At 40.1% G+C, this 63717-nt stretch overlaps 2 protein-coding genes across 3 annotated transcripts; both read right to left on the bottom strand.

Annotated features, from left to right (window-relative positions):
- Nucleotides 1–3244: 3244 nt before the first annotated feature.
- On the bottom strand, nucleotides 3245–7452 carry LOC122643542. The gene is made up of 9 exons (XM_043837155.1): nucleotides 7249–7452; nucleotides 7024–7095; nucleotides 6858–6918; nucleotides 6414–6733; nucleotides 5968–6258; nucleotides 4963–5781; nucleotides 4455–4731; nucleotides 3469–3838; nucleotides 3245–3386 (listed from the first exon to the last, which is right to left on the bottom strand). Exons 1-9 carry the CDS (start codon nucleotides 7450–7452, stop codon nucleotides 3245–3247), a joined length of 2556 nt encoding a protein of 851 aa, XP_043693090.1.
- An 8069-nt stretch (nucleotides 7453–15521) lies between these two features.
- LOC122644033 (glucan endo-1,3-beta-glucosidase 1-like) lies at nucleotides 15522–20697 on the bottom strand. Of its 2 annotated transcripts, XM_043837628.1 has the most exons (4): nucleotides 20512–20697; nucleotides 19080–20387; nucleotides 18696–18723; nucleotides 15522–15721 (listed from the first exon to the last, which is right to left on the bottom strand). In XM_043837628.1, the coding sequence occupies exons 1-4, from the start codon at nucleotides 20579–20581 to the stop codon at nucleotides 15547–15549; spliced, it is 1581 nt and encodes a 526-aa protein (XP_043693563.1). In that variant the 5' UTR covers nucleotides 20582–20697; the 3' UTR covers nucleotides 15522–15546. The 2 variants fall into 2 exon arrangements, with proteins under 2 accessions (XP_043693563.1, XP_043693564.1); XM_043837629.1 differs by lacking the exon at nucleotides 18696–18723 and having other exon boundaries at nucleotides 15615–15721; nucleotides 20512–20696.
- Nucleotides 20698–63717: the final 43020 nt, after the last annotated feature.

The following is a 63717-nucleotide window of genomic DNA, read 5'->3' as shown; positions in this document are numbered from 1 at the left end:
AAGGTGGAGTCTTCCTGTGAAGCATCAGCCTTAGTCGTCACGGAATGAGCTCGAGCTCCCCCTCTACGGCCACCACGATCACGTGTACCAGGAGGACGACCATGGAGAGACCAACACCTATCCTTGGTGTGTCCAGTTTGTCCACAATGATCACATTTAAATCTATCTCTCCCAACTCCACTGGCGCCAACTGTCTCCATAGTACTGGCTTCCTCACGGTTAGGCCCTAGGCCTCTACCACCTCCATGGGTGTCCCAAAAAGAACTGGAATTGAGGGCTGACCCCTCATAAGATGATGCTGGTGGTGGTGCCATAGTAAGACGCCGAGTCTCCTCACTCTATAGGTGACTGTAGACCTCACTAAGAGAAGGAAGGGGAGACCGGCTTAACAGTTAGAGTCTAACTGGCTCATAATCAGGATTCAGACCACCAAGTAAAGAGAAGACACGCTCCTTTTCAAGAGTCTGATACACCTTAGCTTCATCCTCTGGGTTGGTCAAATGAAGGTCCCTGTAGTGGTCATACTTCTCCACAAGACTAAGAAACGCACTGTAGTACTCAGAAATAGTTTTGTCACCTTGCTTCAATGAGTGAATTTTTTTATGGAGCTAATAGACTTTGGCAGTGTCACCTACTCTGTCAAAGGCTACAGACACACTATCCTAGATAGCTTTGGTAGTTTCTTTCCTTATAAACCTTCTCCCAATCTCAGACTTCATGGAGAAAATCAACCATGTCATTACTGTGGAATTTTCAGTCTCTCATTTATCAAAAGTGGGTGAACCAGCTTCTGGAGCCTTGATAATACCTGTGATATATCCAAGTTTTCCCCTACTTCTAAGGGAAAGTCGCAAAGAATGTGATCAATCCAAGTAATAAGTACCATCGAGCTTCACAAAGGAAATCTGTTGGTGAGTATTCTCATAAACCAACTGAGGAGCTGTTGAGGGGGGTTGTGAATCAACCGAACCAAGCTCAGAAGACTCTGTACCAACCATCATGTAAGGGAAATAGTACTTGACCATAAACCAGATAAAAAACAGCAAGTGGGGAGTATAAACTCAACCCAAATAGAGGTTCCCAATAAAAAGCAAAAATTATAGAATGGAAGAAAGCTCCACCCTAACACTCTCTACGGAGTAAAATAGCTTACACAAGCTTCAAGATTGCAAATACAGATATTCATACTCATCACTCAACCAAACAAGGGGTCTAATGTACCCTAAATGTAAGAACAACATTGTCGGGTTTACCTGGGCAGAAAATGAACACCACTAAACTAAGTTGTGCTAAAAAAAGGTTCATCCATCAATAGCGAACACCAGAGGCAGAGGAAGGATCTTTTTACGATCCTAATGAGCCACGCCAACAACCAAGTCCATTCGAAATGAGAAGGAACCAAGGACTGCAACCTGCAACAGCAGAAATCTAGGTAGAAACTTGTTCCCACGAAAAAGAGTTGTGCTTAGATTGAGTCTTCAAGCAGCAAGAGGAAGCACAAGGCCCTTAAACAACACTCTTGGGCAATGCTAGTGAGCCATTCCAATCGTCAAATCCATGCCAAAAGAAGGAGATTCAAGGACTGCAATGGAAGGCTGGCGGTAACTCTAGCACAAGCTAGCAGAACTTCAAATCATCAAATGAGCTACATCAAAGCTCAAACAGCAGCAGTAACAACTGGAATAGGTTATTCTGAACCTATTTCATAGTGCTCTCACAGATTCTTTACATAGGAAGCTTCTCCTTGAAACCCTTTGTGCCCTAGGATTTCAAAGAGAAGGAAAAAATGGAAACAAGAAGCAGATTCGACTCTCAAACCCTAAGTCTCTGATACTAAGCTAGATTTTAGGTTAAGCAATTAAGTAGGAGAGGAGGAAGAAGTTAGAGGAAGAAGAAGAAGGCAAGAGAAGAGAGAAGAGAAAAAGAGAATAGTTTTGGTTGTAATTGATTGTGTTGGAGGGACTTCTCCATACACCTATATTAATTCAAACATAAAGGAGAGAATTACATCCACCTCCCTAGGGAGGTACAAGAGAAATAAAGAAGAAAAAACAGAATTGCATAATAAGGCAACTAGTAATGAGACTAGTTCCTAAACTACCCCTATTACATGACTTCTAACAAGACGTGGGTGAGAGAGAGAGAGAGAGATTAGATGACCATATGCACGTGTCTAGTAAATATGCATGTGCAAATGCATATTTGGCACGTGTCATGGGATATGACCAATTCATTTGTCAAGCATGCTACCCTTACACGTGCATTGGAATTAAACTTTCTCACTTGGAAGTTTGACGACCATATAAGGCACATATGAGATAAATATTTCTCAAAATAATGTAGCCACAATAGCTATCAGCATACACAATTTCATCACAATCTAAAAGTGTATCTTTCATCTAAAATTAATCATACTTTGTTGTAGTAAATAACACTACAACCTGAACTGCAACAATCATTCAAATAAGAAATGGGATAGAATTCAACCCACCTTCGCATGCTACCCTTAACACTGGTGTGTACCACAACAACTATCTTCATAAGCCTCTACCTATTCATCTGTATAGAGGTGCATTCCTTGTGACATTAAATAAGTTCAGGTGCTATTAACCATCACAAGGGTAGAGGTTTCAAGTTAAAAAATGATAATCATGAGCATAATTGCAAACAAATGAAAGCAAAAACCCTACCAAAACAATGGACTATGAAATGCCTGGTTTAAGGAATTGGAATTGTTTTGTCCTCCCCCTTTGGACTCTCAAGGGATGCTCGTTAGAATATACAACATAAATACATTCAAATACAGAGATCATGGCAGCAATCTTCTAGTAAACTTGTTGCTCCAGTTAACTCCCCCATTATTCATCTCAGCAAGCACCTAAACAGAGTAGACAAAGATCAGCGTCATTCAATGTCGAATAACAAACTCTATAATAGAAAATCAGAACTGCAGCCACATATTCAAACTACTAAAGATTTCATACTATAATACAAATATTTTTTTTTTTTGCTAAAGGGTCAACAAATTGTATTAAAATAGGATATGAGAATGATGTACAAGAGCCTTTAGAAAAGGGAGAGAGAACCAAGAAAAAGGAGGCTTAATCTAACCACCTTCAGCAAAAGAAACCATCAGCAGAAAGAAATAAAACCCCTATCAACAATAACCAAAGAAGAAAGAAAACAGAAAAATTCCTCCCACCTTCGGCAAAGCCATCAGTAGGAAAGGAGCTCACTGATACACTCAACAAAATCTGAAGAAAGATCTTCCGGAAGCATCCCAATCCAAACCATTTGCAATAAAAGATGGTGCTGACGTCCAGTATTGGGAAGATCGAGACTTGGCTGCATGGTTAGCAAGGCGATCCACAACCGTATTAGTTTCCCTAAAACAATGGGTAATGCGCCAGTTGATACTGTTCATAAGATGGTAAATGGTAAATTGCACACCACTCATGCTGAAAGTACCAATGAATTTTCTTTTGGATGATAGCATATACCACAGTCGATGAATCACTTTCAATCAAAAGGCTCTCCACCCCAATATGAATCGCATTTTTAAAACCCAAAAAGAAAGTAGCAAACTCTGCCTTGTAATTTGTACCCACACCATTATAGGAAGCAAAGTAGTTGACCACCATCCCCTTGCCATCTCTGAAAATTCCACCTGAACCCGAGTGTCTTGGGTTTCTCAAAGAACTACTATCAATATTGAGCTTGAACCATCCTGGAGGTGGTGGATGCCAAACTAGTTCAATGATTTTTTGTGCTGGAGCACTGTCAGAACAAATCCTCAACTTTTTGGAGACAACTAATTCATGGATATTAGAAATGTGAACTGGAACCAAAGAGGCAAAATCTTGAACAACAGTAATAATTCCATTGCTCGCCTGCTCTAGAGAACGTTTGATATTGTCAAACCATCTTCAATTTCTTTCAGCCCATATATTCGCAGGAATAATAATCACAAGCAAAAGCCAAACTTTAGATAAAATACTACCTACAGCCCTTCTCTTCCACCACGAGAAAAGCTCTTCAATGGAAGGGAAACCGCACCATTTATGATTAAAAAAATCCATCAATTTTGACCACACAGGAGAGGAGAATTCACAATCCAGAAAGAGATGTAAGAGAGTCTCTTCCTTAATATTACATAACTCACATAGGGAATTCAGAGACACACCATGGCTATGGACTTTGTCGTCTGTAGGCATACATCCATGCGCCAAACGCCATCCAAAAAGACTTGTTAGGGGTTGAAGGCCCTTCATCCATACCAAACTCCACCACGCAGGCCTGATGTGAGAGACCCGTAAGGCATCCCAAGCTGATGAAACCGTGAACTTTCTAGATTCTGGTGTCTTGGGACAAAGTAGTGGGAAGAGGAATCTTGGCAATCTGGTCAGTGACTTATTTAAGCTCAAAAGATAGATTTTTAGGGAATTTCCAACTACCGTCCTCAATGAAGTCAGCCACAGAAGCCGAAAGACCCTTAAGCATCTCAAAATCATGTGATAAAAAATCACTAACACATTTGTTTCCAATCCAGCGGTCATACCAGAAACTAATTGAAACTCCATCACCTATCACCCAGCTTTCAGACAAGTAGACAAAATCCCAGACTTTGCGAAGCCCCGAGAGGATGGATAAGGATTTTGAATTCATCTTGAGAGAGCCATCAGAAGCAACAAACCTTCCACGAAGGAAACTAGCAAAAACCGAAGGATCAGTCTTAACAAACCAGCAAAATTTAGCTAATAAAGCTTTAATATCACATAACCTTTGAACTCCTAGACCACCTTCATTACACGGCTTACATAAGCTCCATTTAACTGTGATTGCTTTGGTGGTGGTAATCTCACTAGTCTAGATGAAATTTTGATGCCAACGATCCATAATTTTAATTGATTCAGCAGGCCAAAGATAGACGGAAAAATTATGGACCGAAATGCTACACATAACCGATTTGACCAATTCAACTCTGTCGGCCATCGAGAGTAAATGACCCTTCCACCCTGCAAATTTGGCTTTAAACTTATCCATGAGAGGAAGGATAAGGTTCTTTTTAACACACCCCTTGAATAACTCCACTCCCAAATAGCGAGTTAGAAAGGAGCACTCCTGAATCCCAAGAATATCAATGATACGAGACTTTCTCTCAGAGGGGGTAGATCCAAGGAAAGCCTTGCTCTTCTCAAGATTAAATACTTGACCTGAACAACCTTGGTAGGCATCAACTAAACTTTTGAGCCGCCTTACACACCGAATCTCCGCATTCATAAAAATAAGAAGATCATCAACATATAGTAGATGAGAGGGAGTGAAAACCTTCCTAGGGTCGGGGATACCTTCAATATGGCCCTTGCTCCGAAGATCCTGTAAATTGCGGCATAGCACTTCTTCAACTAAAATAAATAACATTGGGGCAAGAGGATCACCTTGTTTGAGACCACGCTCCACCTCAAAGAAATCAACCGGGCCTCCATTCACAAAAATCGACAGCCGAGTAGAGATCATAGATTGATGGATCCAGGAAATCCATTTTTGATGAAACCCAAAACACGCCAACACGCCAAAAAGAAAAGCCCACTCTAACTTGTCATAGGCTTTTTGGACATCCAATTTCAAACCCATACAACCTCCATAACATTTAGAGAACATCATATTCGTCAGCTTCGAGGCTACACCAATGTTGGAGAAGATAATTTTTCCTTTCTGGAAAGCACCTTGTTGCTCTGAAATTAGCTTGGAAAATAGGGGTGAAAGCCGAGAAGCAAGAATCTTTGGAATAATTTTATAGAAAAAATTCCCAAGACAAATTGGTCGAAAATGCCCAACCTTAACAGCATTCATCACCTTAGGGTTTAAGGTGATGAAATTGCTATTAACCCCCTTAGCAATTATTCCCTCAATGAAAAAAATTTTAATAGCATTGCATACATTATGACTCACAATATCCTAGCAGACTTGGTAAAAAGTACCTGGAACACCGTCAGGGCCAGGGGCGTTATTCGGGTCCAGATAAAACATGGCGGCTCTAATCTTAGCGTCTGTGGGAATGGCTGTCAAGATCACATTATCAGCATCTGTAACCAAGGATGGAATGTAGGCTAAAAGATCGTCATTGCGAGTTGTCACTCCTCTCTTGTAAAAGTTTTTATAATGAGAGACTAACTGCTCACCAATAGAAACCATATCAGAATGAGTAGCACCATCATCAGACTTGATTTCATGAATATAGTTTTTAACCCTTCTAAGCTGCATTGAAAGGTGAAAAAATTTGGTACATCTATCACCACACTTCACCCTTTTTTCCTTGGATTTTTCACATAAAATTTTTTCTTGAAGAGAGAGAGATTTATCTAAATCCCTTTTTGCACCGACCTCTTGATCAAACAACTCAGCCAAGAAACCTTCAACCTCCATTTTTTCTGAATATCTTCAAGAAGAATTTTATTATTTGAAACATCCCTATCTATGTGAGGGAAAACACCCCTAGCCCAATTACGGAGAGGGTCCTTAAGCCGTTTGAGTTTTGCAGCAACAACAAACATAGGAACACCAAAAAACAGGGCTTCCCAAGATGAGCGAACAAAAGCTTTAAAGGCCGGTTGTTCAGACCAAAACCGTTGCATTCTGAAAGGAGTGTTCTCAGGCTTGAAAGTATCATCACAGGAGATAACAATGGGGGAGTGATCAGAGTAGGACCGTGGGAGAACCTTCTGCGCACAACCTTGAAACATGTCAAGCCAAGAGGCATTGCATAAACCACAATCAAGCACCGCCCTTACATTACCCACTCGCCTATTGTTAGACCATGTAAATGACAATCGAAGATGGGATGGCAAATAAAGAACAGGAGACCATCATAGCAGTGAATTCCTCGGAAGCTCCCACATTAAATCTACCCGGACCAATCTTTTCATGGGAAAAGAGGTAGGAATTAAAATCACCAAAAACAAGCCAAGGGCAAGGAGAACTTGTTATTGATGCTAAATCGCACCACAATTGATGACAATTCACCTTCAAACAGTGAGCATGAACAATAGAAATAAACATACGCACTCCATTAATAGTCAATGCCAGTGAGACATGCTGATCAGAAGAAATTAAAATTGTGGGATTGTTGATAAAGTTCTTCCAAAAAAACCATAGATTAGGAACTCTATCCTGCCTATCATTATGTATAAATTGCGTGCCGAAACCCAGAGAGGAAAAAAGTTGCAAAGGGCACTTGCTTGGCATCACCTTAGGTTCAACAATACATAAGAAAAAAGGATCCTGGTCGCAAATCATAGAGAGAAGATGATCACGAGCCCTACTATTAGATATACCACGAATATTCCAAAAAACACACTTCATTACAGAACTAGTGTTTTTAGAATTTCTGGTAGTTCGGCTACCAGCCGCATTCTTGGCTTGATTTTTCAAGTGCCCCTCAATAATCGCCATTTCAGAATTTCTTCTTTTTTGTTTTCACTCATTTTGCTCCAAATAACCTTTTGATCTCTATACTTGAACAAAAGGATTAGAACTACACTCTCCCTCCTCTTCCTGAGAGTTATTGTCATGTAGAACAATGGCAGTGCGGCCAGAATCTCTACATGAGACCAAAATTGGAGGGGAGGTCGTCTCCCTTAGAGGTGGGATAGGAAGAACAACTGCCAAGGATCCTTGCAAAAAGTGGATAGAAACCGGCGAGATCGGCTCTAAAGCCGTGATTGCTTGCACCGATGCCACATCAGCCTCATGGGTCGAACTACTGGGACCCACAAAATCCTGAGATCCAATTGGATCCACAGGAGATAAAAAACCAACCAACTCAGAGACTTGAAAGGAAGGTCGAGAAAGAGGGACTCCCTCAATCGTAGGAAGTAGGTTACCAATTAGGCCCTCAGCCAAAACTCCCCTATTCTCGACAGTTTCCTTTTCCAATCCAAAAATATTAGAATCATCCTTATCTCTCGATTCGCCTTCCTTATCTGAAAAAGTAACCATATTGGGAGCAATCACCTCTGCCAGAGGACGTCTGTGAGGAAGCCATTCCTGTCAGACCCGCCTTACTGATGGCTGCACATCATCAGCATTTGCACCCGGCTCAGGCGCAGGCTCCTTCTCCTTTGAGAAATGAGGATAAGCCAGCATTTTATGACCAAACTGACGACAAAGCGAGCAACGAATAGGAGGATCTTCATAAACAACTTGCTGCTTGAATACATAGGGAACCATCAACCCTTCTTGCTCCCTTTCAACAAATAACTCAGTCACCCCGGATTGGGAATCGTCGATATCCACACAAACCCTGGTAAAGTGGCCAAAGTGAGAGGCTTGCATTTTCCTATCAATAGATATAGGTCTACCCATAGCAATCGCCATAGACAAGAGGATCTCTTCATGCAAGTACTCTTGAGGGAGATTGGGGAACCTAATCCAAGTAAGGCGATGGGTTATCTCTTGATCATCAACATTAAAATCCTGCCTCCATCTTTGAAAACGCAGGAGTCGTCCATCCACCCGGATAGGCCCTCTTCTCTAGATAGACGTCATATCCTCTTCGTTAGAGAAACGGAAAAGAATAAACCCTTTCCCCAGAGAACGGAGAGCAGCTCTAACAGATAAACCCCAGGAATTAAAAATAATTTTACGAACCCATTCCATGGTGATGAATTTGAAGTTGGGTTTACCCAAAAGCTCAAACTGGTGTTTTTCAAGTTGAGACCTGTAAGCCGCCTGTGGGATTTTAATTCTCGTCAGACCTCCTTCTTTCACCCCCATAAGAAGCTTGTCAATGACTAGAAGTCTGGATCGGCCAACCATGGCAGCATAAAAGGTTTTTCCTAAGGAAAATTAGCACCACATTCGGCCTCAGACTGGGCAAAACAAGAAGATGGAGGAAATCCAAGAAACACTCCTAGATCAGGACATGGAGGAGAGATCTGGATCCTCCACCCATCCCCATCAGGGTCTTGGCCATCGCCAAGGCGAAGGGAAAAACCTTCTTGAAACCTCGGACATTCTCTCTCCTCACCCATATTTCATGTCCATTAAAAACTTAGGGAATTTAAAAAGAGAAGTAAAGGATTAATGGAAGTTGGAATTGATTGATCAGCAGACAGACCAATTACATGAAGCAAACATAGGGGAATTTTTTAACTGATAATCGGATGTGGTTGGCAATGAGAATCATGTGTTTGTATTCGCATGTGGATGAAAATCATAAGAATAAAAAAGAAATCAAAAAAGGGGGGGTTCAAGAAAAGAGAGCATCATAATAACGTACATGAGAATATGAAAGAGGGTTGGAAACTAAAGGTATTATTTAATAATGAACTTGATTTGAAAACCAATTAACCTCCCTAATTTTAATTTGATTTCTAATTGAAATGGCACCCATGTCTTTGACATCAATCTGTCCCAACATATCGTATGTAAAACTTGAACAATATCAACCTTCAAAACCATATTATTCTGTTTATACCAGCCAGATAGCCCATCTCCTGCAGTAGCGACTGATCAATCAATAATAATTAAAAAAAAAAAAAAAAGCAATCTTTATGAAGCGGAGATCAAACTTTATCAATTGATATAAGAATCCAATATGACTATCTGGAGAACCAGAAGGTTTATAGTAATAGAAGATATCAGACACTCATCATATTAGACTATTAGAGAGAGAGAGAGAGAGAGAGAGAGTATGTATCAAGAAATAATAGAGGGGGAAAGGTAAAACCAAAACAACACTCTAATAAGACTCAAAAAATAAGAGCTAGCAAACACAATGAGTAAAAGGAAGAGAGAATAGGCGAGCGAATTATTCCTTGAGTAAGTGTATATTTAGATTATTATACATTAATCCATCAAAAGATAACTCAACATCCAAAGGCATCACATTCTACCCTCTACCTCTGTCTGTAATCTCTCTCTCTCTCTTCCTCTCCCAAACATTCTCTCTATTTTTCTTTGCTGAACTCTCTTTTTCCTCCATGTAAATTGAAACAGGTCTACATACCAACGTAAGTAAAAACAAAGGAGCCCCAAGATCAGAGCTTCCACTCCCCAGAACACTTGGATGCACCTTTCATTGATTCACAAATTGGTTCTGAAGCAATCTTCGCACTTAAACCGAACCAATCCCTTGTTCAGTCATCATACATTTGTTGCCAGTTGCCACCCATTTGATTGATTCCTCTTCCAATCAAACGGTGGAATCTCTGTTCTGTTCATGTCGTTTTTCCTGGGCTTGGACTTTGGAACTCTATCAGAGCTAATCGATTCTTCTTTTTCTTTTGAAGGAGTTCAGCTTTTAAAGACTGAGTGCCACTTCGCCACTCTTAACTGATCTCTCTCGTGAAAAATATGAAGGTTTCTCTCTCTCTCTCTCTCTCTTCAGTTCCTCGTTTTCTGATTTGCCTTATATTCTTCTTCTTCTTCTTCTTATTCACATCGATAGTGGTAGTTGTTTCATTGCCAGAGGATTCATCAATGATAATCTCAAGATTCCAACAGTATCTTCGAATTAACACAGCTCACCCTAACCTTGACTACTCTGCTGCTGCAGATTTCTTCGTCTCTCTAGCCAAAACCATCGGCCTCAAATCGCAATCCCTTGAATTTGTCAAGGCATCTCCTCAAATGGGATCTCCCTTTTATTCTCTTGAATTCGTACATGGACGTGGCAGATCCTTCTATTCTCTTGAATGCGTACTCGGACGTGGTAGCTGCCGAGCACAATAAATGGACTCACCCTCCTTTCGATGCTCAAGTCGATCAGGCCTCTATGCTAGAGGATCCATGAAGTGTATGGACGTGGTAGCTGCCTATTATTCTCTCTCTCACTTCATTTTCTTTATTCTTTATCTCAAATCTTTCATGGGTAGTTTTGCAGCGATTTGCTTGTTAGTTCTGAATTGTCTCTCTTTCTCACACACTGTCAGTTCTAGATTATAAGTCTTTCAAACTGACATCGTCCAACAAAGTTAGGGAGACAGATACAAGCGAAGTCTCTATTAAGTGTAAGTCTTATTCCTAAATCTTATTCAATGAATTGTTCTTATTTATTAGGTTCGTTATCATTGCCCTCCTCCCCTCTCTATGAAAATTTAGTCATGTTCCTACATCATATTCGGTGTATTGCTCTTATTCATTTGATGAAAATTGAGTTAGTCTTGTTTCTACATCTTATTTGATGTATTGTTTTTATTTAGTTAGTTTGTTCTCTATTATTTTAATTGCAGTCCTCCCGGTTGTGTATTCTCCTTGTCGACCGAAGAAGAAAAGTATATAGCGGTTTAAGGGAGGTTTTGCGCATAGAATAGGATTTACAAGAAGAAAGGGAATGAGCGATCGAGGAAGGAGGGGGAAGAACGGAAGTTAGTAGTCGGATTTCAAGGGAGAGAAAAATATTTGATTAGAAAAGTAAATATAAATATTAAAGGGTACCAATGGTTTGATAAAAATAGAAAATAATGAGAAAAAATTATATTAAAAATAAAGGGTATTTAAATAAGGAGGGTAAAATAACAAGTGAAAAAGTAACCATGAAACATGAATTCATGCACTTATATAATAGTATGATATCTATATATATATATATACACACACACATACATACAGAGTGTGTGTGTGAGAGAGAGAGGAAAATCCAGTGTAGTGCTAGATTATATCCATGTTTCCAATGAGTTGTCACATTTAAGAAATTGTAGTTTAACGGGAATGTTTTTACGAACATCGTTCTATATAGAAGTTTATTTCAATTAAGGAGGTGCTAACCAAAAAATTACCCAATAGGATAGTAAATAAAAAGTAATTCAAAGATTAAAAACTAGTTATAATATCTATTATTTAATGGGGGAGAAAAGATCCTTAGATTATCCAATAACTCATTAGTTAGAATGGAATAACTATATCTCATTTACGGTTTTATAACCCAAAAAAAAAAATGTAAAATCAGAAGCTAAAGACCAGTGACCTTGTGTTAAATCTCTTTAATTCGGTCGTCTTAATTATAATTATAAATAGTTTTTATCATTGTAAAGTAAATTCTAAAATGATTAGAAAGACTCATTAAAAATCTAAGTTGTATATTCATAATAATAAAAGGATAAATTACACGTCCCCCCTGGTTTTCAAACGAAACTTAGATCACCCCCTGGTGCTCATGCCCATGCCCAAACCACGCAGCCAGCAGCATGCCCGTGGCCTTCCTCGTGTGAATCCCTTCCCCAATTTTTTTTTAATAATGAAAAAATAAAAAACAATAGGCATCACATATGATAATGAAAAAATTGAAAACATTCTCATAGATAGTGAGGCTCTGATGCCATTGTTGGTAATTAGTGTGCAATCCAGCGGAAGCGTAACAGGATCAATAGATATCGATAGGAGATGTCATTCAATAAGTAGGAACAATGGAAGGATCGATTGTTACCTAGAGTTTCACAGATGCAAAACTTCCAACCGATGATAGCCCTTTCACAGTCATTCCACGCACCATGCATAGCTTTGCGTTCCCTCACGATCAAGCCAACTCCTCCACACTTTAGGGTTCTCAAAACCCTAGACTATCTCCAAGATCAAACACCAAGAGAGGGAAGGGAAGAGAGCACGATTTTTCCAAGGAGAGGGGAGTGCTCCACGTTTTTGGATATGAGAGTGTTTCTCTGTTTTTGGCAATCTCATATTATTTAATATATTATTGCCCTCGCTTATCCCTAATTAAATAGAACACAAGGGCAAGCAATATTGAGTTTCCTAATAGGACTCAATCACTTAGCCCACAAATCTTTCCAATCAAGGAAAGATTCCTATTGCTAGAGGAATCCAATATTGAGTCCAATATCTAATTTTGACTCAAAATCTTTCCTTTTTTAACAGCTTGGAATGGAATAAATCATTAACAAATTGACAAACATCAGATCCAACAATGCCCAAGAATTTTTGAAAAAAACAGGCCTGAAATCATCAATGCCTAGAGCCTTATAAGGTCCAAGGGAAAAGACAACCCATTTAATTTCATGCTCCATAGGAGACGTAAAGAAGAAGAATCATTCTCCGATAAGATAGGATAAAAAAGACAATCCACAAAAGAGTGGTCAAGAAATGGATGAGGAATTTTATTTGGATGGGAGATGTGGATACGTCAAAAGCTGTTACGGTGAGTTGGGACAAAATGTGCAAACCGAGAGATGAAGGAGGATTGGGCATAAGAAGGCTGAGGGAGGTTAATAAAGCTACGTTGTCCAGGCTTACTTGGAAAATCAGATCGTAGGATTCTGTCTTGTATTTTTCTCAAGCATCGGTTTGTTAATAAATGGGGAAACATTAGACCGGGCTATAGTGCTTCTTCAATTTGGCCTAGCATAAGGAGAATGTGGAAATTTGTGGAAGAGCAGGAAAGATAGATATTGGGAGATGGGAAAATTATCAAGTTCTGGTTGGATAGGTGGTTAGGGGTGGACTCTGTTAAACACTTGACTATGTTGGGGGAGGATCTATTTAGTAACAACACTGCAAAAGTTGGAGACTTCATTATTAATGGAGAGTGGGCTTTACCGAAAGTCTCATCTAGATGCCTTACAGAGGTGTTTGATCGGATAAGAGATATTTTAATCCCTGAATCAGAGGTGCGGGATAAGTGTTGCTGGGGGCTTTTAAGATCAGGTAATTTCTCTTTGCTTTCAACTTGGGAGGAAATAAGGAAAAGGAACCCTAAAGTTCCTTGGGAAGATATTATCTGGTGCGAACGGTTACAGCCACGACACTCCACCTTGGGATGGCGTCTGGTTCATGGTAAGCTGCCCACGGATGATGTTATTAAGAAAAAAGGGAGTTCATTTGGTTTCTAGATGCAACATGTACAAAAAGGAGTTGGAATTGATTGAACATGTTTTTATAAACTGCACTTATACTGAGACGATTTGGAGGAAGTTTACAAATTGGTTTTGGAATTGCTTGGAGTATGCATGATAATTTTGAGAGGTTGCTACAATGGTGGAAGAGAAAAACCAAACTAACAAATCTCAAAGAAGCTTGGACGGGTGGAGCAATTATTATTGTCTCAATCATTTGGGAGGAGCGGAATAGAAGAAGGCATGATGGATCCCCTCTTAATCAATCTCTACTTTTGGAGATGGTCAAAAAGGAAATCTGGGACTGTGAGGTTGACATGATAAATGCAGTGAAAACCCCCGAGGAGTTGATTTGTTGTCGTAAGCTGGGTTTCCAAGTTCAAGTGTCATAGGGAGGCGAGATCCTTGGGGTATTTTGGTGTAAATCGCAGTTCTTATGGACAAAGCATAACATTGATGGGAGCTCAATTGGAAATCCAAGTCGAGCAGGGTCGAGAGGAATTTTTCGAGATTATCAGGCTCAGGTAATGGGGGCTTACAATAAGTTCCTGGGTGTTACCATCCTTTTTGTTGCGGAGTTCGAAGCATTAATTATTGGGCTGATGGTGGCTAAGGAGATGAGAGTTACAACACTTTGGATTGAGTCTGATTCTATGGTGGTTGTGGACTCGGTTCGGAATGATAATATTCTTTGGTTTGTGTTATAGAGATGGTATTGCCAGCAACCTCATTTGGATTCTATTTCGTGGAAGATAACTCACTGTTTCAGAGAAGCTAATCCTGTTGCGGATTACCTCGCTAAGCATACAGCGAAGTCTGGAGTTTCGGACTTAGGGATTTCCTTTCCGTCTCATATTTTGGATGAGTTGGCGGCAGATGCCATGTCTAAGCCTAGATACAGATTTTCCTAGTTGTAGCTAGGTTCCTCTGCTGATGGCAATGCCGTAGGTCGAGGTCCGGTTATTTCTGTTCTTGGATTTTTTTAATTTTTTTTTTTTGATTTCTTTTTTATAATATTATCCTTTGACCCAAAAAAAAAAAAAAAAAAAAAAAAAAGAGGGGTCAAGAGGATTGGAGGTTGTAAATAAATCAGCTCTAGCTCATTGTAGTAAGCTAAAAGCACCATATTATGGTATCGATTATATCAACATTGCTTAGGTGGTTATTGTTGATCATGCCCCACCAATCCCAACAAAAAACTCACTTCATTAGGGTTGGGAAATTATATTACAATGTGGGATGGAAAGGGTTGAGGGTATGCGCACAAAAGTTGGAATAGGGTTGATAAGAAAAAAATACAAGAAATGAGTGTGTTTGGCAATGTCAATTTTTACAAAAAGAAGGGAAAAAAAACGTTTATACTTAGGGATAAGTTTATGTCAATTTTTAGGTTATTTCTTTGGATAATCAATTATTAAATATGAATTAAAATACTTCAGTTTTTAGCATCCAACATGAAAATTACAATAAAGAGTTTAATAAATATTGCTAAAAAAATAATTCATTATCTACTTCATATTAGTTTCACTTATAGTTACAAAACCCAATTATAGCTAGAGATATAATTGGATGTTTTCAACTCAAAAAGATTTGCAGAGGATGTCGAGCAACTGAGTGAGTATTTTGCATCCACAAGAAAACAGCCATCGTCTTCATCACCAAGCTTTTTTCTCTGTCGCCTTTACTTAATTGCCTCACCTCAAGCTATAAATATGATAAGTAACAATGGAAGAAATAAACCCAGAAGAGAAATGGGCAAGACCTCATCCCATATGGTGAAGAAAATATTCCTCCATCCCAACATCTCTGCACCACTTTTATCCATGCTGGCCATGCTGTTGCTCAAGGTTTTTGTTTTGTTGCTTACCTTCTCGCTGCACAATGCATATACACCACACATTGATAAAAGAGAACAACCACAACCACTGTATCACACTACCTATTAAGGATAACATTGTAAGCCCTCGTGAACTTCTAAGGGTTTGAATTTTGAATTCAAATTGTTTATCGAAATCAAATCAAACCATTTAAATTAGAATTTGGTTTTAGAAAAACCAAGTGAAATTGAATAATCATAATCGGTTCGATTCAGTTTTGAACTGATTAACTATGGGTTTATATATCGATACAAACCAATTATAACTGATAAATCTTTAATCCATTCAACCGTTTAAGAATTATAAACGGATTAAAAAAATGGTTGGTTCAAAATCATGTACACCAAATTACGTAGAAAAAGAACTCAAGAGAGTGCGTGTTGTACCCCGACACGGAGAGGAAATGACTGCACTACCCCAAGAAAGGTAAAAATGTCGCCTTTGTTAATACTTTCACATGTTCCCATTGGCCCTTGCACTGACGCAAGGGCCACACTCTCGCGACCCTTGAGCGACCCACACTTAGATAGGAGTGAAATGACTGCCCTACCCACTGTGCAAGCACCCTTACCGGGTGCAGTCCACCCCCCCTGTGAGGGTGTGGGCCGCACAAGGGGCGCTTCGACTGAAATCGTTTAATCAAAATTGGATCAAAACGGAAAAGTCAAGACTGATAAAAAATAGGGAAATTTGTGAAACACCCCCTGAAAATGGATCGAAACTCGGATCACCCCCTGAAATTTGAGAATACTCAGATCACCCCCTGCATTAGAGCCCTATACTCAAATTAGACCCTACTGTTAGTTAATTGATGAAGTCAGCTAGTTACATTTTTTTTAAACCCTAAACTACCCTTGAGAAGAGTAAATTACTATTTTACCCTTAGATCTAAAAACTTAACATGTACAATTAAATTTACAATACTACCCTTCCTTCATCTTCAACCTAAAATACCCCACCCTTTTCCTGCAACTCTGTTTGCAGCACTGCCGCCGCCGCCGCCGCTGCCATTGTCGACGTTCCTTGTGGAGAAAGGTGAAGATTCAACGAACCAGCTTGAAGGGAAAATCCTGTACAGCCAAATCTCAATATTACCCCTGCTCCTTTCATCTTCTTTGTCTCCGTTCCGGATTGATTGCACCGGCGGGAGCATACTCTCCGTTCCTCTTCTCTATCTCCTCTCTGATATTCTCTCTCGCATCCCAAGTAACGTTTCTCTTCTGTTCTCTTTATTTCTTCTTCTTCCCTTTTCTCTTTTTTATTTCTGTTTCTATTAAACCTACACTGTTACTTTGTTTTCCATGTAACACCGACAACTACAAAGTTGGTTCAATCTCCCTTGATCCTCCGTTTCTACTTAGATTTAGGGGGTTGAGGCCTTACCTTTGGGCAACCCATCCTGTTGAACCTAAGCTCCAAAGCTGGCTGGAATAGTGGGTTTCAAAACCACTTTAAAATCTGAATCTAAACCTACCGCTATAAGTAGTTTTAGTCATATTTCCTTGAAATAAAACTTGATTTCTGATATTGTTATTGCCCATCCCTAAGAGAAATTTATAAAACTCGATTACAAAGGTTTCACGTTTTCGATTCAATTTATAAAACTCGATCTAAGCTTTTAGGTAGATTCGTAACACATAGATCTCTTAGGTTTCAGGTTTCAGTTGAAATAAAACTTGATTTCTGATTTGTAATGAGTTTTATAAATTGAATCGAAAGAGGGTTTCTGCTGGAAAGAACCCTGCAGCCACACTGGAAATTCCCCTTCTCCCTCCTTTGCTTGTTCGACTGCTTCTTCTTCCTCTCCCACTTTCTCAGATTCTTCATCATCATACGCATGTGCTCCACCTTCACCCTCCGATTCGACATCCGAACCGATCCCAGGTCTTGTATCATTCCTCAGCTACTTCTCACTATTCTTGATTCAGACCGATGGCTGCCGGGATTGAGTTGCAAGTGTGAGGAAGCAGAGGCGGCAGCGGCGGTGCTGCCTGAGCGAAACAGAGGCAATGGGGTATTTTAGGTTGAAGATGAAGGAAAGGGTAGTACTGTAAATTTAATTCTAATGATTTAATACAAGGGTAAAATAGTCTTTTTACACCAATAACTAACAGCAGACTAACACCGTTAGTGTAGAGGGGGTGATCTGAGTATTTTCAAATTTCAGGGGGTGATCTGTGTTTCGACCCATTTTTAGGGGGTATTTCATAATTTCCCTAAAAAATAACATTTTATAATTGGAAAAGATTGAAAAAAAAAATCAAATAAACCCCATATTCATTACTAATCGATTTAGGTTGAAAAATTAGAAGTTAGAACTGATTAACGACCTTTTTGGTAAATCATAATTGAAGATGTGTGGGACCGTTGGTGTGGGTAGGGCCTCAGGGGTTAACTTCACCATCTGATGTTTAAAAGAAGATTTCAACCGTAAAATTCTCCCCAAGGAGAAATTGACAGAGACACAATGATTGTCCGTGGTCATATGGCAACAAAATATCCTATCAACTAAAGCTCCAAATTTCTAAGATGACAACCCAAGCTGTCTCCTTAGAAGGTTACCAACTTACCATCACTCCTAGTTCAGGCCATTCACAGAGAGACAGAGAGAGAGAGAATATGAGTGTGTGTTTATGTGGCTGAATCAAATGCCAACCCTATCAGCCAAGCTGTCCTCCTTATAAGGTTACCATAATTCCAGCCCAGTCAAGGAAAAGAAAGAGAGAGAAAGAGTCTGTATGTGGCTCTGTGTGAAAGGGACCTTTATCCGTTGTTGTAATTGGAGTACTGTTGTGCTTATTGTGCGGCGCAGCAACGACCATGTGTGCACACATAATCACTGCTGCACCGCGCAATACGCACAGTAACACTCTAATTACCGCAGCAGATAATAATTCGTGTGAAAGAATGAGAGAGAGAATGAAAGGCAGAATCAGAAGAAACCAGAGAGTAGGGACGTAGCGTTGCTCACCTTCCAGGAAAAATACAGCTCCCGTGACCTGCCAATCACATAAACAAAGTCCTCATGTTATTGTCCGATTCAGTGAGATTCAGTGACTTCACAGTTTCACCACTTTTAAATTTTTAATGCTTCTAACCCAACCAAAGCAGGCAATCAGGTCTAATATAAGTACCTGGATCCCGAATTCCATCTTTTTCTTTTAATTTCAAACAGAGGATAGGGAAGACTAAAGATCGGTGGAGTTTCATTCATGCCGACAAAGGGTGGGACCGGTTCCACACTCAAACTGAAAAGTTGCTTTTCCTCTATTCCATGGAACCCTTCTGGTTTGAGTGCAAAAAAAAAACTGTGTAAATGATGCATTGATTGAGATTGAGGTGAGTTGCTGCTTACTGGGATCAGAGGTGGTGATCATGCCGATGCCCTTGAAATCGCAGGAGCCTTCAGCCTTCCCTTCTTTCTGATAGTAGCTGTCGAAGGCATAGGAAGCGTGGCTTTTCACATTATTGGGTTCGTAGCAGTCCTGCCCAGGTTGTATCTCCGAGCAATTCGCCTCTCCAGGCCCACATGCCCAATCCAGCGCCGCCTGCAACGTCTTCGTCTCCACCCCATCCATGGCCACGCAGTACGTTTGATTCGTCGTATCGTTCCCCAAAAAAGTCCCGTTCCCTGACACTTGCAGCAGGTAAACCGCCGTCTTGTTCCCGTAGAAAAGTCCCCAATTCGCCTCCGCCGCCGGCGTTGCCCTCTGGTCCTCGTTGAACAGCTCGTATATAAACACGTTCGACGTCATTTCCGGGTGCAGCGGCGTTCCGCTGCGGTCGTACACGTGTTTGATCAAATTCGAATTGTAAGTGTCTGCGTCGTCGATGGTGGCGTACGAATCCTTCGAGTTACCCTTCGACGGCCACCCGGTCTCTGTCACCAGCACCTTCACGTCCGTGGTGTTCAGGTTCCTCATGGAGAAATAGGCCGCGTCGATCAAGGCGTCCAGCACGTTGGTGTAGTGAAGCAGGGTGTTGGGGTCGACCATCTCCTTGGACGGCGTCAAGGGTTTGAAAAGGGAACTCTCCAGGGGCACTACCCCTTTGTTCTGCATAAACACGGAGTACGGATAGAGATTCATCATCAATGGAGAACCAGTTCTCGAAAGGAATTCAAGCAATGGTTGCATCACCCATGTCAGGGATTGGTTAAAGAAAGCCTGAGATGGAGGAAATGGGTCGAGTATGATAGATGCAGAATGGGGAGCGGAAATCTTGATCTTGGTGTGGAGGTTGGAGGCAACCAGAGCACTGTAGAGAGATTGAATTGCCGGCAAGAGAAGCGGAGCCGAAGAGGGGACGGTGGTTAAGACTTCGTCGCCGACGGCGACGCCGGTGATCAGAGTTTCAGGATAGAACGCTGCAACGTTGCGAGCGATCCAATCGGCGGCGGTGGTGTTCGATGAACCGATGGCGATGAGCTGGTTGTTCGGAACACTAACAATGACACGGATCTTGGTGCCGGAGAGGGCTCGGAGGATGTCGTTGTCAGCGTCGTAGAGGCGGATGTGGGTTATCTTCTGCAATTGAAGAAACGAAACGAGGTCTGCCGGAGACAATAGATTGGAGACGTCGGTTCCGATGTTCACTCCCACAAAAGACTCGTCGTCTAAGTCTTGCTGTTTCTTCAACTCTGCTACCATGCCTGTCGCTTCTGCTGCAAGTGAATAGCCAATTTCATCAATCCAGAGGAAACAGAGTTAGTACAGAGGAAGTGTAGTGGAGGAGAAAGGAAACATTTTTCTTTCCATAACGAATTGTTGGATTCTTTCCTAATTTACCTGAAATTGACCAAAGAGTAGGTAGAAGGAGGAGGAGTGTGATAGCTGTGGTAAGCTTAGAATCGTCCATTTAATTATTGGAGAGGATGCAACTCTATTTCTTCATCTGCTTCCTCAGTTTCATCTGTAGATTCTTGCATTATCTACTTCGAAAATCTTCGTTTTTCCTTCTCGATGCTGAGCTCTTCAAACTTCAGATATGAAAGAAGGCGATCAATAAACAGGAGAGAGAGAGAGACAGAGAGGAGCCAATCGAGGAAGTGGGGACTGGGAACTGGGAATGGGGTACGATAGCAACCGAAAATTTCAGAGAGTCTGAAGCCTCTCCATTTTGAAGTGGAGTCGCAATGTAGTAGACACTAGACACTTCAATTATTTCCTTCTGGGGTATAGAAATTTACGACTTTAACCCTCGAGGCCGACAGCAGCAGCTGGAACACAGGCTTTCGTCATCATGGTCCATGGGGGAATATATGGATCGGGCTCATCTGCAGGGCGGGGCGTGCAGCCCGAGTTCAACAAGTGGCCGAGGTACCATTTTGACGGCAGTGATTGATACACAGATCATTATTCTCTCTGGTTCCCTGCCCAGAACAGATGTTCCTCTCATAAGGGGCCGAAAATGATGACCTAACCCCCTATCTGAACACCCTGCCCAAATGGGGTCAAGTCGTCATTTCTGCCTCTCTATGATAGGAACTGGACAATCGTACTGGATAGGGAACCGAACAGGATAAAAATTCATTGATACACACCACCTAGTTGAAAATCCTTCTCTCCATTGTATGTGCACCCAGCTCAGTGGTGCGCATCCATCCCTACCATCGCTATGGCACCTCGGCCATGTGTTGAGTTTGTGCGTCCGACATCTTGGAGCACACCCGCGCTGCAGAGGATCCGAAATATATATCATATCCTATCATACTATTATATAAAAACACGTAGTGGCAAATCTTCCAGTTACCTATGCTACCCTTCATTCTTATCTAAAATTCTAGTCTTCAATTCTTAATATTTATGTCATTCTTTCTTATAATTTCATAATCTTAGGTACCCTTAGTATTAATTATTATTGTTTTTAATTAGTGGCAAATTTTTCATTTAGCTATTGTACCCTTCAGTCTTATCTAAAATTCCATTCTTCAAATCTTAATCTATATGTCATTCTTTCTTATAAATTCTTAATCTCAAGTACCCTTAGTATTAATTATTGTTTGTAATTAAAATTAGGCTAAAAGTTTCATGCACGGTCGTGTATAAGAGGAATAGTTTACACTGGATTTTAGTAACCGTCAGATCGAATTGTTTTAATCTGAACCGTCCAAGAATAAACTAATGATATATACTTCTCCTATACGATTATTTTTCGGTTCTCTTTCAAATACGTCTCTACAAGACTTTATATTTATCAACAAAAAAATTAAAAAAAGGGAACAAGGACGATTAGAGAAAAAAAAGAGAAAACAATTCGATCTCTATCTCTTCTCTTTCTCATCGATCTCTTTCTACTTCCTCCAACCCTTCTGTCACCAGTACAGCAACTCTTCAAACTGTGATCTTCATTCACCTCTGCAATTCCCTGTTCTTTGGTTTGAAGGTTTGAGGTTGTTACTAATGTTTCTAATTCACTGGTTGACTGTGGTTCTGCCAATGCCCTATTCCTGAGCTGTTTCATATCAACAATCTTTTCGCATTCGCTATCACTCGATTCAGATGAAGAACTAGAAGATGATTCATTGTCATCTCTGGCTTTCATTAATGTAGCTTTCAGTTTAGCTTTCTCTTCCTTCCTCCTCCTTTTTAGTTCTTTTTATTGAAACTCTTCAGAGGTTCTTAACATTCGTCAAGTCCTAAGGAAAAAATTTACTAGACTGTCTGAAAGGATACCTTCAAACACAGATGAATATTGACAATTTGACATGCTTTGAGTTGAATCTGCTATTTATCTCAACTTTTTGTAGGGATGCTTGTCTATTAGCTTACTTGTATCTCAATTGCAGAAGGGAAAAAATCTCAAATTAGTTGGGCCATGACTACTGAAGTACATTGTTGGATGCTTGTCTATTTGAAATCAAATGAGCAATAGAGACTGCTTGGTTTAAGAAATTGGCCCATTCTGTACTTCTATTTTTTGTTAAAAATTTTATATCTACAAGCTTCCATGCTCCCATGTCCACTGCCCGTTAAAGCCTTATCTTCTCCATCCCTCGGCTTGGGCCAGGTGCCAAGACGACTTCAAAAAGCTCACAGCGAATAAGGCGGAGGAAAATTTTAGCAGCGAAAAGGCTGCTGCCACCAGAGGTGAAAGATGCACTTGCTATTAGAATTTGGAACTGAAGTTGATTGAATCAGGGGGCGACCACTGCTATTTTCGGAAGGGCTGCAGCCATGAGATTTATGCGGGAAGCCATTGAATTGGGAATATGAGAACGTAACCAAAATGAACAAGAAGAAGAAGAGACTGACCCTGTTGCCGCGGCCGTGGCGCTTGCCTGACGGCATTATGTTGTTGCTGCTACGTTTTCAGTCTCTTGCGGTGGCGGAAGTGGTTCTCAGAAGGGAGAAGTGGAGAGAAGAAAACGAACCCAACACGCGTGAGCTCTGGAGCTGCAGAGCGAGGTCGCGACAACTGAAAGAGTGAAATCCCCACTTTTTTCCCCCTCTCTCTGTCTCTCTCTTCCTCAGGATTGTTATTGTCTACTCGAAGCCTCAGTTTTTGCATTTTTTACGGAGCAAGAAAATTACGTCTTTCCCGGCAAGGCGATTTCAAAATTTAGACTTCAAAACTCCTTTAGCTTCAACGATTCTTTCTTATTATTTTTCGATGTGGGGATAATTTGTAGAAATCGCATAATGGGAAGACAGAAGGCCGAAGAGAAGAGAAAGAGATCGAATTGTTTTCCCTTTTTTTTCTCTAATCGTCCTTGTTATCTTTTTTTATTTATTTGTTGATAAATACAAAGTCTTGTAGAGACGTATTTGAAAGAGTAACCGAAAGGTAATCGTATAGGAGAAGTATATATCATTAATTTATTCTTGAACGGTTCAGATTAAAACAATTAGATCTGACAGTTACTAAAATCCAGTGTAAAAGATTCCTCTTATACACGACTGTGCATGAAAACCGCCCCCTTAAAATTAATTAATATTAATAATATTTATTATTATTTAAAGCAAATCTCTCCATTTCTCTCCACAAAATTAGATTTACCAAAAGTAAATCGGTTAACACTTATGGAGAGAAAATCTGTCCAATTCTCTCTCATAAAATTAATGCAATTAAAAAAAAAAACCTTAATTAAATAAGGTAGATATTCCATTCTCTCTCTATCTCTTTTGCTTGCTGTTTTTTTATTTTTTTTTAAAAAAAACACTTCTTTATTCTCAACGATATCTCCCCTATACATTGAATGCCAAGATTTCCCAACTTTCCATTTCTCCTTTTTTGTGCGCCAAAACTCCTGAAATAGATAGAGGCATGGCAAAGTGGCGAACCACATCCCTTCCCTTTGTAAGATGTAAATCAAACAGAAGGTCAATGCGAAGACTGACTTTCAAAGTTTTTTTTCTTAAATTTTCATCTTATATATTCAAAGTGGGAGAGCCTTTCCAAGAACAAGGGCAGAGATTTGGGGCAATCTTAGTTCTTATGGTTTTTCCTTTAATAAAGTTAAGTTTGATTTCAGGGTTTAGCTTTTAAGCTCGATTTGGGTGAGCATTTTGCTAGGAGAAACTCTTTTGCTATTGATTTCTGATACTTCAGATAGAGAAGATGGTGGATTTGTTGCAAGCTCAACTAGAAATAATTTTAGACGGCTGTGTGGGCCGTGATGCTTGGTTTTCTTTTTCATCGGAATTGTATCCCCTGTTTTGCTACTCAAGCTCGCAGTACCTTACTCTGTGATGGCGATAGCAGGAGCGGCAGCGAGTCTACCAGAGGTGCTGCCAAACTGCTGCAAAACAAAGCAAAAAAAGAGCTTGTATCTAGAAAAATAAACCTTTATACTTTTTTTCTAAAAAAAAAACTCTTATCTCTTTAAAAAATAGATGTTATGTTTTTATACCCAGATGAGCAAGTTATACTTTTATCTGATCAATTCTGATCTCTTGCTTTCCAGATGGGTTCAAACCCTAATCAATTTGGGGAAATTTTTTTCAGATTCAACCCTAATCGATTTGGGGAAGATGAGGGCATTTTGGTAATTTTATTCTTTAATTTTGGCGGGTTATTATCATAAGGGCATTTTGGTCATTAACTTCCTATTCAACACACATAAAATATATGGTAAATCAATCTGGAGATTGGGTTGCCGTTCTTGTGCCACACTATCATGGAAACACCAAGAATGGAAGGTACCACAAAGGGAACCGAATATAGCGTGCCAAGTAAATCTGGCATTGCTATATTCGGTTGATACACCCCCGCAAGCTTAGGATGTGATGGGTCGGATCTTGAGCTTGTCACTGAGAAATGGAAAACGCTTTGACGATAGTCCCTTAGTGAAGATATCAGCAAGCTGATCGGCTGTGGAGATGAACTGGACTAAGATTTCACGACGGGCAACCTTTTCCCCAACAAAGTTATAGTCAATTTCTATGTTTTCTGTACGAGCATGGATACCGGGTTGGTTGATAAGTATGTTACCCCAATGTTGTCACACCTATGTTACCCCAATGTTGTCACACCATAGTATGGGCGGTTGAATGAGGGAGACACCTAGTTCTGTAAGTAAAGCTACCAACCATGTCAATTCGGCTGCAATATCAACAATAGCCTTGTGTTCGGCTTCAATAGAAGATCTAGCAACGGATCGTAGCTTGCGTGAGGACCAGGAGAGTAGATTAATGCCCATAAAATTGCAAAACCCTCGATGGATCTGTAATCAGTGGCGTCACCTGCCCAATCAGTATCAGAGTAAGGCTAAATGTGTTATACCCGCACATGAGATCCTAATATATTATTCTTAACTATGTGACATGTAGATGATGCTACCATGTATGCCAGTGAGTTGTTCACGATGATGGTCAAACCCAGCTACAATATCATTGACTTTGGCACAGGTTTGCCAGTCGAGGAAAGGTTCTTCAACCGAGAGTGGGGGAAATTCGTCGATGGTGACTTCTTCGACTTTCCTCCTAGCACAAGTCCTAAGAGTGAGAAGTATCGGATGGCACACCCCATGTCACCCCATTTAGACAATTCACTGTGATGAACTTAGCATCACGATGGGGAAGCTCTTTGGGATCACGTGGGACACACCGTGATAGACGAGGGGTAAGTCACTAACCTCTTGATTGTTGTACTATCCTCAATGACTTAGAAGTGCGGGCTTAAGCCCCAATACCTTTTCCTTTTTGTTTCAGCCCTTTTAGTCGCAACGGATTTATGAACGGACCCACTATTAGTGAGTCTGTCCGATAATCCGTTTGTGTTGATTAGGCTTATTTGTGTGTTTCCTTGTGTGGGACCCATGTCCCAGTGTTTCGGACATGATCTCCATGTCCTCGGACATGGTGGACCCCACTCCTAACCTTCCTTACATTTGTTGGACCTTAACTGTGGGCCCACAAAGCCCAAAACCTATTTTAATTAGGAATAGACTTATAAGGAGCCAGCCAAACAGGCCCTAGTGGACCACTTACTATAAATAGGGCTTGGGCTCTATTCATTGGGCATTCAATACTCCTACCAACCAAAATTGTGAAAGCTTGGAGAAGAAAAGAAAAGAAGGAAAGGAAGAAGAGGAGGAGGAGGGCTACCATTCGGTGAACCACCATTGGCTTCACACCTTGTTTAGTTAAGGACTCTCACTCCCTTCATCTCCCTCATCTCTCCTCATTTGGAAACCATGACTACTCCCTGGACTGGTGGTAACCTAGGGTTCCACTTGGAACCCAAGGTTGGTTAATGAACACCTACCTTAGCTCATGGGTGAGCTAATATCCATCCTGATGCTTATCTTTGGGCAACCAAACAGCCTACTCAGACTTCCCTATTGAACTTATAACCATTAACAACCCTAAACCTAGAAATGGAAGCCTTGGAGGGATCCAACTCATGAATCCCCAAGACCAAGCTAGGGCTAGATCCTCTTCACCATGTTGGACATTGTAATGACCCTCTCCAAGCCCTAAGAACATAATGCCTTTAAAAATTTGGGTTGGAAATCAAATAACTTAAGGAATTTTTATGTTGGTTCGAACGGATTTACGAACGGACCTAGGCATCAGGCCTCCCTTCGAGAATCCGTTCAACCTTGTGAGGTTTAAAATCTGAATTTTGGCCTGAATGGATTCACCAATGGACCCAGGGTCCTGCCTCCGTTCGAGAATTTGTTCAGCCCATTTAATCTCTTTTCTTTCGGGTTTTTCATTACTGAGAACGGATTCAGCAATGGATCCACTAGGAGTGCCTCTGTTCAAGAATCCGTTCGAGTTCTTTTATGTTGTTTTGAATGATAGCACTTAGGGGATCTTTATGGGACCCACCTACACTCTTTTAACACCTTGTTCACACATCCCTAGGCAGTCTAACTTGTACGGGGTAACATGTACCAATGCAACTTCTTTTAAACACCCCGAACGATACGCGAATCTTTGGTGAGTGGGTTTTGGGAATTTGTTTGGGTTTTCTTATTTATATCCATACATGTATATTATTGCTTGCATCATTATGAACATGATTGCATAATTGCATTTATTACTTATTTGATGATGATGATAAAGATGATGATGTGGATTGTGTTGGGTTACGATGTCGGGATGTACCAGTGTCGAAACCCCAGAATTATGTGAACTTGTAAATTGCATGTCATTCTTTTCTGTATAACCTAGGTGTTAGATGGAATGGGACGTTGATACACCCGGAATACCTCTTGATACGATAGGACTCATGTAGTATATAAGTGGTTAGGATCAGTTTCCTATGCTGTGACCCTTACCAACAGGGGTTTAGGTGTTGGGTAGCCAGAGCACCTGCCCGTCTGTGGAGAGTTTGAGAGGCCAGGCCAAGGGTAGTAATGGTTATTGGGGTCTGCCACTGGGTGGAATGAGGCTACGGTTGGCATGGGCCCTAAGGTAATAACTGAGGTTTTCATGTGTCGAGAAAGGAAGGACCCACAATGTTTCCCAAGTTATTGCAGTAGCATATGCCTTGGCTTAGTATTGTGTGTTAGGAGGCAAATGGTTAATAACAACATGAACCATGGACTATCTGTGTTTTATGTGTATGTGCATCCCCATCTCCTCACTACCTCGGTGGAGCTAACCACTATGTATACACTCTTTTCAGATGATGATACAAGTGGTGACTACTTTGCTAGACTCGAGGTTGAACCCTCGGGATATGATGATATTGGTGCTGAGAATCCGGAGGCTGTGATTGAGGAGCATGACGATGGATGCCCATGCGATGATTGTGCTTATGGAGCACACTAATTACTTGGGACTCCGTTCCCTTTTTTATTCTTTTGGGGCTTAATGCCCTTGTTTAAACATTATTGTTATACCATTTTGTAGTTACTTGATGGTCATAGGAAAATGTGTAATTATAGTATTATTTATCATTAGCCAGTGAACATCTTGTAACTATTGATATTTAACGCTTTCGTAATTTTTGATCAAATGTAAAATGTTACATATCCTTTCCTGCACTCTGATATTATCATGTTTTAATATTAGTTTATTGATTGTGTATTGGGACACTGTATCTGTGATCCTGGTAGCTTATTGGGATGTGTTAAAGTTAGAAGATATGACATAGAGAAGAGGAAGAGAGAAGAGAAAGACACCAAGGTTTTAACGTGGTTCGGTTTTGGTAACCTACATCCACACAATAGTTTTTCTTAGTTGTTTTTGTTCTCTCTACGATACGTGGTTCGGTGTTGTTGAAGCCCCCCAACAACACTATGATATAGGGTAGGATCTTCCATTGTTGTTCCAGCTATTTTTGTTAAGGACTATGATGGTGACAAGGGAGTCAAAATTGGTTTGCAACCTATCATTTTAGTCCAATCAAGAAGATCTAATATATACTAGCGTTGAGAGAGCATAATACCAGTGCTATTTTGAGTCACATTAACCCCCAAAAAATAATGGAGATTACCCAAGTCCTTGACTGCAGAGGTGCAGGCGAGTTGGGTAAGAAATTGAGAGATGAACGTAGTGTTGTTCCCTGTGAGGACTATGTCATCAACATAGACCAATAAATATACCGTGATTTCACCTGTGTTGTAGAGAAATAGGGATGTGTCTGTCTTAGACCATAGAAACCCATATGCCAAAACAAATGTGCTCAAACGATCAAACCAGGCCTGTGGGCCCTGTTTAAGGCCATACAGAGATTTGTGAAGACGACAGACATAATGAGGCCATTAGGAATCAGTGAAGCCAGGTGGTTGGGTCATAAACACTTCCTCCTGTAAAATGCCATGGAGGAATGCGTTCTGGGCGTCAAACTGCTTTAAAATCCAACCTTTGGAAAGTGCCAAGGATAACACCAACCAAATTGTAGTCGGTTTCACCATTGGACCGAATATCTCTGTGTAGTCAAGACCTTCTTGTTGGTGAAACCCCTTGGCCACCAAACGTGCTTTATAGCGCTCAATAGTGCCATCTGCCAAACGTTTGATTCAGTATACCCATTTACAGCCCACTACATTCATCTTGGGTTATGGGGGAACTAGTGTCCATGTGCCATTTCTAATAAGAGCATTAAATTTGGCATCCATAGCTTGACGCCATTGCGGGTGCTTGGAGGCAAAACTGAAACATGTTGGTTCAATAGGTGGAGTGGCAGACTCGGTGATGAGAGAAATAGGAATAGGGTGGCTTGTAGTAGGGAGGATCTTGGGCCTTCTAGTGCCATCTTGATTTCTGGTTATCATGGGATGACGGGTAATAGGATTGGGTGGAGGTGATAGAGGATGTGGTGGTGGGGGTGGTGGGGGTGGTGGGGTGGGTATTGGATCATTGGTGACCGAATTAGGCTGTGGTGGTGTAGGTATTGGGACGTTGGTGACTGAATTAGGGTGTGGTGGTATTGCGTGAGTGGGAGGTGAGAATGTGTTTGGTGAGATAATAGGGACAGATTGAGGTATTAGAGATGGGACGGACACATGAGAAGGTGGTGAGATGGATGGAAGGGTAGTAGTGGGTGGTGGTGATGGTGGGGTTAAAGTGGGTGGTGGGGAAGCATGTGGTTGAGAAGTGGAGGGGGAGTTGGTGTTTGGAAACCAAGGTAGTATCGGTAGAAGCCCAAGTATGGAAGGTGGGGAAGGCATTGTCGAGAGTGTTGTGCCCTCATTATTGGTGAATGGGAGATGATCCTCATAAAAAATTACGTGATGATTGATAATGATAGCCTCATTTCGCATATTCAAGCAACGATAACCACGATGTTTAGAGTTGTAGCCAAGAAATGTATGTAACTCAGACCGATAATCAAGCTTGTGGTTGTTGTATGGACGTAGCAATGAGTAACAAGCGGCCCCAAACACCCTTAAATTGGTGTAATCAGGTTGATTGCCAAATAATTTGTACAGGGGGCATTGATTGCCAAGAATTGGAGTAGGCAGCCGGTTAATCAAGCATACGGCTGTTTCAAAAGCATAATGCCAATAATATTTTGGAATTCCAGCATGAGCCATCAAGGCCAAACCTGTTTCAACTATATGTCGGTGACGTCTCTCTGTAACACTGTTTTGCTTATGAGTATGAGGATAAGAGAGTCGATGTTCAATGCCATTTGTCTCCAAAAACTTGGAAATAGAACGGTATTCACCACCCCAATCACTATGTAACCGCTTTATCTTCTTGTTAAATAAGTTCTCAACAAGCACCTTAAATTTGACAAACACAGATAAAACATCCGATTTGTGAGTAATTGGAAAAAGCCAAATAAATTTACTGTAATCATCAATAAAATGAACATAATAGCGGTGCCCATTAGAGGATGAAATAGGTGATGGTCCCCACACATCAGAGTAAACAAGTTCTAATGGATTAGAAGAGCGATGGGTGGAAGGAACAAATGGTAACTTATGGCTCTTGCCCTATTGACAAGCATTACAAATATTAAAATCCTTCTGGGAAGACAATGGTAAATTAAAATTTTGGGCAATCTCCTGAACTATATGTAGGGAAGGATGCCTTAAACGATTATGCCACTGATGGAGAGATGTGCGTTCACCAATAAAAACACATGGAGAAAACCTACGAGCCGAAGGAGCAGCCTTATTGAGTACTAACTGATAGAGTCCATCTTTAGTGATTCCCTGTAGGAGACACCTCCCCGTGCAAAGATCCTTTACATAAAAATGGTCAGGGTGAAATTCAAACAAAATATTATTATCTTTTATAAATTGTAAAACAGATAATTAATTTCGAGTAACTGATGGAACATGTAAAATATTAGGAAGAGCGAAAGTTTTGGAATGAAAAGAAATATGGGAGGACCTAGTGTGAAGAATTTTCAAACCTAAACCGTTGCCCACTTGAACTTAGTTAGTACCATTATAATCAGTGGAGAGGTATAAATTGTCAAGATCAGCAGTGACATGATTTGTTGCTCCAGAGTCAGGGAACCAAACATTTTCAGTAGGTGCTGGACGAGAATAATCATTCATATTTGCAGTCATAGGTGGATTGCTTGTGGTCTACTGAAAAGCATGATTGAATCGATAACGGCAATCTAATGCCTTGTGATCAATTCTGTTATAAACCTGGCATACGACTGGAGTAGGAGAATGAGGTTGAATTGGTGAATTTGGAGCACCTAGATAGGGATATCGTGCATAACCAGATCTACCACCACGATTATTTCTTCCACCATGGTATTGGGAACGACCACCACGTGAACCAGAATTACCACGAGTGCCACGATGTCAGTGGTAGTGGTATTGTGCACAACAATGACAGATTCAGAAGCTAGATTTTCATCTTGTAAACGTATTTCTTGTGTGAGGAGCATCCCACGTAGATCCGAGTAAGATATCGGATCAGTTCTTGTTGTGATGGAGGTAACAAAGGCCCCATCTTTAGGGCCTAATCCACCTAGAGTTTGGAGAAAGAGATCTTCATCGGTAACAGGCTTACCGGCAACACCAAGGAGGTCCATGGTAGTTTTGATTTTCAAGAGGTAGTTTTGATTTTCAAGAGGTATTCTTGAATCGTGGAGGATCCTCTTTTAGTATTTTGAAGTTGTAGGCAGAGTTGCATTACTCGCACACTGGAGACGTTGTTGTAGGAGTGTTCCAGAGTTTGCCAAACTTCATGGGAGGTGGTGCATCCCACGATCTGAGCATGAACTGGCTCTGTTAAACTTGAAATAAGCCAACTCATCATGAGTTGGTCTTGGCGTTGCCATAGGCCTAATGCAGGATTAGTAGGAAGAGGATTCGTGGGTGACGATTCAACAACTGGAGCCAGAAATTCAGCTGGGCATTGAGCAGTACCAGTGACCATATCATAGAGATTGTACCTACGCAGAATGGGTATGAACTGTGAATGCCACAATAGGTAGTTCAAATCTGTGAGTTTGATGGTTATGACATGATTGAGAGATGGGAAAAGGAAAGATGAAATAGGGGTGGAGATGAGACTAGGTAAGTCGCTGGTGGATCACATGGTCGCCTGGTCGAATGATACCATGTTAAAGTTAGAAGGTATGAGATAGAGAAGAGGAAGAAAGAAGAAAAAGACACCAAGGTTTTAACATGGTTCGGTTTTGGTAACCTACATCCACACAACAGTTTTTCTTAGTTGTTTTTGTTCTTCACCGAGTCTTTCTTATATAGAGTGTGATGAGAGATCGATGGTGTTAACATATGAGGAAAATTATATGGGATATAAGATAAATATTGTGAATTATCCTGAACGTGTTCTCCACTCTTGGCTGAATTTGAGATGGACTTAATAACTGAAACTTGAGCTGGGCATGGTTTGTAGATGAGAGTGGATGCTGATGTGTCGCTAGGTTTGTTATCCTCTATAGAGTCCAACTTAATCTCTTTTGAAGGTTTGGAGTTGGACGATTGATGAAGCTTATCGCTTACAGGATGACACATGTCGGCCTAATCATACTCCTTTATGTTATTATATTCCTTATTGGGATAGGGGCGTGGCAGCATGGTATTAGAGCGTGATGCTCTGCACCAACCACAGTCTAGTGGAGACTCCTGATTTACTCTATACAATTAGGGTCTAATTAAAAAGCTTCTACGAGAATAACTTAGTTGTGTGCAAACTTAAGGAGAGGACTCTGATAGGTGTGGAAGACGATGATATAGCAAATAATAGAGAACAACAGTAGAAATAAAGACTAGATAAGTATATATATCCGTTCTATGAAGATTACAACTATTATTACATTCTAGACCTCTCTGGGAGGTGAGTACATCAATACTTAAGTTCAAGACAAAACAACAAAAGTACAGCTGATATTCAAGTTCTTGAATAAAATATAACACTATTACAACTTTTAAAAAAAAAAAGAAATATGCTGAAAACAGAAGGAAATAACATGGATTGCAAGTCTAGGACTCCATTTTGTCTTTGTCATCAGAAAGCACATAGATTTTCTTACGAACATAAGCATCCAAACTGGCTACATTGGCTTCTAAGCCCTGCACTTTGGTCTCTATGAGGTCAAAGTATGCTCAGTGTTGGGTTAGCTTCCCATATATGCCTGCAAATCCCTGGGCAATGTTAAGACCTAGCTGTCCTGTGGCATCCATCACTGCATGCATGCCCATGCCACTTGTGGGGCCAGCTGAGGAAGAAGCACCTCCTGTGTGTAACCTTGGAATCCATCGTCCTGACCAACCTCCTCCTCCTCCTCATGGGCAGCCTTAGGAACTACTAGCTCACCATCGCTATAAGCTTTAGAGTCAAGCCCCATCCTTGCAGTGCTGGTGAAACTGAAGGCCTCCTCTGTAGTAGTTACTCGCTCCTCGCCAGTGAAGTCAACTCCATAATGAGTGAAGACTTTGGTTAGGAGCCTTCCATAAGATAAGGATACATAACGTCAGGGAGAGGTCATGACCTGAGCCATGGTCATGATGATGATGTTAGGAAGACACAACTCCTTGCCCATGTAGAGAGTATTGGCTAGGTAAGCCACAAAAATAGAGGGCTCTGTGCTATGCCCCACCTTAGGCAACAGGTTAGTTTGCACCAGACAACTCAAAATCCTCTGAGACTGGCTAAACTCAATCTCTTTTACTCTGATATGATGACAGTTGTTCATGAGCGACTCATAAAGCTCTTGGTAGCCCTGGGGGATATCAAGATGTTGGGATCCCTTACTGGTGCCATAAATATCATGTCTCCTTCTGAGGGAACTTCAATGACGTTCCCCAACTCTAACTCATCGAATGAAATGGGCACCCCTTTCACTAAGGTTGTGCGTCGATGACGTACCGGGCCCTCATATGTGAGTACCATGTTGGCATAGAAGTGCCTCACCAACCTGGGATAGCAGTAGAGTGGGGGTGCCAACATAGAGGTCGACCCCAGTATATTGAACCTCTCCTCCACTCTAAAGGCCCTAAGATCTCAGAACCACATCCCTGCCTAGCAATACTGGTTTATCATGAAAGTAGCCATTATACAGCTCTTCCACCTCTGTTGATGCAAACCAGAGGGCATCGAAGTCTAGTGGTGAAGGTGGGATGACTGGAGCATTCCTCTGTTTTCTAACCATTCTGATGGCTTACCTACACACAAGAGAACCAAACAAGAAAATAATTATGATATATTAGAACAAAGCTTAAACCCCAACATTGGAACTAAATAAAAAATTGGCATGGATAAATTAAGAGCCTAAATGCTTATCATGCTCCCTGTTCCCAAAATTACAACAATAGGAAGTGTTATACCTCCTAAATATAGTGCAAAAGAAAAGGGGTTTTACTTCCTTGATAATTCTAGGCAAATGCCCTTGACCATACTAGGATGTGAACAAAACAAAATATTATGGGGGACAAGAACACATCTAAAGACTATCATAAAAGCCATTCACACTTAACTAAGAAGGGTTGGACAAAATCCAATCTAGGGCTAGGGAATTGCTTCCAAACATTTGCTAGAAACTATCTAAGCAACCCAAAATATGCTTAGGTATGTTTGATTCACAAGTACATGTAATGGGTAAAGAAAACAAAAAAAAAAAATGCAGACATTCTTGCCACAATGCTGATTTCCCCAAAATAGTGACATTTTTGGCCTAGGGCTTAGTTCATCCAATTCCTTGTAAAATTAGTATTGGGAGAAATACTTATGTTTAAACAACATAAATGGATTATATAAACATGCTGAGAACACTCCATTCAAGTCTCAAAATGCAACAAAAGAAAAGAAGAAAATGAATGAAACCTAAAAGCTAAGAACATGGAAAATAGGGAAGCAAGAAGAGAATCCATACCTGAAGGGGTTTTGGCAGTGGGAATGATTGAGTTGAGAACTCCAAGTGCAAGGATTTGGAGTGGATGCTCGAACGGATGCACTCTTCTCTACCTTGGCTTTGAACTCCGTTCAAAATAAAAGGTAAAAAGTGATTTTGAAAACTCGCGGACTGGGTATTTTATAGTTTTCTCAAACGGACCTAGGCATCGGGCCTCCGTTCAAAAATCCGTTAAGTATAATGGCTGAGAACTTTGAGTTTTTGGCTTGAATGGATTCACGAATGGACTCACTACATATGCCTCCATTCAAAAATCTGTTTGTACTGAAAGATGCTTTTGATTGGTTTCCTTCAACTAGTTCTTCTTCAATGCTTGTTATTCCTTCCTTTCATGTTTTCTCTCCCTTGTTATACAATGTTATGCATGTACATTCGTTGTGAAGAATTCTCTGATGTTCTTCTTTGCTTTGATTGTACTAACCATGTATGATGATATATCATAATAGGTTTCTAGTATGGTTAATACCCATAACCAGAACCGTTCCCCTCCTCGAGATGATGCCAGAGACGCCTCTAACACGGCCTTATCGGTAGCACCTATGGTCCCCAATAATGCGGATGTTGCCGCATTGTTGGGAAACATGATCCGGTCCATGCAACAAGAGCATAGGGATGCACAACAAGAACCACGCTTGATTATGCAAAACATGACCGCCTAGCTTTGGGAGATTGCCAAGGAAAGGCAACAAGTGCCCCCTTCAGTGCAAGTGGCGACACCAAGCTGAGCATTGTTGGGAGTATCACTAGTAGCGACGTTGGCCTTAAGTGTAGAGCTGCTTCTTGCATCAACTAAGGAAAATTTCTTCATTGAAGAAGAGTGCAGAAATTCATGACTTAAGAGCAAAGAGTGAAGTTCATCATAGGAGACAGGTGTTGGGCGTCTCATGAGTATGGGAATGACTTTGTTAAAATCAGACCGTAAGGAGCAAAAAATATGTAAATTGAAATCTGTAGTTGATAGAGGAGAGCTGGCAACATTGAGTTCATCAGAAATTCCCTTTGTACGTTGCAAAAAAATTGCAACCGATTCATCAGGCTTGGGTACTAGGTCTTGTAATGCAAGGTGGAGAGAGAGAACGCGAGTTAAAGAAGCGAAAGCATAGGATGTTATCAATGTTTCCCAGATGGCCTGACTGGTGTTCTTGCCAATAATAAGAGAGAGAACACCTCTTCAGTGAGAGATGAGATAAGAAGACTACGCAAAACCGCATCTTGTTGATGTTAAGTAACAGCAGCTGTAGGTTCAGTTGGACAAGAGATGGTTCCATCAAAAAAGATAAAAAGGTAATGGCCTTGTAGAAAAGCTTCAATCTGTGTACACAATATCAGTCATAACAGCCTTCCATTCTTGCACCTACCATTATTACATGCATGCAATCCTACACTTACCATCATTACATGCAATCCCATGCATTCCTATCCTACCATTATTTATCTTTTTATTATTGTATGTAATTTCTCTCAATCCCATTATTCTTTCAATCACATCTCTCTATATGGTAAAGGTTATTGAGTTTCCAATCTTGTGGATTCCTCTCACCTCTCCTATATATATGTACACTCTTGTAATCTCCAAAGCTTAAGGAAAGAATATCAAATATACAATCCAATATGGTATCATGGGCCATTAAGCTCCAAAGAGCAAAAATTGACCATCCCTCCCTCCCCAACGAATTTTGGCCATGGCCTCTCCTCCCTCTTCTCCATCTCATACTCGCTCCCTTAGTCAAATCTTATCTCATAAGCTAACACCTAAAAATTATGTCTATTGGAAGACTCAAATAGTCCCTTACCTCAAAGGCCAAAAACTTTATGGATATGTTGATGGTTCAAATCCATGCCCTACTGATGCAACTAAGGTTGATGCTTGGCGCGAAAAGTATGCCTCCATAATGAGTATTATCATGCCTCCATAATGAGTATTATCATCTCCTCCCTCTTCGATGATGCAGTGCCTCTCGTTGTTGGGCGTGAAACAAGTAAAGAAATATGGGATGCTCTTCATACAGCATTCAGTTATGCTTCTACCACACACATCCTGTTGGAGGGTTTCAACATAATGATGTTGGGAATAGTCCCACATAGGAAACATAAATGTGAATACTTGGGTATATTTAATAAAGTTGTATCTATTGTTTAAGTTAATAAACAAGGTGGATGCTATAGTGTATGTGCAAGAACTTTTGACAGAGCGCGCACGTGCGGCATGGGCAGTGGACTGTAGAGGCATTAGTGGCGCACGCACTTAGCACTTTGCACGCTTTGAGCAAGATTTGATCTGGACCGTTCCTTTTGATCTAGTGGTCCGATTTGAATCTGAATATTTTGGACGGTTTAGATCATACAGTTACGATCTAAAGGTCCAGATTCAAAATTGATCAACAGTTATGGCTGTTTTATTTTGGAAGGTTTAGATCACACAGTTACAATCTAAAGGTCCAGATTCAAAATTGATCAACAGTTATGGCTGTTTTATTTTGAATGGTTTAGATCGTACAGTTACGATGTAACGGACCAGATTCAAAGATGGAAGAATCCATCTGTTGGGAATAGGTGCCAAGTGGCTTATTAATATCCAGAGATATTTCAAATTTGGGAGATATCCCAAAACGTTCTCTTCTTCTCCTCATTCTAAAAGTTGTTCTTGCAAGGAATCTGTTTTGCTGTAGGAAACAAATTTCTCTGCTTCTGGCTTTTCTAGTTTCTCAAAGGCTTTTTGAAATCGTTCTTGGCTTCGTTTGTGTAATACGCAGCCAAGATAATCAACTTTGTTTGAGGCTTCAATGTATCCTGGGAGACAATTCGTCTACAGCCTATTTGCATCAGACTGTAGGGACAAATTTCTTCTTAAGGAAAGCGACTTTGTAGCGTGCCTTGAAGTTTCAAGCCAACTCCTGTTCAACAATCTTAAGACAAAATTTTTCTATTTAAATGGCATAGTCACTCAAGGAGCTTGCTGCAGACATTACCAAACTTGAACGGTTTGATGGAAACAACTTCAAACGTTGGCAGAAGAAGTTGCATTTTCTGTTGACTCAACTGAGTGTTGTCTATGTTCTCACTACTCCTAAGCCTGAAGAATGTGATGATGAAACACTTACTGAAACTCGCACCAGGTAGAAATTGGAACAAGATGACTATTGTTGCAAGGGTCATATTTGCAATTCTAGGCCCGACACTCTGTTCGACATGTATCATGACAAGCAGTCTGCAAAAGAAGTTTGGGATGCACTGGAGACCACATATCTGGTAGAAGATGCAACCAGTAAGAAATTCTTCGCAGGTAATTTCTTTCGTTACACAATGGTTGATAGTAGGAAGGTCATTGAGCAATTTCATGAGATAAAATAGATTCTTAATCAGTTCAAGCAACATGACATGAAAATGGACGACACTATTATAGTTTCGGCCATTATAGATAAACTACCTCCTTCCTGGAAAGACTACATAAGAGCCTTAAACACAAAAAGGAAAAAATTACTCTTGCAGACTTAGAAAGCCATCTAAAAATTGAAGAAGATGACAGATGCCATGAAGGTATGGATGGTTCTAAGGTTCTGGTATTAGAGGAAGGCCAAAACTCTAAGCAGAATGAGAAACCTGCAAAGGGTAAAGGGAAGAGAAAGTGGAACTCGAATTCTGACTCCACCAAGCACCACCAAAATAAGAAGAAGAAGGGTCCTTATCATTTCTGTGGCAAGATGGGACATTTCAAGAAGGAATGTAGACATCTGAAAAAGAAGTCTGATGAAAAGAAGTCAAATGAAAATTCTGACAAGCAGAAGTTTGTTGCTATGATTTCTGAGGCCAACCTCCTCGAAGATGATACTGCATGGTGGATAGACTCTGGTGCAACTAGACATGTCTGCAAAGACAAAGGTCTGTTATCTGATTATGCACCAGAGGATAATGGAAGTATTCTCTATATGGGAAATGCTTCAGCTACTGTTGTGAAAGGAAAAGGAAAAGTTCATCTTGAGTTCTCCTCTAGGAAAACACTAACCTTAATGGATGTGTATCATGTTCCAGAAGTTAGGAAGAACCTTGTTTCTGGTGGTCTTCTCAATAAGTTTGAGTTCAAACTTGTGTTTGAGTCAGACAAGTTTATTTTGACTAAGGGTGGTACTTTTGTGGGAAAGGGATATCTGTATGAAGGAATGTTTAAGTTGAATGTTGTCGCTACTATTATGAATAAAATTGAAGTTTCTACTTATATGATTGACTCCTTTTCTTTATGGCATAGTAGATTAGGACATGTTAATTTTTGAAGAATGCATGACATGGTTAATCTGGATTTAATTCTAAGGGTTAATAAGGATATAGACAAGTGCAGAACTTGTATGCTTACTAAAATAACCAGAGTACCATTTCCTAAAACTAATAGAACATCAAGTATTCTGGATCTTGTACATAGTGATGTATGCGATCTCCATGGTACTCCTATAAGAGGAGGAAAGAAATATTTTGTTACCTTTATTGAGGATTATATAAGATTCTGTTATGTTTATCTTTTGAATACAAAAGATGAAGTTTTAAAATATTTCAAAACTTATAAAAGTGAAGTATAGAATTTGTGTAAGACTACAATAAAATGTCTTAGATCCGACAGAGGAGGTGAGTTTTATGATCCATAATATTTTGAGACTATAGGGATTATACATGAAGTCTCTGCTCCATATACCCCACAACAAAACGGAGTTGTTGAAAGGAAGAATAGGACTTTAATGAAAATGGTTAATGCTATGATATCCAATTCTGGACTGAGCAGTGGTTTTTGGGGTGAAGCATTAATAACAGCCTGTCATATCTTAAATAGAGTTCCTTCTAAAAAGAGCTCTACAACACCGTATGAACTTTGGAAGAAGAGAAAACCAAATTTGACATATCTTAAGGTTTGGGGCTGTAGGGCTATTGTCAAAGTCGCAAAACCAAAAAGAAAGAAACTAGGAAAAAGAGGTGTTGAATGCATTTTCCTAGGTTATGCTTTACATAGTAAGGCATATAGGTTCATGGTGGTTGAGCCTAATGATTCAATAGAATTGAACACTGTTATTGAATCAAGGGATGCCATTTTTGATGAACGGAGGTACACCTCAATTCCTAAATTTAAAGAATCTAGATCTTCAAGAGGAGTCAGTGATTTGACTCAGGTACCAAATGAAGAGTCTAGAAGGAGCAAGAGGAAGACAACAGTAAAGGACTTTGGTCCAGATTTCTATATATATCTAGTTGAAGGTACAAGAGAATGTCAAAGTGGTCAAATCTTAGTTGCTTTAAATATTGAGACAGATCCTAAAACTTATGAGGATGCAATGAAGTCTCAAGATGCAACCTTTTGGAAAGAGGCAATAAATGATGAAATGGATTCTATCATGGAAAATAAAATCTGGAAATTGATTAACTTACCCCCTGGCTCTAAAACAGTAGGGTGTAAATGTATTTTCAAAAAGAAAATGAAAGTTGATGGAACTATTGATAAATTTAAAGTAAGTTTAGTAGCCAAGGGCTTTACACAAAAAGAAGGGATTGACTACTTTGACACTTATACTCCGGTGGCTAGAATCGCTACAATCAGGGTACTAATTGCATTGGCATCCATATATAAGTTTGAAATTCACCAAATGGTTGTTAAGACAGCCTTTTTAAATAATGAATTAGATGAAGAAATCTATATGGAACCACCTAAAGGCTTTGTCATAAGGGACAAGAGAATAAAATTTACAAATTGATTAAGTCACTATATGGACTTAAACAAGCACCAAAACAATGACATGAGAAATTTGATAAAGTTATTTTATCAAATGGATTCAGAATACATGAGTCTGATAAATGCGTATATAGCAAGTTTTCTAATGGAAAAGGTGTTATCATCTGTTTATATGTTGATGATATACTTATTTTTGACACTGATATGAAACAAATAAAAAATACTAAAAAATATCTTTCGTTAAATTTTGGCATAAAAGATATGGGTGCTGCTGATGTCATTTTGGGCATGAGAATAATTAAAACTTATGATGGTATTATGCTGACCCAATCACATTATATAGAGAAAGTACTCAAGAAATTTAATCACTTTGATTGTGCTACTGTGAGTAGACCATTTGATTCCAACATTAAATTGAAATTGAATGACGGTAGAACTGTGTCGCAGTTAGATTATGCCAGTGTAATTGGTTGTTTGATGTATGCCATAACAGGTACACGACCTGATATTGCTTTTGCAGTTGGAAAGCTTAGTAGGTATACTAGTAATCCTAGTAATCTATATTGGAAAGCTATTTTTAGGGTATTGAGATATCTTAAAAGAACTATTGATTATGGCATATGTTATACTGGATATCCAGTGGTCCTAGAAAGATACAATGATGCTAGTTGGATAACAAAGAGCGAAGATCACTCATCCACGAGTGGTTGGAGTGGTTGGATATTCACTCTTGGTGGAGGTTCTATATCTTGGGTCTCTAAGAAACAAACTTGTATTACTGATTCTACAATGGCAGCAGAGTTTGTGGCGTTAGCTTCCGAAAGTAAGGAAGCAGAAAGACTAAGGAACTTATTGTTAGAGATTCCTGTGTGGCCTAAGCCTATGTCACCAGTTTCACTACACTGTGATAGTGAAGCTACGCTGTCTAAAGCATATAGTCATATTTATAATGGAAAGTCTAGACACGTTGGTTTGAGACATAGCTATGTGAGATAGTTGATAAGTGATGGAATAATCACCATTGATTTCGTGAGATCAAGTCATAACCTGGCTGATCCATTAACAAAAGGCCTTGCAAGGGAAATGGTGAATAAAACATCCAAAGGGATGGGTCTCAAGCCCACTTCTGATGGTCACCAATGAAAGAACCTCAACTCAATACTTAAAATATCAAATTTGAGTTCAATGAGTAAAGTATTTCATATGATGTGATCTGCAAGCACTAAAAGGATTTAGATTCCATCCTATGAGGAGTGCTTGGTACTTGTAATGATGAATGGTGGAGGATGAGTTATATTCTCTTAATAGACTTATAATAGGTTTTGTTGAGATGTTATTTATAGGGCATTTTTGATAAGTCTACCTAAGTGAGTGAGAAGTGGGGCCGCTTCTTGTGAGTTTTGGGCTTAACTCTAAAAGCACTCATGATACCGGGATATAGACATATGGCCGTTAACGTGTCGGCTTTTATGGAAGGATTTTGAGATGGAGTCATACGTGTGAAATATGTCCGGCTAATCATTATAGGGTGCTAGTTCAAAGTTTTATCTACTATGCTATCCTGATTTGCTTTGATGTATTCTCACGAAGCGGAGGTTCAAGTTGAGAAACACCTACCATTTATGCATAAGGCTTCTTAGATTGTCAAAGATCATGGCTTTCATTATATTGAAAATGGTGGAGGATTGTTGGAGGTTTTCAACATAATGATGTTGGGAATAGTCCCACATCGAAAACGTAAAGGTGAATACTTGGGTATATTTAATAAAGTTGTATCTATTGTTTAAGTTAATAAACAAGGTGGATGCTACGGTGTATGTGCGAGGACTTTCATTCGAGCATGTACGAGCACGCACACACACGGCGTGGGTAGTGGACTGTAGAGGCATTAGTGGCGCACGCACTTAGCACTTTGCATGCTTCGAGCAAGATTTGATCTGGACCGTTCCTTTTGATCTAGTGGTCCGATTTGAATCTGGATATTTTGGATGGTTTAGATCATACAGTTACGATCTAAAGGTCCAGATTCAAAATTGATCAACAGTTATGACTGTTTTATTTTGGAAGGTTTAGATCATATAGTTACAATCTAAAGGTCCAGATTCAAAATTGATCAACAGTTATGGCTGTTTTATTTTGAATGGTTTAGATCGTACAGTTACTATCTAAAGGACCAGATTCAAAGATGGAAGAATCCATCTGCTGGGAACAGGTGCCAAGTGGCTTATTAATATCTAGAGATATTCCAAATTTGGGAGATATCCCAAAACGTTCTCTTCTTCTCCTCATTCTCAAAGTTGTTCTTGCAGGGAATCTGTTTTGGTGCAGGAAATAGATTTCTTTGTTTCTGGCTTTTTTGTTTCTCAAAGGCTTTCTGAAATCGTTCTTGGCTTTGTTTGTGCAATACGCAGCCAAGATAATCAACTTTGTTTGAGGCTTCACTGTATCCTGGGAGACAATTCGTCTGCAACCTATTTGCATCAGACTGTAAGGATGAATTTCGTCTTAAGAAAAGCGACTTTGTAACGCACCTTGAAGTTTCAAGCCAACTCCTGTTCAACACATCCTCTCCGTCAATGTGGCCCTCCAGAATCTTATACAAAAACCCAAGGAGAATGTTACTCAATTTCTCCATCGGGCCAAGGCCCTTTCTGATAAGCTTAGTGCTGTAGGCAAACCCCTCCCCATAGAGGATTTGAACATCCACATTTTTCGTGCTCTACGTCCTGAGTTTGAATCTGTGGTCTCTACAGTGATGGATCGCAGGGAACCAATCTCCTACACTAGACTTCATGGGCTGCTCCTCAGTCGTGAGTATCTCATTGCATCTCGCCAAGCCGTGCCAGATCCGACTGCCAATGCTACTGCCAACATCACTCAACAATCTCGTGGCCCTCCCTCTCACCTTTACGACCGTGGCTCTTCCACTGGTCGTGGTCGTGGTCGTGGTAGGGGAGGCCGTGGTGCTCCAAATGGCCCTAGTGGATTTGGGCGTTCTAATGCTTAAGCCCATAGTCCTTGTACAATCTATGGTCAGACCAATCATCAAGCCCCGACGTGCTATTATCGCAATAAACAACTTGGTCAATCCACTCAACCTGCTTTTCCCTCTACTAATCCATCATATACATAACCTTCCGCTTATCTAAATGCGAATCAACCACCATTGCTGCCCAATCCACCCATGCAATACCTATTGGGTAACCTAGAGGGGGGTGAATAGGTTACCACTAGTGGATTTTGACTCTTTTTCGATTGGTTGCACACTTATATTAAATATAGAAAGCAAAAGTAAATGAGGCACAAGATTTATAGTGGTTCGGCTAACTGAGCCTACATCCACTCCTCTCAACCTTGAGAGAATTCCACTAGTATTTCCCTTTCAATACAATAGGTGGGAAAATGACACCTTTACAACTCTTTTTAACAGGATAAGAGGATCCTTACAATCTTAGTTTCAGGACAAGAGTATCTTTTCAATCTCTTAAGGATGAGAGGGTCCTTGTACTAATCTAAGTACGGTCTAGATTAATACAACAATGCTTTATCAAATCAAAAGCATAAATAAGTAAATACAATAGAAGTTTGGTATAAATACCTATCAAAGAGGAGTGACACTTTTACCCTTTGAGTGATGGTGCTCAATGATATGAATGAGAGTGATGCACCTTGAGTCTCCTAGATGATTCTCCCTGATGGCATGAGTTGGAGAGAGTGGAGAGTTAAGAGCTTGGTAAGATCTCTTTGAAGAGCTTGAATTGAATAATTTAGCTCAATGACAAATTTTCACTTTTGTACTTTCACAAATGTACTATGCACTTTTTCTATCAAAAGATGTATTTTGTTCCTTGTTTGGATGTGTTTTATAAAGCCAAAAGTTGGAGTTTGTTTGTTCTCCAACGGATATAAAACTGTCATATTTTTAGACTGTCGATCGACCTATAAAGGCTGTCGGTCGTCCATAAAAAACTAGCCGTTGAAAAACTAGCTGTTAAGGCCAAGTTTGGGGCTGTCGGTCGATTGTCGGTCGACCTATGGATCGACCTACAAGTGTCGGTCGACCTATAATTCTGTCGGTTGCAACCGATAGGCTACTAGAAATAGGTGTGTGTTTTTTATATTCTGTAGGTCGACTGATAGAGTCTGTAGGTCGACCGACAGAGTCTGTAGGTCGATCGACAGACAATTGTCCTATTTTTGATTGTCTGTCAAGGGGATTTTTGGTCCAGCTTGCTTGGGACTTCATAGGTTTTTGTCTAACACTTTAATGGCCATGTTTCTTGAGTCTAGGGCATGGGAATGAGTTCCTCCTAGGGTCTCTTACATGTAAATGCAATGTGTGTGCAATGTGATATACACATGTAACGAAATGTGTTCTAATGCACTTGAATCTTCTTGGAGAGTCTTTGTCTTGTTAATTCTTGGCTTCCTTTAGAAGATGTTCTTCAATCTTCAAATTTCTTCTTTTCTTTAACTCTTCTGTTGTGAGCTCCGTTGATCAAGTCTTTCCTGGATGCTTGATGCTTCCAACGTCTGACTATGAAGCTTGCTTAAATATTAGAATATTAGTATTAATCTTTATGTTTGTTATCATCAAAATCAGTTTATGGAGGAATGTGTTTTCCAACAATCTCCCCCTTTTTTATGATGACAAACATGTGATTCAAAATATGCATTACTCATGTATGCATGCAATTCAAGATAAATATATGCATTACTCATGTAGGCATGTAACTCAAGATGAATATACATTATCATACATCATATGATTATTTGAATCATAATTCAAGGTAAAGATAAATATGCATATCATATATGCATTATCACATAATATGAATATTTGAATCATAATAACTTCTCCCCCTTTTGTCAACACAAAAAGGAGGTGTAGAGCATGAGTAGCTCCCCCTGAGCCAGTGCTAGTAACCAAGGACAAGCAAAAACAATCTTAGGGTGGCTCCCCTTAAGAAAATGACTTCCTGCATAGTTAGAAGAATAGAGAGTAAATAATATGAAGCCCAATAAAGTATTAATTTTAAAAGCATCACATGCTTCAAAATAGAAGTTCCATGTTTTAAAAGTATGCCACAAAAGTACATATCAAGAGTTCTAATATAAAGTCAGTGATGTCAACTATCTCTACTGTGGAGGAGGAGGAAAGAAATGCAGATTGAGATGCTGCAAGATCACTTGGTTCTCCTTTTGGATGCGAAGAATCTCTTCTTGATCTTTGTGGAGAGAGGTGAAGTGATCATCAAAGCCCTTCAGGCGGGTGTCAAGTTGTTGGCGAAAACTTGAAAATTCTCCTCTGGTGACATAGTCCCCTGAGGGTTCACCAACATAGTCTTCATCCCCACTGTCGTCCTCTTCTTGTGACTCTGCTTCGTCACCTGTGACATGTTGGGTAGCTCGCTTCCTTCGGGCTTGGTGTGAAGAAGGAGCCGCAACTAAACCCAGCTTCATCTTCTTGATGGTAGATGAGTCAATGTCAAGCATCTTGGGGTCAATGAATTCCCCAGTGAGATCCACCTCATGAAACTTAAGGATGGCAGTTATGAGTCTGCCATATGGAAGGTTTCCCCTATAATGAGGTACTGCACAGTGTTCCATGGTCTTCATAATCACATATGGAAGATTGATAGGATTGGCAGTGACAAGACACCAAGTAATGTAGGCTTGAAAGGGATTGACTTGGTCTCTATGGCCTCCTTTGGGCAAGATGTTGTAGCTTACAATGAAACTGATCATCCTGGGTAGTTCATGAAGTTTGATAGCTTTAACAGTTGGTTCAAACCCAACATAGTCTTTCATGATGGCACCATAAATTTCATCAACATTCATAAAGGTTTTGGCATCCCCTTTGGGAGGAAGATATCTCATATCTCCTAAGGTGGGAATTCCCATGATCTCTCCTAGATCTTCATAAGTGAACATGATGGGAACACCCTTTACTAGGGATGTGATGGCAAGCCTATCATCCACTATTTGGGTTCTCAGATTACAGTAAAAGTGTCTAGCAAGGTCAGGATAGCAGGAATCAACATAAACTAAGGTATTTTCCCAACCCAAATATTTGAAATATTCTTCAATGTCATAGTCAAGGAATTGAGAAACTCTTACAGTTCTTTCCTTGTCAACCTTTCTCTTCTCAAATCTTCCCCAGAGAATGAAGGCTTCTTCTGAGATGAAGAGAGACTTGTCATATGTTGCAGAGCTCTCTCCAACTTTGGCTTTCTTCTTTGGTTGCTTGCCCTTGCTTTGCTTTGGAAACATTTGAAACTTAGGGCTTTAGAGATTTGAGAGAAATAGAGATTTTTGGGTTGGAAGTGGGTAGATTGTGTAGGAAGAGTAATTTGGGGCTTGGATTTGGTGAAATCTCAAGGGATTTTGCAGGGTTTTGCCTTGGAGTTCAGAGAAAAAGGGTTTTGGAGAGGAGAGGTCTCGAACAAAAGAAGAGGGAAATGAAAAGAATCCTCTCGATTCTTGTTTAAAAACAAAATTTTTCCGTGTCGATCGACCTACACGAGTCTGTCGATCGACCGACAGGTCAAAAATAGGGATTTTATGGGATTTTAGCCCAGAATTCTCTAACAGCCTGATTTTTTGGGCTTTTTGAGGATTTCACTTTACTCAAACGGGTTGCAGATCCCGAGTTCTCTCCTCAAATAGCAGAATCTCTCTTCACTTAATGGCTTGGTGAGGATGTCTACAAGTTGTTTTTTAGTTTCAATGTATTTTAGAACAATTTCCCCTTTTTGAACTGTGTCTCTAAGAAAGTGATGCCTAATATCAATATGTTTGGCTCTTAAATGGAGAATGGGATTTTTGCTTAAATTGATTGTACTTGTATTGTCATAATTAATTGGAGATGAACCAAAATGAATCCCATAGTCCATGAGAGTTTGTCTCATCCAAAGGACTTAGGCACAACACCTACCGGCCGCAATGTACTTGGCTTCAGTAGTGGAAAGAGCAACAGAGTTTTGTTTCTTGCTAAACCATGAAACCAAGCAAGATCCTAAGAAGTGACATGTGCCACTTGTACTCTTGCAATCAAGATGGCACCCTGCAAAGTCGGCATCCGAAAAGCTTATTAAATCAAAATTTTGGTTCATTGGGTACCATAATCCTACATTTGTAGTACCTTTAAGATATTTAAAGATCCTTTTAACGGCACTAAAGTGGGATTGCATTGGGTTGGCTTGGAATCTAGCACAAGCACACACGCTAAACATGATGTCTAGCCTACTAGCGGTGAGATATAGAAGGCTGCCAATCATGCCTCTATAGCGTGTAGGGTCTATGGGAGTACCTTCCTCATCTTTAGATAGCTTTAGAGAGGTACTCATGGGGTGTTAGATGACTTTTGTCCATCAAAATCAAATTTCTTGAGAAGTTCTTTAGTGTATTTAGTTTGACATATAAAGATTTCATTTTTGGTTTGTTTAATTTGAAGTCCTAAGAAAAAATTAAGTTCACCCATCAAACTCATTTCAAATTCATCACTCATGCATTTGCTAAATTCAACACAAAGATTTTTATTGGTGGATCCAAATACAATATCATCAACATATATTTGCACAATAATAGAGTCTTTTCCTTTATGTTTCACAAACAAAGTTGTATCAACCTTATCCATTTGAAATCCACTTTGGATTAGGAATTCACTCAATCTCTCATACCAAGCTCTAGGAGCTTGTTTGAGTCCATAGAGAGTTTTGTTAAGTTTGAAGACATGATCCGAATATTTTGTATCCTCAAATCCAGGAGGTTGTGCAACATATACTTCCTCCATGATAAAGCCATTTAAAAAAGCACTTTTGACATCCATTTGGTACAGCTTAAAATTTTTATGACATGCAAAAGCAAGTAGCATTCTAATAGATTCCAGTCTTGCTACCGGTGCATTGGTTTCATCAAAATCTATCCCTTCTTGTTGATTATATCCTTTTGCAACTAATCTAGCCTTATTTCTAATGATTGATCCATCTTCATCAAGTTTGTTTCTAAACACCCATTTGGCTCCTATAATAGAATGATTCTTGGGTTTTAGGACAAGCTCCCAAACATTGTTTCTTTCAAATTGATGGAGCTCTTCTTGCATAGCTACTATCCAATCACTATCTTCCAATGCTTCTTTTATGTTTTTAGGTTCAATTTTGGATATGAAAACAACATTATTGCAAATGTCTTGAGTTTTAGATCTAGTTTGGATTCCTTTGTCTAAGTCTCCAATAACGTGATCCAAGGGATGGTCTTTCCAAGGTCTAACCTCTTTGGGTAGATCCTTTGGTTGATTTTCGGGTTCTTTTAGAGAGAAATTTTTTATGCTCTCCCTAATCTCAATAAATGTATCATCATCATCAACCAATGGCTTGTGTCTATCTTTAGGAAGAGATTCATCAAATTTTATATTCATTGATTCTTCAATAATCAAGCTTTTCTTATTGAAGACTCTATAGGCTCGACTATTTGAAGAGTATCCAAGGAAAATGCCATCATCGGCTTTAGCATCAAATTTTCCTAAGTTATCCTTAGTATTCAATATATAGCATATACACCCAAACACTTTAAAGTAATCAACTTTAGGTAGTTTATTATGATAGAGTTCATAGGATGTTTTAAGTAATATATATCTAATTAACACACGATTTAACACATAGCAAGCCGTATTGACCGCTTCGGCCCAAAAATATTTTGGAAGAGAGTATTCATTTATCATTGTTCTAGCAGTCTCTTGGAGTGATCTATTCTTTCTTTCAACCACCCCATTGGATTGAAGTGTTCTAGGAGCGGAGAAGTTATGGGTTATGCCTTGTTCATTGCAATAACTCCCAAATTGATTGAGATTGTCAAATTCTCCTCCATGATCACTTCTAGTGGTTGTTATGAGATATCCCTTTTGGTTTTGTATTCTCTTACATAGAGATGCAAATTCATCAAAGGCTTCATCTTTATGTTTTAAAAATAAAGTCCATGTGAAGCGAGAGAAATTATCAACTATTACAAAGGTGCCTTGAACCGCCTAGGCTAGGTGTAGTAATAGGTCCAAACAAGTCCAAGTGTAGTAGTTCTAAGGGTCTAGTGGTAGACACTTCATTTTTAGATTTATGAGATACCTTGATTTGTTTTCCTCTTTGACAAGCATCACATACATGGTCTTTTTCAAATTTGAGTTTGGGTAAGTTTCTAACTAAATTCTTAGATGCAATGGTCTTAATCACTTTTACATTAACATGTCCTAATTTTCTATGCCATAGGTAGGGATCAATATCATTTGACATAAGACATATATTACTAGAATTATCTTCATCCAATAAGCAGATATAGATATTATTTTTCCTAGTTTCTTTCAAGATAGTCTTATCATTTGAATTTTTCACTAAGCAATGAGAGGTTTTGAAAATGACACTATATCCTATATTACATAGTTGACTCACACTAAGCAAATTATACTTAAATTGTCAACTAGGCATACATTGGATATGATTGTACCTCCAATGGTGATTTCACCGATGTCAATGATTTTTCCTTTGCTATTGTCTCCAAATGTCACAATTCCTCTATTGTACTTGTTTAGCTTGGTGAATAGATTGGGGTTAGCCGTCATATGCTTGGAGGATCCACTATCGATATACCATTCAATTGCTTCCTTGCTCTTCAAGCATACCTACAAAAGCAATCAATTATATGTTGGTCCCCATAATCTCATGGGTCCATTGAGGTTAAGATCGATCATACCCTTAGGTATCCAAGCTCTTCTAGAATTTTGATTTTGTGTTGTAGGTGTGATAGATGTAGGTTTTCGATGTCCATATGATCTTTGGGTTCTTCTTGGCCCTTGAAATTCATAGTGTCTATATGGAACATAGTAATTTTGTGATGTGTAAGACTTATTGTTGATATAGGCCCTTTGGTGATCATAGGGCCTAGTGTATGTGTTTGGTCTATAGTGATTTTGAGGTCTTTGGGGTGCATATGGCATATATGAAGCATTTTGCCTATATGGTTGAAATGGCTTAGGCTTGGGATATTGCCTTTGTGGCTGTTGGGGCACAAATTCTCTTTGAGGTTTGTTGGTCCTCTTTTGAGAAGTATAGTAGAATGCATGATGCTTCCTTTTTGTATCCGATTCTTTATATATCACCTTACCATCAATATAAGCACCGATGCAAGTTTCATACCCGGGTAAATGATATTTTTCACATACAATGGGATGTGAGGTTTGGCCTTGGTTTGATTTTCTCCATCTTGGAGTTCTCATCTTTCTCTTTCCTTTGGCTTGATGTGATCTTTCACCATCATAGCCTAGACCTTCTTTATTTTGAGGTCCCTTTTGTGGGTTTCCTAATAATGTATCTAAGGTCTTTTGACCTTTAGTAAAGGTGTGCAATGTGGAGGTTAGATTCTTATTTTCTTCTTCTAGGTTGTGTGCATGTGAAGTCAACTCATCAATTTTGTGTAGAAGATTGGCTACTTCTTTTTCTAAGGCCTTTTTAGAAGCTTCCTTTTGGAGACTTACATTATAAAGTTCTTCAAAGGTCTCTTGAAGTTCTTCATATTCTAAATCATCATTGCAAATCAACAAGGAGCTATGATAGAGAGAGTTTACCTCGTCATCATCATTGTTGTGAGCCATTAGTGCCAAGTTGACGGTCACTTCATCGGATTCATTATTTTCTTCTTCACTATCACTTGAATCCCATGATATCTCGGTGGTGCAAGCCTTTTTCTTTCTACTTTCCTTTCCTTTTAGCTTGAGGCACTCGGTTTTGAAGTGTCCGGGCTTTCTACATTCATAACACACAATGTCCTTGTTAGTATTGAAAGGTTTTTCCTTTGTGTATGTTTTACCTTTGTTTTCTTTTGATGGTTGTCCTTTGTAGAATCCTCCTCCTCTCTTTCTTAGGAATTTTTGAAACTTCCTTGTGATTAGAGAGATTTCTTTCTCTAGATCCTCTTCATCGTTTTCTTCTTCTTCGGATTCACAAGAGGTCTTGAGTGCGATAGACTTTCTCCTTGATTCTTTTACTTCTATGACTTTATCATCTTCAAGGAGTTCAACTTCATGGGTTTGTAGAGTACCCATCAATTCATCCATGTGTAGGACCTCTAGATCTTTTGCTTATTTGATGGCGGTCACCATTGGTCTCCACTTGGAGGGTAGTGATCTCAAGATCGTCCTTACATTCTTCGCTTTGGTGTATTCCTTTCCTAAGCTTTTCAACTTGTTAACAATGTTAGTAAACCTCGTAAACATGTTAGAAACACTTTCATCATCAAGCATTTTAAACAATTCATATTCATGAATAAGCTTGTCAATTTTGAGTTGTTTAAGTTGTGATGTTCCTCTATAGGTAACCACAAGAGTATCAAACATCTCTTTAGCCGTGTTACACATACTAGTTCTATTGAATTCCTTTTCACTAAGAGCACATTGTAGGAATGCAATAGCTTTGTAGTTTTGTTGTATGTATGTTTTATCTGATGGTGTCCATTCGGATTTCTCCTTAGGTACAATTTTTCCTCCAACTTCTTTTGTGATTTGGAAGGGAGCTTCTTCAATCACAGTCCATACATCAATATCATGAGCACACACATAATTTTTGAACCTACACTTCTAGTAGGTAAATCTTTCACCATCAAAGTATGGTGGCCTAGAAGTGTTGAGCCCCTCAATTTGGTGTGTAGATAATGATGATGCCATGGATCATTTTTAGCACAATATAAAGACAAATATGGTCTTAGTTTTGAGCTCCCGCTTTGATACCAATTGTTGGGTAACCTAGAGGGGGGGTGAATAGATTACCACTAGTGGATTTTGACTCTTTTTCGATTGATTGCACACTTATATTAAATATAGAAAGCAAAAGTAAATGAGGCACAAGATTTATAGTGGTTCGGCTAACTTAGCCTACATCCACTCCTCTCAACCTTGAGAGAATTCCACTAGTATTTTCCTTTCAATACAATGGGTGGGGAAATGACACATTTACAACTCTTTTTAACAGGATAAGAGGATCCTTACAATCTTAGTTCCAGGACAAGAGTATCCTTTCAATCTCTTAAGGATGAGAGGGTCCTTGTACTAATCTAAGTACGGTCTAGATTAATACAACAATGCTTTATCAAATCAAAAGCATAAACAAGTAAATACAATAGAAATTTGGTATAAATACCTATCAAAGAGTAGTGACACTTTTACCCTTTGAGTGATGGTGCTCAATGATATGAATGAGAGTGATGCACCTTGAGTCTCCTAGATGATTCTCCTTGATGGCATGAGTTGGAGAGAGTGGAGAGTTAAGAGCTTGGTAAGATCTCTTTGAAGAGCTTGAATTGAATAATTTAGCTCAATGACAAATTTTCACTTTTGTACTTTCACAAATGTACTATACATTTTTTCTATCAAAAGATGTATTTTATTTCTTGTTTGGATGTGTTTTATAAAGTCAAAAGTTGGAGTTTGTTTATTCTCCAACGGATATAAAACTGTCATAGTTTTAGACTGTCGGTCGACCTATAAAGGTTGTCGGTTGACCATAAAAAACTAGCCGTTAAGGCCAAGTTTGGGGCTGTCGATCGACCTACAAGTGTCGGTCGACCTATAATTCTGTCGGTTGCAGCCGACAGGCTCTGAAACAGTGTGTGTTTTTTATATTTTGTAGGTCGACCGACAGCAGTCCAGTAGGTCGACCACGATGACGCTTGTCCTATTTTTGATTGTCTGTCAAGGGATTTTTGTCCAGCTTGCTTGGGACTTCATAGGTTTTTGTCTAACACTTTAATGACCATGTTTCTTGAGTCTAGGGCATGGGAATGAGTTCCTCCTAGGGTCTCTTACATGTGAATGCAATGTGTGTGCAATGTGATATGCACATGTAACGAAATGTGTTCTAATGCATTTGAATCTTCTTGGAGAGTCTTTGTCTTATTAATTCTTGGCTTCCTTTAGAAGATGTTCCTCAATCTTCAAATTTCTTCTTTTCCTTAACTCTTCTGTTGTGAGCTCCGTTGATCAAGTCTTTCCTGGATGCTTGATGCTTTCAACGTCTGACTATGAAGCTTGCTTAAAGATTGGAATATTAGTATTAATCTTTATGTTTGTTATCATCAAAATCAGTTTATGGAGGAATGTGTTTTCCAACAATACCCTCACCAATCAAATCAGCCCCATTACCCTCAATCAAATCAGCCTCATTACACCCAACCCCCACTGCCACCAACACCATCCGGCCTTCACCATTGGTTTCCTGATACTGGCGCTACACATCATGCAACGCCTAATCTGCAATCTTTGTCCTCTTATGCTCCGTACAATGGAAAGAACAGTCATATGGTTGGTGATGGTAATTATGTCCCTATTTCACATGTTGGGTCTTCTTCTCTCCCTTCCCCCTTTCGTCCTTTAGTTCTTTCTAATATTCTGCATGTTCCATCTCTCACTACTTCTTTGCTTTCTATAAATAAATTTGCTTCTAACAATAACGTGTTTTTTGAATTTCATGCCTCTCATTTCCATGTAAAGGATCCGACGTCCAATCAAATTCTGTTTACGGGGCCTAGTCATAATGGTCTCTCCTACCTGCCGTCGATCCAGCCATCTCCTCCATCAACTCATCTTGCACATCTCACATCTTATGATCGTTGGCATCAATAGCTTGGCCATCCCAATGATCGTTCTCTTCAACTCATGCTTCGTGATATCAAGCTTCCTTCATCATCTCACTTGTGCTCCACCTGCCAGATTGGCAAATCTTGCCATTTAAGTCTTCGTGAAACCAATAATCATAGCAGTTTTCCTCTTGATTTGATATTTAGTGACACTTGGTGACTAGCCCCTACTATTTCCTCTCTTGGACATCGCTATTTTATTATTTTTGTGGATGATTTTACAAGGTTTATTTGATTTTATCCATTAAAAGTTAAATCTGATGTGTTTACCACTTTCAAGCAATTTCAAGCCCTTATGGAACGGTAATTTTCTAGAAAAATAAAAAATGTCCAAACTGATTGGGGAGGGGAGTACCACTCCCTCACCTCTTATTTTGCCACTCTTGGCATCCATCATCATATATCATGCCCTCATACTCATGAACAACAGGGCACTGTTAAAAGGCGCAATGGCTATATTGTTGAAACTGGGCTCACTCTCTTGGCCCATGGTTCTGTCCCATAGGCTTATTGGGATTATGCCTTTGAAACGGCAGTGTGCCTTATCAATCGGATGCCCTCTCCTGCCACTAGCAATGTTTCCCCATTTCAACTAGTCACAAGTCATGCACTTGATTACAATTTTCTTAAAGGTTTTGGGTGTCTCTGCTTTCCCTTTCTTAGACCCTACAACAATCATAAAATGGATCCAAGGTCTGCTCCTTGTGTATTCCTAGGGTATAGTTACCATCACCATGGTTACCATTGTATGCATCTTGAGTCTAGGCGAATTTGCATTGCTCTCCATGTTAGATTTGATGAATCACACTTTCCTTTTCGGGAAGCAGCCAACACACCGCCCCCCTCCCCATCTTCACCCCCATCTTGGATTTTCCTAATGCTCACTATTTTTCCAGACTCACCCCCACCCACACCCACCATGCCACTACCTCCCCTTACCACTCCCCCCATCCAACATGGACTCCACATCTCCCTCACCTAGCCCGTCCCCCACACCATCTTCAAGCCCTCCAACCACCCCCCACTCCGTACTTGCCTTTTAAGTGACCTTTATAATGACCCCTCCACTGCCTTACATACCCTTACTTCCCCTTCCCAAACCACACCACCTAACCCAGCAGAACCCACTTGTTATACTCAGGCTGCTAAGGACCCTGAATGGAGATTGGTCACGCCTGAAGAATTTGCAGCCCTATTGCAGAATAGCACTTGGTCTTTAGTACCACCTCCAACTAATGTCAATGTGGTTGGTTGTAAATGGATGTACAGGATTCAGCAAAAAGCAGATGGCACGATCGAGCGTTATAAGGCCCGCCTTGTTGCTAAAGGGTTTCACCAGCAGTAAGGCCTCGATTATGATGAAACTTTTAGCCTATTTATAAAGCCCACAATAATTCAAACTATCCTCACTGTTTGAGTTAAAATAATACCGCAAGCGTACGGGTCAATCGTAGCTACGGGTCGAACACGAGGAGATATACATCACTCTATTTAACTAACTTAAAAGTAATGCAAAGTGAACCAAATTAAAGTGTTAAATTAAACTAATTAAATTAATAAAAATTAATGCATCCTAACTCATAAGCATCTAACAAAATTAAGGGATTAAATTGGCATCCTAACACATGAGCATCTAACCTATCAGACTAACGCAAATTAAAAGGAATAAAAATGCAGCCACACATAATAACCACATAAAAAGGAATAAGGGAATAAAAGGGCATCCACAAACCACAACCATATAAAAAAAAAATAAAAGAAATAGAGGGAGAAGAAGAAGAAGATAGAGAGAGATAGAGGAGAGGGAGAATGAGATTAAGGGTTTAGAGAATGAGATACCTTGATGTGCTTGAATACTTGAATAAACTCACCATGGCTTCCTCTTCTAAATCTCCATGTCTTGTCATCAACATAGGAACTTAGACTAGGAAGCTTTAAACTAAAACTATTACAACCATTAAACTAGACTTATGAAATCAAAACTAAGAACTTAAGCCAAAAATAGGAAAAGAAGAGAAAATTTCACTAAGTGAATGAAATAAAAATTACACTAAAAAACTAACTTCTTACAACCCAAAGGGCAAGGGGTATTTATAGGGGGAAGAGAGGAGAAGAGAGAAGAGGAAAGTGTAGGAGAAATATTCCCTAAGAAAAGAGAATATTCTCTTCTCCTTCCTCTTTTACAATGCCTTGAATCCTAAAAAAAAAAAAAAAAAAATTAGAAAGAAGAAGAAGAGAAGATTGTTAACATAGACCTTCTATTTCTAGAAAAGTAAACTTCCAATTCTAACAAGTGCTTCCTTTTCTTTGTAGATATCTTCTTCAAGCAATAAAATCAAAGCATCTTTGACTTTTCAACCTTCCATAGGTGAGAGAATATCTTTCAAAATAAATCTATCCCAAATAGAATTCCAGAAGTGCCCTTGAGAAGTTGGAGGAGAGAGAGAGTAAGGGTGATGACAAGGATTCCTTCAAGAATAAATAAAATACCCATTCTGTCCTTCAAAAAACGTGGAGCATGGGGTGCTTATGTAGGCCTCACCATTGTGTTCCTTATGAAAAATCACCCAAAATAGATCCAAATTTCATCCAATTTGGAGTTCGGGAGCCTAAGATATCTCAAGTTGAAGTTGGACTGTCCAGAGCCGTCCAAATGGAATCTTTCGGGTACAGGAAATATAACTTCTGGTTATTGCGTGAAGGCCCCTGTAATCTGAACTTTCGCTTCACTTTATCTCCGGACGACTTCAATAATTACAAATAAACTCCTATAGACCATTTTCGCTCTTCGTTACGGAAACGACCGTAACTTCTTCATTTTAACTCGGAATCAAGTGCCGTTTGAACCGTTACAAAGCTAACTCGATGGGCTACGTATCCAAGCCACTAACACCTCTAAACAACTTAAAAACATTTCTTTAGCATCATCTCCTCCATTTCACAAGAATTCACCTAAATCCTGAAAAGCACAAGAAATCACCGAGTAACTCTGTCGAATGTGGTAAAATGTATGCTTTATGCCCTAAGATTTCACACATAAATGTGATCATCACTCACCATGGCCATATCCAATGGTTGGCCCATTAGTCAGCTTGATGTTCAAAATGCTTTCCTCTATGGCATTCTTAATGAAGAAGTATACATGGCCCAGCCTTAAGGCTTTGTGGATTCCAATCAGCCTAACCATGTCTGCAAATTGCACAAGTCTTTATATGGGCTTAAACAGGCCCCCCGGGCTTGGTTCAGCCGTCTCTCTCAGTTTTTACTTGGGACCGATTTTCGGGCATCACAGACAGATCCATCTTTGTTCATATATACACAGGGCCACACAGTAACTTATGATTTGGTTTATGTAGATGACATACTGATTACAGGGAACTAGCCTGCCCACATCACTACTCTACTCCAATAGCTTGCTTTGGAGTTCTCCATTAAGGATCTTGGTCGCTTGAGTTTCTTTCTGGGTATTGAGGCCACATACCAGCAGGATGGGGTTATTCTGTCTCAAACCCGTTACATTAAAGATCTCCTACATCGAGCTAGCATGGCTGACTGCAAACCAGTTCTCACACCAATGGCCACCACCATTAAAGCCTCCTCTACAGGGGGTGTCACACTCTCATATGCAACTTAGTACAGATCTATCGTTGGTGCACTTTAGTATATTACCCTCACTCGTCCTGATGTAGCCTTCTCAGTGAATCGGGTGTGCCAGTTTATGCACAACCCAACTGAAGACCATTTGTCCATGGTAAAATGGATTCTACGCTACCTCAAACACACTATTAAGTATGGGCTTCATATCACAAAATCTTCTTCCTAGGATCTTCAGGCGTTCACTAATGCCGATTGGGCGGGTGATGGTGATGGTCACAAATCTACAGGTGGATATGCAATCTACATGGGCCCGAATTTGATCTCTTGGGCTTCGAAGAAACAAAAGACAGTTGTTCGATCATCCACCACTAAATCAGAGTATAAGGCTCTTGCCGATGCCTGTGCCGAGTTGACCTGGCTCCAGTCTCTTTTTGGCGAGCTTGGTCAGTCTACGACCCAGGCCCCTATGCTATGATGCGACAACATCGGGGCCACTTATCTCTCCACCAATCCAGTGTTTCATGCCCGTACCAAGCACATAGATATTGACTTCCATATTGTGCGTGATAAGGTTGCCAAAAAGGAACTCCAGGTCTGATTTATTTCCACAAAAGACCAATTGCGGACATTACGACTAAGGGGCTCGATACGACACGTCTTTCTTTCCTTCGGGATAAGCTGAAGATTAGATCTCTTGAATCTTCATCTTGAGGGGGTATATCAGTCATAACAGCCTTCCATTCTTGCACCTACCATTATTACATGCATGCAATCCTACACTTATCATCATTACATGCAATCCTATGCAATCCTATCCTACCATTATTTATCTTTCTATTATTGTATGTAATCTCTCTCAATCCCATTATTCTTTCCATCACATCTCTCTATATGATAAAGGTGATTGAGTTTCCAATCTTGTGGATTCCTCTCACCTCTCCTATATATATGTACACTCTTGTAATCTCCAAAGCTTAAGGCAATAATATCAAATCTAAAATCCAATACGCAAATATAAAAAATTCGTTGGAGTTAGTTTCAAAGACAAATAATGATGGACATTAGGTATGGTAGGAGTGGTAGACATGGTGGGTAGAGAAGGAAAGCAAGGCACAAGATTGGAAGGTCGACCAAGAGGATCGGCCAAAGTAGGGAAGGTGAAGGAGGCCATGAGAGGGGAAGAGATGGTGGCAGTGGGAGAAGCGTTGGTGGAGGCTGCAATCGTGGTGTTGGTGGCAACGGTGGAGGTCGGATCTCCCATGTGAAGGCAGTAGTGTTACTCGGCTAAGGAGAGAAAAGAAAAGACAAGAAGAAAGATGCTCATTGGAGCTAAAATGGCTTTGATGCCATGCTAGATCGGTAGAAATTGTGAATAGAATTGTACTGATGTAAATTGCCTTGCCTTACATGAGACTACTATATGTTTATATACGTGAGAGAGTGAGATCCTTGATAGGGATTCTCAACAATAAACTTGCTATCTACAGTACATGAAATTTAAGAAAACTACTTATTCAACACACATAAAGTATAAAGTAACTCAAGCTGGAGATTGGGTTACCGTTCTTGTGTCGCACCATCATGGAAACACCAAGAATGGAAGATGTCATAAAGGGAACCAAATATAGCATGCCAAGTAAATCTGGCATTGCTAGATTCGGCTGATAATGTTGCACCCCAAATTCAGCATGTAACGGTCTACCTTGTCCCATATTTCTCACTTGACCACATTACACTTCTATTAGTTAGCCCCTTTAATCTGCACATCCATATTTCCCCCATTAATCCTCACGTCCATTCATACATCATTACATCATTTACTCTACCCATGTGTTCACAAACTCATTCATCTTCTAATCCATCAGTTACTCTTCCCATTATACACATGTACACTCCCCAACCATTCCATTAGTTACTAGTGTCATAACCCTATCCTGATGTAATATATATACACCCACATAGGGGGTGACTGGGATAACCCGTGTCATCCCACTACCTACCAGGATCACAGATACAGTGTTCCGAGCCACAGTCCACCCTATCATCACATCTTGATAATAGAAGGGAACGTACTAATATGGAATAAGTCGTCCCAGATATAGAGTTAGCGGAAGCGAAATTTAATTAAATCATGTGAAATTATAGAGCATCGGTTCTCTAATGATAACACATAGTACACTTATTCATAAATGTAACCATTCAATCTCTCCTATAATTAAACACATAGTTTATACATGAATGTGGGGATGAAGACAGAATTTAAATAATAAATAGTTGCCACGAGGACATTAATCTTGGGTGTACATCTACATCCAAGTCACAATCACCGGCTCCACTTGATTCACATCCGACGGTGTTCATCTAAGTAGTACCTCCTGCATAACAACTAAAAAGGGGTTGCGCAATGGGGTTAGCTACACTAGCTAGTGAGGGAGCAAAGGGAAATGCACATACATCATATAATCAATATCAATCAAAATGATGCATGCTAATGTTAGATTCATTTTCCACCTAGCACACAATTCTATCGGTCAAGTGTATGCTACTGTGATAACTCGGGAGACCCTGAGGGTCACTTATCCTATCGTCCTAGTGAAACCTCAATTATCACGAGGGAACCTATGCCGGTAGAAGCCATCATGACCACCCAGTGGCAGACCCCGATAGCCATCACTACCCTTGTCCTGGCCTCTCCCACCTCCACAAACCACAGGTGCTCAGACTATCCAACACGTAAACCCCCATTGGCAAGGGTCGTAGCATAAGGGAACAAGCATCCTAGCCGCAGATATACTATATTCAAGTCCTATCGTCCCGAGAGGTATTCTGGGTGCATCAACATCCCATTCCATCTAGTACCCGGGTACCAGCACGACACGACACATATAGATCAGGATGACACATAGCAGTTTTCATAATTTAAATAAATTGGGATTCCGGTACTGGCACACCCGACACCATAGCCTGATACAATGATGAGCATACTATCACATATGGATAACAGATCACATATGGATAACAATGCAATGCGCACAATGCTTATAATATATAATAGCATGCTTAAGATTTCATATTAAATATATATTCAAGCCCAACAAATCACCCAGAACCCACTCACCTAACACGGGCATCGCCGTGTGTGGTTGACATGAATCTCACCTGGGCTTCCCGCTATCCATCGAGTTGGGTAGCCTAGGAATACAAAAACAATCATTAAAGCATGCATAGAAGGGTCCCATGCTAGGCCCCCAAGGTTAAAATCAAGTTTCAACCAAGACAACACGAGCGGACTCATAGACGGTTTCAGAAGAGGTGAGTCCGTCCCTGACTCCGTTCAGGCTAAAAAGTAAACCAGAGCAAGCGGACCCACGAGTGGAACATTTCACTTGAATCCAATCGTGCATCCATTTGATACCAAAGACACCGCTAAAAGGGAGCGGATCAACGGGTGGATGTGCTTCTTGGGTCCACCCCTGCATCCGTTCAATCCCTGGGACATACCCGAGAGCAACTGGCCTCGGGCGGATGCAACAGACTTGAGTCCGTTCCTTCATCCGGGCAGTCCAACACACAGGGCTTATACCAGGCAAACTGACGGATGGTACCACGATTGGTGGATCCGATCATTCATTCGCCGGTAGTCTCTTCCAAGATTTCAAAGGGCTTTTGCTCCAGCATGGAGCTTGGGGTGCCCCAAGCTCTCAGGGACAAGGGAGAGGTGTCTAAGCCTTCCTAGGGTCACTAGGTCCTAGGCTCACCTCAAGGATCCAAGATCCTACAAGTTTTGGTCTCAAATTGGTCCAAGGGTTGGGTTTCATGGCTTAGGACCAAGGGTTCACCAACAATGGTTGTAATGCAGCACATAGAGGTCTCAAATGGGGTTTGGTCTGCATAAATAGGACTCCCAAATTAAGGCCAAGCATCACCTTGAGTCCCAAATGGAACCCTAGGTTAGCTCAAGCTCATGAAACCATCAAAATCAAGGAGGGAATGGAGAAGAACTAGGTTTGGGGAGCTTACCTTGGTGATATTCTCCTTCCAACCATCCTCTCCATCTCTTCTCCCTTGGGTCTGGCTAGCTTGGGGAGGAGATGTGGGGCAGCCAGCCATCTTGGCATGGCTTCCATCTTCTTCCCTTCCCCTCCTATTTCTCTCTTACTTGTACTTCTCCTTCTTCTCTTGTCTCTTCTCCTCCACGGTTTTCTTGGGAGGGGGAGATATAAGAGAATGGATTCTCTTATCCTTTTAAGGGTTAAATGGGCCTTAGGCCATGTTTGATTTAGGTACCCCAAACACTTAGTGGCCCTTAGGTCTTTAAATGGGTTCTAGTTAGGTCTTAGGGCTTGTTTGGCCTTAGTCATAACCATTAGGTCCATTAGGTCATGTTTGGGGTGCACCCTATGTCCATAGGACTTAATTGTCCACTAAGGTCTGTTTGGTTTAGGTTAGGGTATATAAAGCTCATTATTCATTTAAGTTATGCCTTTTGGGCCCATTTTCATGATTCAACTAACCATCTAATGGCAAGGGTAAGGGTCCATGTGGTCCAAAGGTCTAATTAAGGTGTTTAGAACACAGGGGTGTGGGTCCCATAGAAAAATAATCCAACAAGGCAGATGACAGCACGGGCAGATCCTCGAGCGGATTCAGTGCGAGTGAGTCTGTTCGTGACTCTGGTGCTGCTGTCAGGGCCCAAACTTCAAGGAAAGTTATGGGGCTTTGACCCACACTTTCAGGTCTTCGAGGGGATACTTTTAGCAATATTTTAAGTCTGAGGTTACAGGTGTTGGCCAGTGCCACCGTGGCATTGCCCCTTAGGCAAAGGTCTAAACTGCCCCAGGGTATAGGGATGTATCTGGGATGCGGGTGTAACAACTAGTATTTTGAACTCTTCTATTTTAAATAACCACCACACTACTTTGAACCCACTCACTTCCTCCATTATTTTAAATATCGTAGAGATACAAACCCATAAATCTCAACCCATAACCCATAACTCTCCTACTCAGCCGTTTTAATATGAGGTATCACAACTATTCTTCTCCTTAATTTCCCACTTAACGATTGTCTCTCTTCAGAGTCCTAGTCCATCTAATATCATAACCGATGCCAGAAGCCATTATGGTCAATAAACTCTCCATCAACTCATAACAACCAAAACACAATTATATTCCAAAGAGATTCACCCATCATACCATGTTCCTATGGACATCTTAGAAGCTGTTGTGACTAGTCTACCAGAGACACCACAAGAAAGTATTGGTCGATAGGATAAACCAAAGCAAGCACACACCAAGTCATCTAGCATTGGGTCTTCTCCAACTCATATTTTAGAGTTGAACCCCATGGAGGTTGGGGATTTGCAGCTCCACCAGCAGATATGAAGTGTTTGAGTTGGAGCGATTGTCCGAGTATTGGGAGATCTCAGACAATTTGTTTTCTCATACAACTCTCCCATATGGAGCGACCAGATATGATTTTTCTAATGGAAACTAAAGGAACCAATCAACCTATAGATAACTTGTGATGTCATTTACGAATGCATTCTATTGTCACGATTGTTCATTGTCCGCGTGACACTCATGGAGCTCATTGTCCCCCTCACAAGCTTGTTTTAGGGCACCTTATTCGACGGTTATAGGAGGAAACTCTTTTCCCCAGCACGATTAAGAAAATTGGTGCATGCGGCCGTAAAGATTTGGTTACCATTTGTGATGAATTTTGACATGCGTTACTAAGGGAAAGATTGCTATATCTCCCCAAATCT

Source organism: Telopea speciosissima, chromosome 10 (genome assembly GCF_018873765.1).
Source record: "Telopea speciosissima isolate NSW1024214 ecotype Mountain lineage chromosome 10, Tspe_v1, whole genome shotgun sequence".
Lineage (NCBI taxonomy): Eukaryota > Viridiplantae > Streptophyta > Magnoliopsida > Proteales > Proteaceae > Telopea > Telopea speciosissima.
The sequence above is the reverse complement of the archived record's forward strand: the minus strand, read 5'-3'. Positions and strand labels throughout refer to the sequence as shown.

Coding starts and splice junctions, on each gene's coding strand:
- LOC122643542 (XM_043837155.1), bottom strand. CDS start 7,452: ATGGCGATTATTGAGGGGCACTTGAAAAATCAAGCCAAGAATGCGGCT. Junction 6,259..6,413: donor AGAAAAAATGGAGGTTGAAG/GTTTCTTGGCTG, acceptor CTTTCAATGCAG/CTTAGAAGGGTTAAAAACTA. Junction 5,782..5,967: donor TTCCAGGTACTTTTTACCAA/GTCTGCTAGGAT, acceptor ATTATTCCAAAG/ATTCTTGCTTCTCGGCTTTC.
- LOC122644033 (XM_043837628.1), bottom strand. CDS start 20,581: ATGGACGATTCTAAGCTTACCACAGCTATCACACTCCTCCTCCTTCTA. Junction 20,388..20,511: donor TACTCTTTGGTCAATTTCAG/GTAAATTAGGAA, acceptor ATTCACTTGCAG/CAGAAGCGACAGGCATGGTA. Junction 15,722..18,695: donor AGCTGTATTTTTCCTGGAAG/GTGAGCAACGCT, acceptor TGCATTGTGCAG/CGAGAAGGTAAGCAACAAAA.